This window comes from Ruditapes philippinarum, unplaced genomic scaffold, assembly GCF_026571515.1.
Source record: "Ruditapes philippinarum isolate M1 unplaced genomic scaffold, ASM2657151v2 ctg14579_1_1_1_1, whole genome shotgun sequence".
NCBI lineage: Eukaryota > Metazoa > Mollusca > Bivalvia > Venerida > Veneridae > Ruditapes > Ruditapes philippinarum.
In genome coordinates, this window is record NW_026864973.1 from 1 (window position 1) to 70,040 (window position 70,040).

A 70,040-nucleotide genomic window follows, 5' to 3' on the forward strand; every position below is an offset into this window, starting at 1 on the left:
CAGAACAAGGATATTCTTTAAGGAAGTTTTTGACTAACTTGAAGTGACCTAAAAACGGTATTATAAATACAGAAATCACAGAACAATGGCTGGTAGCCGGTATACAGATGGGCATAATTATTACCTTTTAAGAATTTTATGTGAGACAAATGTGCTTCGAGTGTCCTTTCTATTGTGTGTCGAACACATCTGTCTCATTTCCAATTTGTCGCAAATATGAATGTTTACGAACACATCGGTCACACTTCGTGAGACAAATGTGCTCCGAGACAAATGTGCTCCTACATTGCTTTATACATATTGATCAGCATACAATTACAAATCAGTGATGATCAACATTGCGCACTTGTTACATATAAATACAGTAGACTCAATATATCTTTGAAATGTACATTTTATGATTAACTGATCTTAAATTCTTATGTACTAGTATATTTGATATTGTATATTTTATGGCATTTATTATTACAGTTAGAAAATGACACTCTAGTCATTGGAAAAGATGATATAAGAAAAGTACTAGACGATGTGGCAACCATAATTCAAGACAAGATGAAGGCTGGATTAGATGATCAATATGACAGAATTAAACTAGATATGATAAAGGGAAAACAAGAAGATCTCTTATCTCTTGAATCAAAAACTGCCGAGGGAATGATACAGATTCAAGATAAAACTGATGCTTCTGTGAAAAGATTAAATGACGAAATGGACAAAGAAATTGATACAATTCATAAACAAGGAGATAAAGAACGAACAGACCTGGCTGAATTAGGAAAGACGTTACAAAAAGAACTGAACACAGCAAGTAAAGCCGAGAAAGAAGAACAGTATATTGATTTTAAACAAAGTAAGTGATATAACATTGTCAAACTATTTTATCACATGACTTCATGTTTACCATGTGATTATTACTATTACGAATTTTTTCTTCATTTCCGAGTTCAAAATGTCCATATCAAAACCATATTGCACACGAAGTGATTGTATCTGTAATATACATTCTTGCTATACTATGACACTTGATCTTAGGTGCCATCTTTAATTTAATGTCTATTAATGTAAAATTAAAGAGTTCGTGATTCATTGTTGAGCACCATACTTATTCTAGCCAATATATATTCAATGTTGCAAAATAATTGAATATCACTTTAACTTCACTATATATACTCTGTATTTCGCTTGAAAATATATATAAAGAAATAAAATAAACACAAAAAACTTTATAAACGTTTTCAAAATTTCAGCCTATTCGAAAAGCTTTTAAAGAACGTTGTTATCAGAAACTCTGAAACCACCAAAAATATAGTACAAATATAATTTTTTTCAATGGAAATAGATCTTGATTTTGAGTGATCTGTGTCGAACATATCGCACGGTATGGCGTTCAAATGTTTGTTATTGATCACTCAGGCCTACGAATACGGCCTTACATACCGTGCTATAATATGACACAGATCACATACATGTATTTCACAAATTAAACAGAAAACATCTTTACAAACATATTGATTATACACGTATGTTGATAATTCTTAATATTTTAATTACTTTAAACTAACATTATAAATGTTGACTACTATTAATTTTGTTTTATTTTTGGGAAATTCAGATGTGCTTAATTAGCAACAAAAAAGCAGTTTCAAGGAAAACTAGCGATCATTTAACATTAGAAGTGACACATAACATATTCGAGCATTAACCTCCCTTTTATAATTAACGGTAAATTTCTACATAATACGAGGGCTAATTGATAGATTCGCGGAATTATCATCTAAAAACCAAATAACATTATTGAATTACAAAATGTTTGCAATTACATGTCCATATTGCGGAATATATATCAACATTTTCCTACGAATACACCGTGTCCATAATAACCACTGTCCTGTGACTTGAAGCACGCTGTATTTTAAAGTATACATGATATAGTATAAATGTCACTGCGGGAAGAAAATTAAAGCAAAATTTGGCGCCTACGCGTGTAAGGTTAGTGCGACGTCTTGACGTCATTTCCTGTATATTTAAAGACGATGTGTTGAACGGTTGTTTCGCAGCAACGTTAACCTCTATCAATCGGAACATCCTCGGCTATTATCTATAATAATCTCGCAAAAAATACGGATTGAAAATAGTTCTACCACGTGGTTTTGTGGCAGGTTCTTATTTAGTGGTCTAAGCCCTATTTATTATTTGTTATTTAGTTATCGTCAACCTTGGTTTTATCTCTATTCTGATTGTTTGATAAAATCACTCATTCAAGTAGAGCGCGGTGTTTGATAATTTTGTGGAGGACATGTTAATTGTTTTTGTGGAAATGTTTTAACTATTTGTCGTTTACTTTGGTATTGTAACAATTATTACGAGTTACGGCCCTTTAATATTAGAACGCCATTTGCACGTTACAAACGTAAACACTACGTTCTGAGTATTATCATATTTTACAAGGTTAGTTTGCTATTATTCTGTTGTAAACAATGATGTGAGTATTTCTTTGATGTCATTACAATGTAAAGTATAAATAGTTTTTACTAGAATGTTTTAATTGGCATTACTTGTAATGCAGACTATATGATCTATTTAGCATTATTAGCAGGTGCTCGTTTCTGTATAATTGTATTGTAAGTTGATTAGCCAATCATAAATAGCCGTAAGAGGGCGTTGTTGTGCAAAGCATATATAAGCAGAGGAATTCAAGGTGAGTTTTAGTTTTTGTTGGTGGAAGTCAGAGTGTCAACATCTAATCTTGGAGCTTTGAAGTTATACCTGCTATATATATTATCTGTGATCCGTGTTCTCTAGGGGGCAACGCTACCGGAGAGGATTACAGGTTTTTATATGGTAGAAAGTAAACCGGGCTGCAGGATATTTGTTGGATAACTGTTTGGAGATAAATAAAACAAAGGTATAGGAAATACGAGTATAGTGTAATAGGCATAGGCACCGAGACGGGTTATATTAAGAGGCATAGAGACTAGGGATCGAAACTAGGATTTAGGATTGTTATCAAATATAACAATATTGTTTTGTTTATATAATATTTATTTAATTCAAGTTGATTAATTTATATCCCAATTATTTTGAAATCATTGGTCTTCAATCATTTAGGTAAGGAAACCTAGAGAAAAATCATTAATATAATATATTGATTATAAATACGTATTTAAGCTCGGTACACGTTACAGAATTGGTGGCAGCGACGGTGGGATAGATCTATTATTATTTATAGATAAAACACAATCACCAGTGTTTGCCCACATTTGAAGAGATACATTTTAAAAGGTACGTTTTATTTGTTATTAATAGAAAAAAATACTATAGAAAAATGGCCGAGGGAAATCAACGTTCATTGATAGATGATGAAGACATGGAGATTCGAAACAGAATTTTGAAGATGGAAAATGAGAGTCTCAGACTACAACTTGAAATGGAAAGACTCGAAAATCGACTTAGCTTCATGACATTGTCATCAGCTTCTTTTGACACGTCATTGACCACAAGACATAATGATAGTTTACAGATAAGAAATTCAAATCAGATGAATAGACAGGAACAACAAAGAAGTACACCTATAAAGAAAGATCAGTCAACAGAGACAAATGAATTTGATAATGAGAGGAACGTATCGTATAATTTGCCATCAGGTATTCATACCCCAAATAATGAGGAACATGATATATTAAATGTACATGAAAGAAGCGAGGCATGGGACAGATTTGTAACAAAAAGGCCAAGAATTCGAAATCATAATGAAAGTCATGATGGTTTGAAGTCTGAAAGAAATGCAGTTTATATGAAACCAGCTACATTTGATGGCTCGGGCTCTTGGACTGATTATAAAGCACATTTTAATGCATGTGCAGAAATTAATAAATGGACAGATGACCAGAAAGGTTTATATCTAGCTGTATCGTTGCGTGGACAAGCACAGGGCGTATTCGGTAACTTAAGCGGTGATAAGCATAATTTTAGGGAACTTGTTACTGCTTTGGAAGAACGTTTCGCACCGCCCAATCAGACTGAGTTATACAGAACACAGCTCCGAGAAAGACGTCAGAGAGCTGCAGAGTCATTGTCAGAAATGGGTCAAGATATAAGGCGATTAACTAATTTGGCTTATCCTTCAGCCCCAGCAGATGTTAGAGAAGTGCTTGCCAAAGAACAGTTTATTGACTCACTTATTAGTACAGACATGAGGCTAAGAATTAAACAGGCTCGCCCATCAAGTCTTAATGACGCGGTGAGACACGCCGTTGAGTTGGAAGCTTTTAACAAAGCTGAGCATAAAACTGCGGATAGACGAAACTTTATCCATTCTATCAACCGATATGATACATCGAAAGATAGAGAAAACAATGTATCAAATCAATGCCAACAATTAATGAAAGAGGTTCAGAACCTTATACAAAACCTTAATCGTAATAAGTCATATGGCACACAAGCTTATAGGCCAAAATATAATAGTCATTCAAGTAGTTCTCATGAAAATAACAATGCTTTTAATAGGTCTAGGTCATTTAAGCAGACGTTTAGATGCCATGAATGTGGGGAACAGGGTCATTATAGATATAAATGTCCGAAAATTAAAAATCAGGGTTTAAGGTCACAAGATAAAGACGATAGCCATAATGTTAAAAGAACAAGCAATCAAGGTTCTGGGTTATATTTAAGTGCAAAGGTTAATGACTGTATGGCATCATGCTTAGTAGATACAGGTGCAACATTAAGCTTAATATCTCACAAGTTTCTAGATATTGTGAGTCCATCTTCAAATCTTGAAAGATATGAAAATAATATCACAACAGCTTCGGGGACACCACTTGATGTAAAAGGACGAACTAAACTGACATTAGATATTGAAGGAAAAAGGGTTACTCTAGGTGTTGTGGTATCAGATATTGATGTAGACATTATACTAGGTTTAGATTTCATGAAATTAACGGATGCAAAATTAGATATATCACGTAGCATCATGACTGTAGATGGAACCAAATGCCAGTTGAATTGTACAGGGAAGATAGGTTGTTACAAAATAGTTGTTGCTGAGAAAACAGAAATTCCTGGAAACTCAGAAATGCTGGTACAAGGTAAAGTATTTGGTGAGTCGAAACCAAGTAATGAATCATATATTATTGAGCCTAATGGTAGACCTATTTTAAATGAAAATGGGCTTGTTGCAAGAACTTTAGTGCAAGCAAAAGATAAGATACCTGTAAGAATAATGAATGTTTCCGCAGAACCACAGACTTTGCACCCTGGTACATTTGTTGCACTAATGAGCCCGATAGCACATGTTAGTTATGGTAATGATAAAGGGGATATTTCAATATTGCCAGCCCATCTTAAAGAACTGTATGATCGTACTACAGAGGGTTTGAGTAATATTCAATGTAGTAAAATATCAGAATTGCTTACAAAATACTCCAATATATTTTCTAAGTCTGATACAGATTTAGGTCGAACAGGTATTATCAGACATCAAATACCAACTGGGGATTCTCGTCCCATAAAACAACCATTAAGAAGACTACCAGAATGTATGAATGAGGAAGTGAGAAAACAGGTTAAAGACATGTTAGATAAAGGAGTCATCGAACCGTCATCAAGCCCTTGGTCAAGTGGAGTTGTTCTTGTCCAAAAGAAGGATGGATCTCGTCGTTTCTGTGTAGATTACAGACGATTAAATACTGTAACCACTAAAGATGCATATCCTATTCCTAGAATAGATGAGTCTTTGGAGCAGCTTGCAGGGTCAAAATGGTTTTCTTGCCTTGATTTATGTTCCGGTTATTGGCAAGTAGAGGTTGAACCAAAAGATAGAGATAAAACAGCATTTATGACAAGACAAGGGTTATTTAATTTTCAAGTTATGCCCTTCGGACTTTGTAATGCCCCGGCAACTTTCCAACGGTTAATGGAAACAGTCTTAGCTGGATTACATTGGAGTATATGCTTAATATACCTGGATGATATTATTGTTACCGGTAAGACATTTATGGATATGTATAATAATTTAGAAAAGGTGTTTGATAGACTTAAAGATGCAGGATTAAAATTAAAAGCAAAGAAATGTTGCTTGTTTGCTAAGGAGGTTGAATTTTTGGGTCATATAGTCTCTGTGGAGGGTATCAAAACTGATCCGAAAAAGACAGAGTGTATTAGAAATTGGCCGATACCTGTAAATGTTCATGAACTCCGATCTTTTCTTGGAATATGTAGCTATTACAGAAGGTTCATCTGTAATTTTTCTGAGATTGCTAAACCGCTACATAAACTTACTGAAAAATCTCAAAAATTTAACTGGAATAAAGACTGCTTAGAAGCCTTTGTGTGTCTCAAACAGAAAATGATAGAAGCACCAATACTTGCTCATCCAGATTTTACACAACCATTCATATTGGATACGGATGCAAGTAATTTTGCTATTGGATCGATTTTATCACAAAATATAGACGGGCATGAAAGAGTCATTGCATATGCAAGTCGAACACTTACGAAATCTGAACGAAAATATTGTGTCACTAGAAAGGAACTTTTGGCACTGGTACACTTTGTGAGATATTTCAGACATTTCTTATATGGTAAACAGTTTAAGGTAAGAACAGATCATGGATCTTTGCGTTGGCTGATGCAATTCAAAAATCCAGAAGGACAGGTAGCCAGATGGCTTGAAATACTTTCAACTTATGAAATGAAAATTGAACACAGACCAGGAAAATTACATAGAAATGCTGACGCTTTAAGCAGAATACCGTGTCGGCAATGTGGTAGCAATGAACACCCTGAACGTGAAATTGATAGCCATAAAGTTAGTTCATTACAAACATACGTTAATGTCTATGATATTGATAAAGACATGTCCATGAAAGAGGCTCAGTCAAAAGACGCAGACATTCAGTCTGTGGTCAAATGGATGAAAAAGGGACAGAGACCTGACTATAAGGAGATAGGTAGTGGCAGTTTTTATTTAAAGTCACTGTGGTCACAGTGGCATAGGTTAGAAATAAGAGATGATATATTAAGCAGAAAATGGGAGGACTTTGATACTAAAGTTATTAGTTGGCAAGCGGTAGTTCCGTTATCATGCAGGCTTAAAGTGCTTAGATATTCTCATGATATAAAAGCCTCAGGTCATCTAGGAATAAGAAAAACATTGAGTAAGGTTAGACAAAGGTACTATTGGCCTGGATTGCAAAATGATGTTAGAACATATGTTTCTGGGTGTGAATTATGTCTAAAAAGAAAGAGCCCTATTCCAAATAAGAAAGCTCCCATGCAAACAGTAAGATCTGGATATCCGATGGAAAGGATAGCTGTAGATATCTTAGGTGAATTGCCACAAACAGAAAGAGGAAACAAATACATTTTAGTAATAGCTGATTATTTTACAAAATGGACGGAGGCATTTCCTATGCAAAATATGGAAGCACAAACGGTTGCCAGAATAATGGTTGAAAAAGTTTTCTCGAGATTCGGAATCCCAAATATTATTCACTCAGACCAAGGAAAACAATTTGAAAGTATGCTTTTTCAAAATATGTGTAACCTACTGCAAATTGAAAAGACACGGACGACGGCTTATCACCCGCAGTCTGACGGAATGGTAGAAGTATTCAATAAAACATTAGCTACTATGTTAAGCATGTTTGTGAAGGAAAATCACCGTGACTGGGATGAGCATTTACAATATGTAATGATGGCTTATAGAGCAACTGATAATGAAACAACTGGTATGTCGCCTAATTTCTTAATGTTAGGTAGGGAAACGTCGACACCATTAGATTTAGCATTTGAAATGCCATCGAATATGAAATCTATTCCTACATCTCAATGGGCATGGGAACTACAAGAAAGGCTTGAGACTGCTCATAACACGGTAAGACAATATACTGGTAAATCAATTAAGAGACAGAAAATATATCATGATAGGAAAACTTCATACGATAGTTTTACACCAGGTGATAAAGTTCTTGTTTTCTTTCCTGTTAAAAAGGTAGGTTGTTCTTCAAAGTTCACATCCTTTTGGAAAGGACCATTTGAAGTAACTGAAAAGGTATCTGATGTTTTATATAAAGTTAATTGTGGTAGGATGGCATCAAATCAGATAGTACATAATAACAGAATGAGAAAGGTAAAAAGCCAGATGAAAGATAGTCTAAATGAAGATCATGGATCACCTGAAGGTATGGAGACTGAGGTAACAGTTGATCAAGATAATCAGATAAATTATAGCGAAGATTTTTCAGATGCAGACAATGAAGAAGACGTTATTCAGACAAGGAGTAGATTTGGAAGGGAAATACGAAAACCGTCATATTTAAATGACTATTGCCTTTCTATTTTCAGTATGGCTGAACCTCCACAGAAAAAGAAGAAAGAGACAAAAACTGTTTGTCCCTACTGTAAAGATGTGATAGAACCATCTCAATTCATGGATCACATTATGAATTGTAAAGAGACTAGAATTCCCTGTGAAACGTGTGGTATAAGCTTCAAAAAGGTTGCTTATCTGAGAAAACATCAAAAGAGACAACATAATGATAGTGAGAAATCAGAAACAAGCTGTTCAAAAGAGAGCGTCGTTCAAAGTGAGGAAGACACAGACGCAGAGTCTAACCATAGTTGGGATGAAGATCCAGAGATAGTGATTGAGGAAACAGTCATAAGTGATACAAAAGTGGATGATATTCATGATGATGATAGGGAAATAGAAAAACCTGACAAAAGACAGATCAATGACATTAGGCTTGGAAGAATATTTCGTAAAAGAACATTGCCGAAGCCAGTTCAAGCACCTATTAAGATATTAAAAACTGTGCAAGATGAAAGTAAAGGTACTTTTGTTGATGATAATAAAGAAGAAGACATTAATAACAATGTTGAGAAAAACTTACATAAGTCTACTGAGATAGAAACAGTTTGTGAGAATTCACTTGAAATTGACACAGATGATACAAATGCTCAATTTGATATCGTTTGTACTAGTTCGGATGGGAAAGTTAATGTGGACCAGAATGTACAGTTAGTAAAGATGAAACTCGAAATTGAGAAAAGGAAAATTGATCTTGAGTTCGCAAGACTAGAAGCAGAGGAGAGAAAAAGAAAAGAAGATAGGGACGCAGATGAGCGACAGAGACAGAATGACAGGGAGCATCAAATGAAAGTTATTAAGATGATTATGGACTTAGTGAGTTGAAAAGAAATAATAGACGTTATGACAGAAAGATCCTGTTTAAAACATTTATGAGACAGATAGTTTCGTCATTTTTTTTAAAATTTTGTTTATGTTGCAATAATCACAGTAAGTTATGTGATTAACATATCAATAAATGCATAAAAGATAGAGTTGTTGATAATTTAACATGCGAGACGCATGACTTCGGAGGCGTGGGTAATGTAACAATTATTACGAGTTACGGCCCTTTAATATTAGAACGCCATTTGCACGTTACAAACGTAAACACTACGTTCAGAGTATATAATTATATTTTACAAGGTTAGTTTGTTATTATTCTGTTGTAAATAATGATGTGAGTATTTCTTTGATGTCATTACAATGTAAAGTATAAATAGTTTTTACTAGAATGTTTTAATTGGCATTACTTGTAATGCAGACTATATGATCTATTTAGCATTATTAGCAGGTGCTCGTTTCTGTATAATTGTATTGTAAGTTGATTAGCCAATCATAAATAGCCGCAAGAGGGCGTTGTTGTGCAAAGCATATTTAAGCAGAGGTATTCAAGGTGAGTTTGGGTTTGTGCTGGTGGAAGTCAGATTGTCAACATCTTATCTTGGAGCTTTGAAGTTATACCTGCTATATATTGTCTGTAATCCTGTTCTCTAGGGGGCAACGCTACCAGAGAGGATTGCAGGTTTTTATATAGTAGAAAGTAAACCGGGTTGCAGGATATTTGTTGGATAATTGTTTGGAGATAAATAAAACAGAAACATGAGTTTTTGTTGGTGGAAGTCAGAGTGTCAACATCTAATCTTGGAGCTTTGAAGTTATACCTGCTATATATATTATCTGTGATCCGTGTTCTCTAGGGGGCAACGCTACCGGAGAGGGTTACAGGTTTTTATATGGTAGAAAGTAAACCGGGCTGCAGGATATTTGTTGGATAACTGTTTGGAGATAAATAAAACAAAAATATAGGAAATACGAGTATAGTGTAATAGGCATAGGCACCGAGATGGGTTATATTAAGAGGCATAGAGACTAGGGATAGAAACTAGGATTTAGGATTGTTATCAAATATAACAATATTGTGTTTTGTTTATATAATATTTATTTAATTCAAGTTGATTAATTTATATCCCAATTATTTTGAAATCAATGGTCTTCAATCATTTAGGTAAGGAAACCTAGAGAAAAATCATTAATATAATATATTGATTATAAATACGTATTTAAGCTCGGTACACGTTACAGTATGTTTTTTATTTGTTTAATGTATTCATATTTGCAGTATACTTTATTCTTCATGTGTAGTTGTTAGCATTTAAGTAAATGCTTTCTGTAAGCGTCTGTGACTTATTTTATTTATTGACATAAAGCGATTGTACATGTACTTCGAAATGGCAGTATTTACTCTAACAATTATTATTATTATTAATAATATAACATCTTAACAATGTCACACCGCTGAAACCTGTGCACATGATTCTTATTTTGATTGAAGTTTAACACACAGTTCACGGGAGAGATTGTTGTTTGTGTGAGCAGGTCCATAACTTGGTAAGTTTATAAACATTGTATTTATGATGTAAATACCTATTTTGTATAAATTGTGTATTTTATGTTCAGCATAGAATATATGATAAAGAAAGAGATATTTGGATAATGTTGATTATATTAAGTGATGAATGATTAATGGACCACTTGGCACACCAGAGTATTTTTGATATACATTGTATGTATATTACTACTTCTTGATTATGTATTTGTAACATTGTTGTTGTAATTTTATGTACATGATAGTTTTCAGGCTTTAGACAGTATTGTATTATTTGTTATATGATTTTATTATGTATTTGCAGGTCACTGACTCATTCTACTGTAATGCTGTAAACTGAGCACTGTGTCCTTTTATGATAGACTGTATTTGAACTTTAAGTGAACAGTGACACATTTACAATTTGAAATAAAAAGAAGAACCCAGAAATACTTTGGTTGTATTTATTTATTAAAACAACCATAGTTATAAATGGCGCCCAACGGAGTTTAAATTTTGTGTCACTAAATATAAGTGAAGGATTTTAATATTTTCTTCGACCATCATTTGGATTTATATACTTGAAGTGATGTGAACTGATAAGAAGATTTCAACTTCCATTGTTCAACTTGATTTGTTATTAAATCAAGTCATTTTTGTTACATTAATTGTGGATTTTGCATACACTTCTAAGGGCGACATATCACAAGTTTACATTATTCCGAGGCGGAATTCCACAGGTGGGAAGAAGAGAGAAGCGTTTGGTGAGAAATCCAGTTATTTATGTCAATTCATCATGATAAAATGATGTCGAAATTTTTCAATACATTTAAAAAACGAAAAATTTGTACAACGGTTCTTTTCAAGGACATTTTCACATATGTGTATATTTAAGATATAATATATCCCAAACTGTGATTTTATTGCTCAATAACATCTCTGTTTTGAGTTCGGATGCGGGGAATTATATCACGAGGGCTTTTGTGGATATTCAATAGTAGTCAACATTTATAATGTAAGTTTAAAGTAATTAAAATATTAAGAATTATCAACATACGTGTAAAATCAATATGTTAGTGTTAGTATAAAAGTTACACTTTAATTTTTATAAGAATATTTTAGACATAATTTTGTTGACCTCACTTAGAAAGAGAAACTCAAAATTTATTATATTTGAATTAATTTTTTTAAATTGAAATTTGAACATTTTCGCAAATACAACTATTTACTGGTAATTAGATAATAATTGAGATATTTTTTTTATTTTTGTATTTTGACAGGAACAAGATACTATAATTTAGTTAATTAAATTTTTCATCTTTGAATACATTGAATTATTAAGGATAAGTTGTTTATAAATTTTGAATTGATCTTAATAATTGTTGACTCAAGGTATTGAAAACAATTGATTAGTTTTGACTTAAGTTAAGTGGATAAAAAGAACTTAAGTTAAGTGAATTATTTTTTTTATTATTTAAGTCAAAGTGATTCATTACTTGAGTTGATTGAAGTGATTAATGAAATTGTGAAGTGAACTGAATAGAACTGATTACTGAAGTTGTGAAGTGAACTGAATAAAACTGATTACTGAAGTTGTGAAGTGAACTGAATAGAACTGATTACTGAAGTTGTGAAGTGAACTGAATAGAACTGATTACTGAAGTTGTGAAGTGAACTGAATAGAACTGATTACTGATGTTATGATGTGAACTGAATTGAATTGATTATTGAAGTTGTGAATTGTGACATGAACTGAATTGATCACTGAAATGAATTGAATTAAAGTGATCCCTTAAAATAGAGAAAAGGATTGAGATGAATACTTAAGTGAGTGAAACGGATATTTATACCTAAGTGAATTGACATTAGGTGAACTGAATACTTAAGTTACTGAAGTGAATAATTCAATACTTAAGTTGAGTGAAATGTGTATTTATACTTAAGTGGATTGACATTACATGAAGTGAATACTTAAGTTAAGTGAAATGAAAAGTTAAATGAAGTGAAATGGATATTTGTATAATACGTTTCGAAGTGAAATGGACACTTAAATGAGTTTTTGGATAGTACTTAACTGAGGGAATTGAAAGTTAACTTTAATACTTAAGTGAATTACTAAAGAAAAGGAAAGTGGAAGAGAAATGAAAGAAGATTTTAATACTGAAGTGAATTACTTATGTTTAGGAAGAGAATGACATGAATAGATTAAGCTGAGTTAAGTGACACTTAAGTGAATTATTAAGTTAACAGAAGAGACATAATTGAAACAACCTGCGTTGAGTGACACTTAAGTGAACAATTTAAAAAGAAACTTACTTTATTGATCCAAACAGAGTTGAGCGACACTTAAGCAAATTACTTAAGTTGGGGGAGATACCTAAGTAAAGTGGACTTAGTGAACTTTAATAGTGATTTTAGTGAATTTTATTTTTTTTTGAGTTGACTTAATGAAGAGAAATGAGTAAACAATTATAAATTTACAAATATGGAAAAGATTTAATGAAAGATATAGAACAACAAGATGATGTAAAGAAAATTATGGAAAAGATCACAATAGATGACAACAAGAAACTAACAGAACAACAAACTGAACAAATTCAAGAATCACAACAGAAACATAAACACACCTTCTCCAAAGATGGCTCGGATATAGGCAACTGTCCAAAAGTTAAACATCGAGTAGACCTGATGACGTACCCTTTAAACAACCTCATAGACGAATTCCTCCAAACATGGTAGAAGAAGTAAAGAATCATTTACACAACTTCTCAACACAGGAATCATACGGCAATCTAAGTCATCCTGGGCATGGGCATCTAATAATGTTTAAGTACGAAAGAAGAATGGTTCATTAAGGATGTGTGTTGATTTTCGACAAATAAACATTAAATCCGTCAAAGATTCTTATGCATTACCACGTATTGAAGAGGTTTCAGATGTATTACACGGATCAAATGGTTTTTCTACATTGGATATGAAATCAGGTTATCACCAGGTAGAAAATGAAGAAATTCATAAAGAAGAAAGAACAACATTCACAGTAGGACCTTTAGGATTTTTTGAATATGAAAAGATGCCATTTGGACTTTCAAATTCACCAGCAACGTATCAACGTCTAATGGAAGAGGTACTTGGCGATTACAACATGACCATATGCGTAATATATTTAGATGATTTGATTATTTTCTCAGAAACTTATGAACAACATTTGAAAAGGATTGATATGATACTTACCCGTCTACACGAGAACAACTTAAAGCTATCTCCAGAGAAATGTCATTTTTTCCAAGACCTTGTACAATTTTTAGGACCCGTAGTGAGTCCTGATGGAATTGAAACAGACCCAGCCAAAATTGAAAAGATTAGAAATTGGAAAGCACCTACCAACGCTGATGAACTTAGATCATTCATTTCATTTTGTGGATATTATAAAAGACTTTTCAGATATCCAAACCATAAACAGATCTATTGCCAGGCACTTCATCAAAGAAAAAGAAGAAATCAGTGAAAGAATGGAAATAGACAGATACAGAAGAACACATTGTTGATGATCTTAGAGAAAAGCTGACTCAACCACCAGTATTAGCCTATTCAGATTTTAAAAGACCGTTTGAGTTACATACGGATGCGAGTGGGTTGGCCTTGGAGCAATTCGTTATCAAGATGATAGAGTTATATCATATGTCAGCAGGTCATTGACCAAATCAGAGAAGAATTATTCAGCCTTCAAGTTAGAGTTTTTGGCGTTAAAGTGGGCCGTAACCGGGAAATTTAAAAACCATCTTGCAATACAACACTTTACAGTTCTTAACGACAACAACCCCTTGATCTACACGCAATTGGACATAATGTAGATGGGCATCAGCATTGGGTGAATTTAACTTTTATATAAAGTATAGAGCTGGTTATAAAAACATTGATGCAGGCGTTATGAGCAGACTTCCTGGGATAGACAAAACAGATGGAGATACTTTTATAATGGACAACTCAGCAGTCACTGACTTATTCTACTGTAATGCTGTATACTAAGCACTGTGTCCTTTTATGATAGACTGTATTTGAACTTGAAGTAAACAGTGATACATTTGCAATTTGAAATAATAAGAAGAACCCAGAAATACTTTGGTTGCATTTATTTATTTAAATAACCATAGTTACAGTTTCAGATGTAAACAGAAACAGAGATAATTTAAAACGAATGTATAAATTTGACATCCAAGAGAAAAGTAATGTCTGTTTCGGTACTCTTATAATTGAAAATATGTCTGACAAAAATTTGTAATTTAAATATGCCCACTGATGTATAATTTTAAACACATCCGACTAAATGTCAACAGGTTGGCTTTTTGTACTTTCGGTTTCTACAACCATAATAATAAATATATAAATAATGTATTGTTTGCTTTTGTGCGTATGAATTCACTTATTTTAGGTGGACTTTTACTACATTTATTGGAAAGAAACTTGTCATTAATTACATATTCAGTTTCTTAGCGTATGTTAGACAGAAATTCCGCATCCTTCCGTGTATTCATACTATTGTGTTCGAGGTCCTTATCCGAACACTGACGGAAAGGGTCGAAAAAGTTTTAACCTCTTTGTCTACCAAACGGCGAATTACGTCAGCAGACGACATTGAATTACGCACCAGTTGTAGTTGTCGTCAAGTTTTGTGTGGGACTGAAACTTTCACCGAGCGAAACTCTTAAAAAGATAAAAAATTCGGAAACATTGCCTACTGGTGGAAAGACATGTGTGTATAAATGGCATGAGCGGTTTAGAGAAGGAAGAAAATCCGTGTATGATGACGAAAGAACTGGTTGGTCGACGTTTACAGTTACTGTTGGAAACACAGCCTTAGTGAAAGAACTAGTTGGCCGACGTTTACAGTTACTGTTGTAAACACAACCTTAGTGAAAGAACTGGTTGGCCGACGTTTACAGTTACTGCTGGAAACACAGCCTTAGTGAAAGAACTGGTTGACCGACGTTTACAGTTACTGCTTGAAACACAGTCTAGGTGAAAGAACTGGTTGGCCGACGTTTACATTAACTGTTGTAAACACAGCCTTAGTGAAAGAACTGGTTGGCCGACGTTTACAGTTACTGTTGGAAACACAGCCTTAGTGAAAGAACTGGTTGGCCGACGTTTACAGTTACTGTTGGAAACACAGCCTTAGTGAAAGAACTGGTTGGCCGACGTTTACAGTTACTGTTGGAAGCACAGCCTTAGTAAAAGAACTGGTTGGTCGACGTTTACAGTTACTGTTGGAAACACAGCCTTAGTGAAAGAACTGGTTGGCCGACGTTTACAGTTACTGTTGGAAACACAGCCTTAGTGAAAGAACTGGTTGGCCGACGAGTACAGTTACTATTGGAAACACAAGCCTTAGTGAAAGAACTGGTTGGCCGACGTTTACAGTTACTGTTGGAAACAAAGCCTTAGTGAAAGAACTGGTTGACCGACGTCTACAGTTACTGTTGGAAACACAGCCTTAGTGAAAGAACTGGTTTGCCGACGTCTACAGTTACTGTTGGAAACACAGCCTTAGTGAAAGAACTGGTTGGCCGACGTCTACAGGTACTGTTGGAAACACAGCCTTAGTGATAGAACTGGTTGGCCGACGTTTACAGTAACTGTTGGAAACACAGCCTTAGTGAAAGAACTAGTTGGCCGACGTTTACAGTTACTGTTGGAAACACAGCCTTAGTGAAAGAACTGGTTGGCCGACGTTTACAGTTACTGTTGAAAACACAGCCTTAGTGAATGCACTGGTTGGTCGACAATTACAGTTACTGTTGGAAACACAGCCTTAGTGAAAGAACTGGTTGGCTGACGTTTATAGTTACTGTTGGAAACACAGCCTTAGTGAAATAATTGCTGGACGTTGACAGGCGCGTTACGGTGCGGCATAGCTGAACAACCAAGTCTCTCTTATTATGCCCGGCAATGCATTCTTACAGAAAAGCTCAACCAATCGAAAGTTGCCGCTCGCTGGGTACCCTGCATTCTGACAGAAGTCGACAGACAGAAGCGCGTGCAGTGTTCTAGAGAATTTCTCAAGCGTAACGAGGCACATGACGAAGATTTTTAAGAAAGGATCGTGTTCACGGACGAGACATCGTTGTACTATTACATCACGAATCCAAACACCAGTCTTCAATTTGGAAGTTACCTGACACACCTCCACCGAAAAAGGCTAGGGTTAAGCGAAGTGCCAAGAAGGAAATGTATATATGCATGGGTTCCTGCTACAACACAAGATGCGAGAGGGATCAACCGTAAATTCAAAAGTAAAACTAAAATATAAAAAAACTGTTACTATTTTGAAATTAAAAATGTTTCTATAAATACATGTAGAGCTAGCCGGTTCTAGTATTTAATAAATACTGTTTATCTTATTTAAGAAAAATTCATTTTAAAATATTGACGTAATGCAGTCGTTGTGCGTTGTCAACTTCCACTTTTTACGTCGGGACTTGGTACAAGCCTTGCGCCGGGAGCGACATCAGCTAGACCTGGACGATGTTATTCTACACCATAATACACCGGGCTCACGACACAGAACTGGAGATTAGCCTGCTCGGGTTCAGTCTACTGCCACACCCACCATACAGCCCGAACTAGGTACCATTAGACTGTCTGTTCCCCGATTAGAAGAAGGAACTGAAAGGCCAACGATTTGAAACATCATTTCAGCTACGCACCAGGGCGTGCGAGATAGTTTCGTCGTTCAGTTCAGGCTGGTTTAAAGTGACTTGTGACCAATTGATACACGGGCATAAGAAATGTGTCTCCACCGGGGGTAATTACGTTGAAAAAGTGAACCGGACATTATTATTTGACGTTTAGGTGACATCAGCGTGTGACAACGTCGCATCGGCGTGCTTCAAGTGTAGGATAGTGAAGTGATTTTGTTTTGCTTGTAAACTTTATTGTTCAATATATCTCAATGATTATTTGGCTTTTTGTCAGTCGAGAGTAAAGGTCTCTCGAGGTGTAAAATATTTGTTAGTTTAAGAAATAATACAATTCCGCGAATTTATCAATCAGCCCTCATATATAAGGTACGTTAGTAGCAGCCTTTCTGGACTAAATTCGCTACTTCAGGTATTTGAAAAAACTGAATTAATACAAATTAGAGTAAATCATCAAAACATACACTCATATAGATCTATAATTATCATTGAGTTACACTTAAAAATAAAACAATTAAAAAAAACAGAAAAAAACAAAAACAGACAATCACACACCTTTGTATTTGGTTGAGGGTTATTTCAAAACATAATATATCCAATGTCATATAATTAAAGCTGCACGCCTCCAAATAAGCAAAACATTTCAAGAAAATCAATATTGAGAAAAATGGACTAAACTTTTAAGAAAGGTAAAACATTCAAGATCCAAATTATACGGTGTTCTGTTTTGATAATCGTGATTTTTTATTTAGTCTGTACCCGCGATGCACGATGGAATGATGGTGAAAACGCGATGGCACAATGTTACGATGGTGAAAACACAATAGTTCGATGATGACAACGCGATGGTACGATGGTGAAATCGCGATAGCACGATGGTGAAAACGCGATGTAACATCGCGTTTTCACTATCGTACCATCGCGTTTTCACCATCGTGTCATCACGTTTTCACTATCGTACCATCGCGTTTTCACCATCGTTCCATCGCGTTTCACCATCCTACCATCGCGTTTTCACCATCTTACCATCGCGTTTTCACCATTTTACCATCGCGTTTTATCCATCCTACCATCGCGTTTTCACCATCGTGCCATCGTCTTCCGATGGTCTTGCGCAATGTTATATTTTTATCAACAATGTTTGCCTTCTCATTATTTAAACCCGCACCCTTTCTATTTGCGTATCTCTGAGATTCATGAAAATTAACAAAAGGCAATCGCTCAATAATTTAAAACATTAAAGTTGTCATCCTTGTGCACTGTACATAAGATTGTTTCAAGTGTATATCTTATATACAGCAAAAGAAAAATACAAACATATATTAAGCATACATGTATATAAGCAAATATCAAATAGTGTTTGATCTATATACAGTATAATGAATATAATAGGAATAACAATAATTATTTATAACTCAAATTAATTAGTTAGTATTCTTAACTTGTTTTTACTATCTGCGGGTTTAGAACCTGACATCTTTCTGTATGTGTGCTGGTCATACTGACTATTTTATTACCATTTTATTACCATATTTCAACTGCGTTACTAACGCAGTAAGGGCTGTTTTTGCATATGTTGACCACTTTTAGTTATTTTCGTGGATTGTAAGAACCGATTGCAATATGTAAATTACTTTATTTGCCCCCACCGTAATTCTAAGGGTCAAGACTCATCCTAGAAATAAAATAAAAAGCGCTAACAAGGCCATATCGCTTTGACATAGTGACCTTTGAAGAAAATACGAAAATATCAATGTTTTATCAGAAACAAAATGACCAAAGATGTGATCGACACATAAAATCTTATTTTCCCTGCATATTAAATTTGTAAATCAGTTTTTTAGTGTTTTTTTTTCGCAAGCATTTAATTAACTAGTAAGTATGTCAAATATATGTTAGGTTTGACTTTTAGATTATCAACATTCCGACAAAGTAGATCACAGTGCTGAAACATTAACTTAAAAGTCCCAAAACCGTAACTTCCCCAATCTTCCTGCCCCCGCCCTTCCCAGGAATTTGAAAAAAAAGGCCATTCCCAAACTACGGTGCCGCAGATATACAGCTGTTATCTGCATAATACGGATACTTTATGTCATTTCATATGTTTTGTGTTTAGCTATAATTATGTATTGTTAAGTTAAACATAGCATCTGAATATAGTGTTGCATATCTACTTCTTATTCGCCGTATGCATTTTGTTGTTCCTAACCATGCAAAATTGCAGTTAGTAAACACCTCAACATTTCATATATTATATAGAAAGGTTGTCACTGATAAACAATTTTTCTACCCTCTTTTCAGAACTTCAAGGCGACCTGATTAAATTTTACAGAAAAAGGTGTAGTTCAATACCTCTCTCACCGCTTCTTGAAGAAATAGAGACACCTCTAGCTGGGTTCTATGTGATGCCAGATATAGTCGCGGTGAAACAGAAGTCCCTAACTTGCCATGAAGAGGAGAGAACACCGATCAAGTCTTTGAAAAACATGTTTTCAACAAGAAGTAGAGATCAGCAAGAGATTTATCTATCAGCTGATGCAGGTTTTGGAAAAACTGCTTTCTCAAAATATCTTGCAATTACGTGGTGTCAAGCTCATTGTCACGATGAAAACTACGCCTGTTTTAAAGATGACGATTTAAAAACGTTATTTGACTTTAAGTTCTTATTTTTGGTTTTATTAAGAGACTGTTCCTCTGTTTGTAACATTGACGATATGATTGAACAGCAAATAATTAAGAAACTTCCTGCTTCTGCAGCAATACATGAGGTTTTACGTCGGGAAAAATGCTTGATTATATTAGACGGTCTTGATGAATGGACTCACCCTAATAACAGCTGCAGCGAAGTAACAGAAAATATCCCACATCGGTACGTACGTGATAATTGTGTTATCCTTACGACAACTCGACCGTGGAAGCTTGGAGTTTCAAATCTCAAAACAAGTCAAATAAACAAAAAAATAGAATTGGCTCAATTAAGTGAAGAATCTACGCGGCAACTAGAAGAAAATGCTATAAGGAAAATGACAGGTGTCCTTAACGATACAGTACTGAAGCGTAAAACACAGGACTTCAATAAAGTGATAACTGACCGTCGCCTAGAACACATGCAAGTGATTCCACTCCTCCTCATGTATATAGTTTGCCTATGGTGTAACAACATTCCAATAGGAAATTCAATACATGAAATTTACACCAATATCATTGAATTTCTATTATCGAGAACGTCAAAGAAACACCCGGAAGTTCTATCATCTCGTGAATCGTCTGCCAGTGAAATTCCTGAATACTTCCAAAGTCGTAAATTTTGTAAAAAGTTTTACAAATTAATAAAATCACTAACAGAACTAGCGAACCAAACATTATTTAACGAAAACAGAGAAAACACGCTGGTATTTGATAGAACGGTTGCTGAAAAATATCTCCAAGCAGACGACATGATATTAAGTCTTCTCTCAGGAATACTGTCAGAAAGTAGAAGTAAAACATTAGTCAAAGAAATTATCAAAATATCGTTTTCCCACAAAACAGTGCATGAATACTTTGCCGCCATATTTATAAGTTCTCAAAGTGACGCTCAGAAATCTGTTGTAGAAAAATGTAGAAATGTTCAAGACATTCTGGACATGTCAAAAATTTGTGAATTTATAAGTAAATTGAATTCTGACCTGGTGTGTGCAATATCAAATGATTTAATGTCTGTGATAAATGAAGACGATAAAACACGCGACTATAGAACCCAGGCAGATTACAGTGACTCATTGTATAACATACAGAAAATGTTCATGTCGTGTTTACAAGAAATGCCTGAAAGTGAAAATATTCAATTATGTTTACAAGATTTCTTCATTGACAAGAACACCATGCACAGTGAGCAGTTACAACGATTGTTAAAACAAAATAAAACCAACATAAAATCACTTAATATAAGGACCAGTCGTACTTCCAGCAGTTTACGTAAAATTATAGATTTATTCTCTCTCACAGATCTCAGTCATTTACAGAAACTTTACTATGGGGGTGACATGGAGGAGGAGGCTGATATAAATCGGATACTGTTTCCCAGTTTACAGTCCGTAGCTTTGTGGTGTGGTACATGGACAAATGATGAAGAAAATCAGAGTGAAAACCTGGCGCGATGTCAAAACTTACAATATTTATATATTGGCGGCTTCACGTTTTCTCACAAAATATTGGAAACAATTTTCAATTTTATCTCCGTTCAAAAATCAATGAAAGAATTAACATTGTGGAGGTTAGCCTGTAAAGAACATGGCGGCCATGATTGTAAGAGGTGGGACTTAGACTTGTCTCAACATTCAACTCTATCAAAGTTAGGATTGTGTAAGTTACCTGGGAGTCTACAATTGAATATGTCAACACCGTCATTAGATAATGTTACGCTATCGGACATAAATCTAGATGAAAGTTCATTGTTACTGTCAAGTGACATGTTGAATATTGAACGTGTTGAGTTGAGGGAGATAGAAATGCCTGCAGGAAGTTTACAGAACTTTATTACCATGCTAGAAAATCTGTCGCAGTCAGTTACAGTAGAGATGATCGCCATAGAACCGGAAACTGAATATGAACGTGTTAGAGAAAATATTCGGAGATTACATACTTTTCATGTGATACGAGACGACTGGTGGTTTGAGTTCAAAACAATAAAACCAAGCAAAGAATAGACAAGAAAAAACATTGTGAAATAAACTGAAGAAATAACCTCAATAATTTAAAATAATTTAAACAATTTAAATATGGACACATAAAACAAAATTGCGACACTGCAATCTTAAATTAGGACATGCATGTACTTCGTTTTCAATTATGATTAATTAATTGACAATTGCTTATAAATAAAAACATTGAATTAATAGAAATAATTCAAGGAATGTTTTACGGAATTTAATGGATAAAAAAGTTGGATTAGGATACAGTATGGAAATATTTCACAGGTAAATAATTTTCTATTGAATGTTTTATCTTTATTATTTTATTATACAGGCATACGGTAAGAGTGAAAAAGATTATTAACAGTGAACAATACTCTTATATTAACTTTAACTTGAAAAATATATTTGATATAAATAAATCAACTTTTAATATTTTCAATGATTTTTATTCCCGAAATAGATGTTTTAAAATCGAAATAAAGTATTTTTTAAACAAAGGCTATATATACATAGGTGAACACAGGTTATTAATTATAACTCTCTATTATCTCCTTTACATTTTATTAATCTAAACGTTAAGATTGTTTTTCTTTTCTTATTTTCGGAAATATTGTTCTCGTAAGATTTTATCTTTTTGTAACATTAATTGCCAGACTCTTTAAATTATCTATTAAGTGCCTTCTTTAATAATATTATATGCTAACCTGTCAACCAAATTCTTTTAAATCATAAATTAAAGGTTTATTATTTGATATTTGACATGAAATATTTTGCAGTGAACCTCTACCAAGTTTATACCAGTATAGACTTGGGGTCTTAATTGACCAGGTATTGGGTGTGGGGGGGGGGGAAGATGACAATAGGTCTTAGCTTTTTCATATATGTATATAATAAAAAAAATCTGATTCTCTAAAATCGTAAAGATTAAAACTAAGATATTTAACATGAAATATTGTCTAGAACACTTCTAGTAATTGTTTGTTAAACTTATAGCCTAAGGATCTTTTCTAAATCAATCAAGACTAAAGTTTAGGTGTTTGCATGAATCATTGTCTAGTTTACCTCTACCAAGTATGTTTAAATTAAAGTCCTGGGGTCTATGTTTGCCCAACAGAGGGGGGGGGGAGTCTTAGATTTTCCGTAATGTATATGGTTGACATTTTAGATACTCTTCCCTAATACAATAACGGTTTAATCTTAGATATTAGTCAAGACACATACTCTAGTGGAAATCTACCAAGATTGTTCAATTATAGCTGCTGTATTAAAAACGGGGTCATGGATTTTTCATTCATTTATGCATGTTTGTATGCAATAAGTACTATGTACATACATATAACTTTAAAAATCACTTCAATATACAAAGGCCTAAAGCTTGTGTATTTTGCATGAAAGATTTTCTAGTGTACCTCAATCAAATTTATACAAATTAAAGCTTGGGGCAAAATTTCCTTCGGTTTGGGGGGGGGGGTGTAGATTTTCTTTATATGTATAAACATAAAAAACCAAAATAGATATCTAAGTCTCTTAAATCAGGCTTAAGCTTAGATATTTTATGAACATGAAATATTCTTTTGTGGACCACTATTAAGTTTACAGTCCTGGACTTAGTGGTCTCAATTGAACCAGCTCCCAGGGGTCTTTTCAAATACATACCCGTATGTATTTTTTAAACTAAAATAATCAACTTCTGTAAAACCATCGAGACTAAAGCTTATAAACTATTGCATGAACTATTGCCTTGTGAATTCTAGAATAAAATTATAGAATCAGGGTCTATATTGGCCCCACAAAAAGAGTCATGGATTTTCCTTAAATGTCTATTAACCTTTCCAAGCGACCATTGATATTTTAATAGTTAGCAACCCTTAACTTCTATAGCAACCGATGACATGGATAACAACCATTTACTTTCCATAGCAACCACTGACTTTCATAACTGCTTTTGACATTCCATAGCAACCATTGTTTTTATCAGAGCAACCATTGATGTCTAGAACAAATTTTGACTTTACTTAGCAACCAGTGATTTCCATAGCAATCTTGAATTACCAAAGCAACCATTGATCTCCATAGCATCCATTGACTTTGTATTGCAACCATTGGACCGATTTACTTTACATAGTCATTGTTATATTTCATAGCAATTATTTCGTTCTATAGCAACCATTGAATATCTTAAGGAAACAAGGACTTCCAAATGAACCATGACTATCCCAGGCAACCATTGCATTTGATTTACTTAGCAACTTGTGATTTTACAAACCTTGACTATCCCTAGGAACAAGTTGAATCAATAGCAACAAGTGATTCCCCTTAGAAGCCATTGACTACCATAGCAACCACTGACTTTCATTGAAACACTGACTTCCATAGCAACCATTTATTTTCCTCAGCAACCTCTAAATTTCATAGCAATCATAGACATTTAATAGCAGCTATTGACTCTCCATAGAAACCAGCGACTTCCATAGGAAGGATTGACGCTTAACCTAGTAACTATTGACTTCGATAAAAATGTTTGACTGTGCATTGCAACCAGTGTATCTACCATTGACTTTCATAGCAACTACCGACTTCCATATCATCTATTGAATTTATATAGCGAACAGTTACTTCTAAACCAACAGTTGATTTTCTTTAGCAAGATTTAATTCCCATAGCAATTTATTACTTTCCATAGCAACCGGTGACTTCCATAGTAACCCTTAACCTTACCTCATAAGAATTGTATTACATAGCATATTTTCATAACAATCATTGACTTAACATAGCAACCAGTGACTTCTATAGCAAGCATTGCCTTTTTACCTAGCAACTAGTGACTTTCATAGCAACCATTTACGTTCCATAGCAAGCAATGAATCTACTATTGACTAATGACTTTCATAGTAACCAATGACTTCCATAGCAACTGTTGAGTTTGGTCAGCAACCAATGACGTAACTGTCATTTATCAATGGAATTGATTTTACTTGGGCAAAAGAATACTTGTAACAAAACTGACATGAAAAGTAATTCAAATATGACTTTGACTTTCCAGGTCAAATATTTAATTTAGCTTAAAAGTCGATTGTTATAACTTTGTTTTTCATTTACAGATTTGATTTATACTTAAACAAAAGAACCCTTATGACAAAACTGATATGTTTTATAATTCCAATATGACCTTGACCTTTAAACGACCTTCAATGTCAAATTATTGAAATTTACTCTACGTGACAATTTCATTATTCAAGGATTTGGTTCTTGGACAAAAGAACACTTATTACAAATATTGCAATGATTTATTCAAATATGACCTGGACCGACGAGGTCAAATATAAAATTTGAATGATATTTTGTTCAATACAGTTACGTTTTTAGAAGTATTCTTTGCTGCAATATTCTTTCTTCAATATGTTACATTAAGACCAAGAAAGAAACAAACTGAGCGCTACAGGTCACGCCTACCGGTGACTTTTATCTATAGATTAGAATAAGACATTGTTCTGCAAAATTTCTCCATTAATAAGATCTGCGTTAATCTTATGTCTTACTTCTCGTTTCAGTGGCCTTGGATCAAAAGCATTGTGATGCAGAATCTCTTGTGACATTATAATTATTAGGATTTTTGTAGTTTATAGATTATTTTGAGCAACAAAAATACCATGTTCCTTTATTGACAAGGTAGCTCTTACATTATCTTTATGATTGACAGATCAATTAAATCCGATAAAGATTGTAAAATATAATATCGAAGACAGCTTTCATGCAAACAACAATTGCTTTATTCAACCAATTCATAAACAGACGACGATTTTGAGGGAAATTGTTGAAAAAATATTGAATTTTACGCCAAGTTTTGTAAGCCGAGTTTCAATGCCATCTGAGTTATACCTCTTTAGCAAAGTTTGGTACTATTTATCTTACAAAAGGTTCTACTCAGATATCAGCTTAGGCCAAATTGTTAAATTCACTTAGCTGACAACAGGAAGTGATTTTACCCAGATGTTAGCTATTATGCTCAGATGGCTGACAGAAGGCCCGAGGTTCTACTCAGATGTCAGCTATTATGCCCATATGGCTTACAGCAGGCCCGAGGTCTATACTGTGATGTCATCGCATGTGGTTCTACTTCGATGTCAGCTTGTGCATTAATGATTAAATTCAGTTGGCTTTCAGAGGTTTGTGGTTCTACTCGGATACCAGCTTATGCTTAAATAATTCAATTCAGCTGGCTATGGGAAGGTGTATTTTTCAATTCAGTTCCTTCACGGAAGACCCGAGGTTCCCCTCTGAACTTGTCAGGTCATGACAGCCTATACCATTCTATTAAGTTTGCTGACTCTACTCTGATATCAGCTCGTGCCTAAATAATTCAATTTGCTTACAGATGGTCCGTAGTTCTTCTTGTATGTTTAAATAATTCATTTCAGCTGGCCGTCGGAAGATGTATGTATTATACAATTCAATTTTCTTACGGAAGGTTTATGGTTCTACTCATATGTCAGGTCGTGGACATATATTGATCCATATAAAGGGCAATTTCAATATATTCTAACCATATTTCTATCACTTAATGGCAACAGTTGTTACAAATGAAGGGGGCTTATATGCCATTGGGCTAGATGTATAACTATTTAATATGTTATATAATTTGATTTATAAATAACTGTTTACACATGCCACTATAATAAATAAATTACTTAGTTACTTACTATAATTAAAACAACCTGTCGTATGGAAGCTTATGATTTGGATTTACTTAGGTTCACCTTAAATGTGCATTAATCGTAAAACACATAAAATATATTATTATACTTTATACATCAAATAATCTACACTGTTACACACTGTTATATTTCGATTTTCTCATTTAGTTTATACTTCTTCTTAACAGCTTGAGTAAATCTACAGTGACAGTGATGATTATGCTTCTACTAGAGTCCAATATGAAGACTTAACATCTGTTCCTAGCTTTACAGAAACATATCCAAAAGAAAATTGTTTAAAAACAGTGCGTCTTCAATAGCTTCTAAAATCTTCTAGTTCCTGAATGAAACGAAAACAGACCAGCAATTTGTAACTTACTTTTGCATCGTAAATTGTACCTTAAATCTGTTTTCTTCAAGAGGAATTTACATCTAAAAATGAAATTCTTACCAAGACCGCTGTGAAATATTTTAGAGTTCCTTCAGAAAATTTTTTGTGAGTTACATAATTATATTTCATTAGAAAACAGAAAATGAAACTTGTAAAAAACGCTTAAAAATAAAGTGGATGGTTTAGAATGGGCACATTTTCCATATTAAAGTATTGATAAAAAAAAGAGATATTGCCTTTTGGTTACTCTTATGAGATATTAATGAAAACAAAAATGTTGATAGATTTCTAAAGAGATTTTAAGTATGAACACAATATATGATGAATTATAATATTTTGTTGCAGAAACCCTTTATTATATGCTATATGTTGATATGTCATTCGGTTTTGAACTATGGTGAATTAGGGTCATAGCGGACTTCTTGTTACTTTAAGAGATGCATGTTGTTGTTTTTTTTTGTGTGTATATAGTTTTCTTAGTATGATTTTGTATATTTAACAAAGATTAATATATTTGTATTATGTATACGTATTCAATATAACACCCGTTCTTTAAAACCACAATCATATCAGTAATTAAACTCTCATACAACAAAGTTGTTGTTAATATGGTAATTATTCAAGAATCATTTTAGTTTTCTCTCATGCCTATTCATATTTAGTTTTGTCCCCCGAGGTTAATTTTTTAAGTGTTGAAGTTAAGAACTTGAAAAGTCATAGATAGATAAATCTCATTAAGAAAACTGCAATGAACTATAAGATACCAAACCCTTTTATAAAACATTTTACATTTAAAGTCCTTTAAAGTTTGCAATGCTTTATTTTGGTTTCGAACCATTGAGGTAAATTACTGTTTGTTTTTTTTATAATTGCTGTGCACATTTTTAGTGTTATTGCCCATTCAGCATTGTAAATTTCCATATTTTAGTAATTGCCGGGACACAACTAGTACACATTTAAATGTATCTACATTGTAGAAATATCTTATTGAGGTATATGCCGTGTGTTAATTTTGTAGTTATTCAACGTTGTATCAGTTTAAACTAAATTTCTGTGTAGAGCATAGTTACCTTTAAAGGCACATTATGCCTCAGAAATCTGTTTTTATTAAATTCTTTAGAAATGTCAAACATGTGTTTAATTCTGTTTTTACAAGGGATTTAGAACAGGTTAGATGTTAAACATCAGAAAAGCTATTTTTCTTAGAAAATTTGAAAACAGTGTGAGTTTGTTAAAATAAACATGCACAAAATCAAGTCTAAAATTTTCCCCATTGCTGTATGGACAAATGGATATCTACTAGACGCCACTTGCAAGCGGCGTCTAATAACAGACTTAGTCATTTTAAATTGTCAAACAATTCACTTTCATCCGTAAACATGTATTCAATATAACAGATGATTAGCAGGAGCTACGATTGACACGTGCGCTGTGTCGTGTACGACGTTAACATACATCGGTCGTACCATTATAAAGCTGCGGTCTCACTTACTCCCGGCAGAGCCCAGGACCATCCTGGTAAGTTACCGGGATGATCCCGGACGATCCGGGTTGAAAGTATTGTTGCTGTCACATTTACCCCGGCAGCACTACGGTAGTTTCCAACTAACCACCCAGTATGCGCTCCGAATCATCCAGGCAGAGCCGAGGTGAAGCTACGGTTCATGCCGGTGCTTCCCCGGTCGTTCCCGGATAACCACGGAAGAGCCCCGGTTGACCCAGGCAGAGCCCCGGTCCATCCAGGCAGAGCCCCAACAGAGCCCAGGACGATCCAGGCAGAGCCCCGGTAGAACCCCGGTGGATTGAAAACGCCCGAAAATGATAACATTGATACATAATTTTTATTTAATATAATATATATTGTTCCAGAATAGTAATTCATGATGATTTTGTAACAAATCCTTATGCCATACTGGATAGAAGGGAAGTGGGAAGGGTTTTTAATACAAACAAGTGCAATCATTGCAAATTGTCGTTATTCTTTTGAAATGATCCGGGCTTTGCCGGGGCTCTACCGGGATCAACCGTAGCTCTACCGTTATCCTCCGGTACTCTGCCTATAGTTAACGGGGCTCTGCCGGCATATCCCGGTCGTTCCCGGCAGAGCTAAGGATGAAGCCGGCAAAGCTATACCTTCCCGGATCATCCCGGACCACCCCGGTGATATTAGATATTTTATTCCATCCGGGGTCGAATGCCGGATGTTCCCGGATCATCCCAAACGTTTCGGCAGAGTTACGGATGTACTCTGGTTGTTCCCGGTCGTACCCCGGTCGTTCCCGGATCACCACGGACGTCTACCGGGGCTCTGCCGGGGTGTAAGTGAGACTGTAGCTTAATATGATTAACTTGGCAGGTTATTTTATTATAAAACTTTACATATTCATTGCAATAAGATATACTAGTATTAAAAGTGGTTATGTGCAGGTAAACCTGAAGAAGCATTGTTGTAAGGCGGCGTTTTATCCGTCCGTTCGTCCGTCCGACCGTCCAGATGTCCGTCCATCTCATTTTCTTATCCGGGACATAACTCTGAAACAACAAGAAGTATCAAAATGAAACTTTGTATGTTTAGGTCAACTTTTATTTAAGAAAAACTGATACATTTTCTTAGATCGAATGTTGAGTTGAATGTCGCTATCTGAAATTTCATTTCAAGTATATATTATTCATATATATTATTGATTTAACACGTGATTTGGCATGATTGTCATTGGAAAATTACTGGATACTCTAAGCGATTCAAAATTTATCTATTTTATAGTTTTACCAGATCTTTACACCCGTTAACAGTTGATCAAAATGAAGTTGATACAAAAACTGATTATTCTTATAACTGTTTTTAAGTTTTGTTTGTACTTGCTGGAATACAAATCGGTTACAAGCGCGTTTCGTCTATACAATCTAACATTTGTCCGCACGTTAATGTTATCAAGAATGTCTCATTTGTCAGCAAAATGGAGTGTCTTAATATTTGTGCTGGAAAAAGTGCTTGTAGTGGAGTCTTTTTTCAGTCAGTCAACCAACATTGTATTCTTTGTTCGGCCAGTTACTTGACACAGGAAAACACGAACCAGTCTGAAAATTATACATTCTATGGTAAGATAATTTTTAATTCATTCAATTCTTTGCGATGTTTTACGCTATATTACTTAACGGTTATTTCAAATTGTAAAATATTGCTCTAAAATAAGGAGTCCCTTTCGAAATCTAACAGCAATAATAATGTGTTAACAACCGTTTGCTTTCATTCACAAATAATAACTGTAAACGGTACTTTAGTGAACTGACCAATTTATGTTATTAACATGTTAATCTGCCATAGCTTTACTCTAGAAAAAAAGACAGATGTGTTGATATCTTGTACAACTTTCTCCGTTAGAACCAACCACTGTTTATCAACATTTCAATATATTTGCAAAGAACCTTTTAATTACGAAATATACTTTGATAGACAGATTTTGCCAAATGTCTAGAGATACATATGTCACTATTGTATCAGAATAATCATCAGAAGCAAGCATACAGTATGTGATCAAACAAATTCATTCAACACAATTAAGTAGGATATAAAGGTTGGGGGAATTGTGTTTTACACAATTTGTGGCAATATTCTCAGAACCCAACCTTTGATAATTTTTCTGGATATGTGTGTATATAATTTTATATATATTTTTTTTCAGAAATGTTTGCTTGCTTTGTATACAATTATTTTGTTATATTATAACTTTCATATCAAAATTGTTTTATATTTTTTCGTCATATATTATTAAATGGCTATTTCACAATTTTATGTTATTCTGATTACTTTCATATCAACATTGTATTATATGTTTTTCCGTCGACGTCATTTATTATTAAATGGCCATTTCAATTTCAAAGTGTAGTTGTTATTCTTGAAAATTATCAAACAGAGAAAACTTCTTCAGGCAAAAGATACAACAAATTGAAATGTTGACATAAAACTTAATTTATTGCAAAATAAATGTTTTTATGGTCACTTACAAGCTTGATGGTGGGTTTCATTAGGTCTTTAGTCATAGGTCGAAATATATTGGGTTCGAAAAAGCCGTACTAGCAAGTACACTAAGGTTATCGTTATGAGTAAGTACAATGTGATAATTGATGCTGTTTAAGTCCGCCATTTTAGAAGAAGAAATAATTCATAACAATTTTCAATAACCCACCATCCCACCCACATTCAGTATTCAATTTTTGACAAGCTTATAAACATCAAAAGGTTTTGTGTTTGTTTATAATTTTATATACAAATGATTTTTCTTTTCACTTCAAGATATGTGTGTATATTAATTTCATACACAGTTTTAGGCAAGGCAATATTCTTAGAACCCAACCTTTGATAATTTTCGGGATATGTGTGTATATAATTTTATATACATTTTTCAGAAATGTTTGCTTGCTTTGTATACAATTTATGTTATATTATAAACTTTCATATCAGCATTGTTTTATATGTTTTATATGTCATTTATTATTAAATGGCCATTTCACAATTTTATGTTAGTTTGATAACTTTCATATCAACATTGTATTATATGTTTTTCCGTCATTTATTATTAAATGGCCATTTCAATTTCAAAGTGTAGTTGTTATTCTTGAAAATTATCAAACAGAGAAAACTTCTTCAGGCAAAGATACAACAAATTGAAATGTTGACATAAATAATGTAAATGTTATATAACGTGCGGGGAAATCACGTATATACGAGTATGTATCATTTATATTATATGGATATTGCTATTCATAAAAATATGATGCAATACCTGATCATTAATCTGAAATTCTTCTTTTTTAAAATCACTCAAGTTAAAATAGAATAAAGGACCTATGTGGTATATATTTATGTACATACTGATTGTTTGCTATAGACATTGTATTATGTTTCATGCAATAGAATTGGAAATTGGAAAACATATATACAGTGTTCTCTAAATACATTATGTTTTTGTTTATTTAATACGAATTTCTGTAAGCTTAATTATGTTTAATTTGTATTAAACTTATTAACTAATTATGTAACAGTGTATTGGCTTGTGAAACAGTTATTGACAAGGAGCAATGCGCAGGTATTTTGATTTTATTTATTTATATTTAATTTATTTTTGGGGACAGGGAGGGGGAAGATATTTAATTTTCCACTGGAAAGCTCCAAATGATATATTATTACATTTTACTGTTAATATTTAATTTAAGATAGATCTATTAGGTAGAAGAAAGTGATACATGGTGCGCAATGCGATATTATCTGATAAAAATCTATCATTGATAAGAAGAAAGATAGAAAAATAAAGATTTGATACTAAAGTTATCATCAGTATTGCATTTTATTTGAAAAGTAAATCACGCAGATACTTTTATGCTAAATACAGTAAAATTGTATTTTGATAATTCAACTGTGAAATTATCAGAATATAAGTGTACTGTTTGTCTATGTATGATAATGTGAGAGTGACGGTTCATTTTAGGGTTAAGCAGTACTTATGTTATCATCGTATCGATTTATTCAGGGAATATACATAAACACAAACAATATAGTCACATATTGCATATATAACACACACAAACACGCAAATTTGCAACAAAAATAATTGTAAAACTTATCAGTATGTTTTATGTTACCCTAGGATTGCTCATTAAGCTAAAAGCTTATTTCCAATGGGATCCATTTACTGTTATATTATCACACTAACTTATATAATAATAATAAAAGTCAGTTAACTGCGTCTAAATAAATCGATGTTAATGATAATACCTGTTTGGATCATAATATCTACCCCAAGGGAACCTGCCTATTTAGCGGAAACGGCTAATCGGAACACATCAGTTATTATGTACAATAACCTCGGACTTATTATGTAAAATAGACCTCGGATTTCATATAGACAGAATGTAGTACTACCACGCTGTTTAAGATGTAAAAAAGCAAATGGTGTGATGATTTAGATGGACTTTTGCTCGGTATAATAATTTTAGTCAGCCACGCCTTTCTAGATTATTATTTATTTACAAGTTTAGTTTATTAGGGTAGGTTAGAGCGGAATATTGTATCCGTAAGAGTGTATATTTACTATTGTGCTCGAGGGTCCTATCCAAAGTTTGACGGAAAGGGTCGAGAAGATAGGATTTTGGAAACAGCTTGACGAGTAACCGCCCGATGGTCGGATATTCCGATCCAGATCATTCAATCCCATCAAGTATTTTAATCTCTATATAGATGTTAGATCTTATATGTAACTTAATTTATATTTGTCCTCTGCAAACAGGATGTCAAAAGAGCAAATAATTCTATATGAATAAAACAATAAAATCAATAACAAGTTCACTTTACTTACAAGCACTACTCGTAAGTATCAAACAGTAGAATTTTAAATGGAAAATACGCACCACTTACAAAAAAACTTTTAAATATGCAGGAAAACTGCGAAAATTTCGGTGGGCAATTGGTATCAATCAAGACAGCCGCTGAAAATTATTATCTGAAGCAGTTTGTTTTTGCTGGTAAGTAGAATTAAGATTGATAATCAACATAATTGTTTCTGTAATGGACTGTTATGCCGTTAGTAACTTATTACAATTCATTATAATTTCTTTCTAGAAACTGGAATTAAAAGAAATGCATTTAGTCCATTTAGAAAAGGGTCCGTTCGTGCTCAAATAGTTAACAGTTTTAAGAATCATTATCCAAATTAAACTTCATAGAAGAAAATCTAGTTTGTTTATGGTATATGCACAATGAACTAAATACAAACATATCTTAAGGAATAAAACCAAAGGCATCTTTCCTGTCTATTTAGGTGACGAAAGAATATGGATAAGTGGTGTCGGGCTTGGTGGACAGAAAAGCACGTTTAAATGGGCAGATGGATCATTGATAGGAGATGGGTTCACAAACTGGCGAGTAGGACAACCGTACCCTACCAATAATGATAATGCTTGCATACACTTGATACCTAATTGGAACTTCCAATGGAACGATGCAGTTTGCACCGACGAGTGTTACAGCATTTGTAGTTTTTATTTCAACTGAAGTGAATATTCAATTTTACTTCGAGAAATATTGTAGTGTCAGCTATTTGATATTGAGCAAAACTTTTTCTTGATAATGATTTGATAGCGATTAAAATTTTATCTCTAAGATTCGAAGATCGGATGGGATATATGTTCGACTTTTTACTTACTTTGCATGGTTCGAACGACTCTAGAACCAGGCTACCGTCCACCCGTCCTCATTAAGGTGGCCCATCACTTGGTAAACTACGTCATTTTTGTTTTTCTATCGCGGGCAGACAAAATCGTACATTAAAAAAATATGATAAACAAGATCAACAAGGAAAGGCGGCGTTCAATGAACGCAACCCCCACATGACCCAGCAACAAGAACCAATGGCAAAGCCTCATTTACACAGTCCCGGTTTGGCGTCCCGGTTTAGTCCACCGGGATCAACCGTGGTAAGCCGGCGTAAGGCCGCTGCGATTCCGCGAAGTACCGGGGAAAACCGTGGTGAACCGGGACAAATCGGGAGATCGCCACGGTTGTATTAAAATGTTGAATACAACCGAGGCTCACCGGCACTAAAGGGGAAGGAAGCCCGAACCGTGTTCTATTGGCCGGGAACCATCTATACCGCATCCATACCGTGACAAACCGTAGTGAACCGGGTTGTGTGTAAATCAATACCAGACAAAGCCCCGTTGGTGACAAAATGTCGCCACGGTAAAAACAGGCAGAGCAACGGTCAGGATTTATTGTGGTTATTGTCGACAACACTCCGGTTGGACCCGATAATGTCCCGGATATTGCTGGCAAGTCCCGGTTATACAACGGTGACTAATGCCGATTACAGGAAATTTAAAGAACAGGTATATATACACTTGAAGTGCTACTTTGGATCATTTTGTTAAGTTTAGACGAAGAAGGGTCGTTCTCTGCTTTTTCTTCTGAGGCGAGCTTTCCTTACTGTTCGGCTGGTTCGAACCTTTCCTGCTATCTGGGGAGTCGTTTCCAAAGTTACCTCAACCTCTGTAGGCGTTGTAGGCACAGATTTTCCAACTGTTTCCCCTTTCCTTTGTTTGTCATCTCTAAATGACTGATGTCAACGTGGTCAAGCAGTTTTATTCTCATAAACTTGAACCGGGAAGCATCGGCGCATTACAGGGACAGTACCGGCACCATCCGTAGCGTTACCGTGGCGAAATCGGTGATGGTCAGGATGGACCGTGATTGAACCGTGTCTAGTCGGGTCTCCAACAGGATCAATCAGGAATACACCGGGTTAGCATCGGCACTTACCATATATATCCGGTGCTATATCGGGTACTGAACCGGGAATACAGAGCTTTGTTACTTCGAGTATAAAAAGGATTTGATATGTTTTTAGTATGAAAATGAAGCTAGACTGAGTACAATAGTGATTTTATATGAAATATTTGGACTGGTAAACGAAAATAAAGCTAAGTTGATATGATTAGATTCAATAATGATTTATATCGTTAAATGGTGCAAACGGTTGAAGTTCGTTGGTTACATTAGATAAGGTTTGATAAACAAGTACATTTAAGACTTGATCTGATCTCAAATTAACCTCAAATTTGCCGCTATATTCTTTTTTTTTGTCTGTACGTGATAGCAACACAAACAAGACGTGACAAACCATAAAAGAGGTAACCGTGATAATTCCACAATTTTATATAGGATATTAAATTTTGTTTGTTTGGCATGTAAGATCGAGAGTGAAAACTGGATGTAATATTTTCACGAGTGGCGTAGGGAAAATATAAGAGCTGGTGTTCACAAGTGAAATATAATTTGATCTCTTGCATACTAAACAAACAATTTTTTATTCATTTGTTCCATGCATTTAATAGGTTTTCAGTCATTTTTACATTTTTAACGCGGCAAAAAATTAATGCGCTCTCGTTTGTGGCGTTATTAATAATGTCATCACATTGTTTATGCCGAATTATGTGAAATTTCACGAATTTGGCTACATTTTTAACATGATAATTGCAAATTTTCACGTGTTTCTCGTGAATTTGCATTGAATTCGCGTCAGAGTGTATTTTTTACGATATTTTTACTTACTTAGAATATATTCTTTTCATCCGCATTTAAATATAGTCCGGCTATTAAAATTTCACTGTGAAATTGTCGAAATAAGTCGTTAAAACATGCGTTGTTAGGGCGTGGTTGAATAAGTATGGATCAGAATTAGTACATTTATTCCATCTTGCTTGATGATATTGGAACTTAAATTATGCTTGCTTCTATACTTCTTTATGACAATGGAAACCTACCTTTTGCTATATATAACATCATAAACGTAAGTGCAACTTCTTGTGTTCCTTTCTAAAGATGGGAATATTTTTTCAGTTTGAAAGCTCTTTAACAAGATAAAGATTTACTTTGATAATAAGTTATCTTGGCATCAATTCTAGCTTCAATGACAAGTTTTTGTCAAGCCAGAATAATACTTGTTGATTATGCAAGAAAAAATGTTGAAAATTAAAATTCTCGATTAACCATTAACAGTTGCCTTTGACAGCATGATTATCCCTATACTATTGTACGGTACGCAAGTCTGTTTGAGAAGATATTTCTATTATTTCTCATTTTGAACTTAAATAATTATATGATGATGATATTTAATTTTAAATCTAGTACGTTTTGTACCAGCACTGTACATGGTATTGTGTGAATTGGGAGTTATCTATTTGATTCCAGAAAGTTAAACTTTTGTAGTAATTTTAGGAACGTCTGAATAAAATCTTCATTTTAAAAATTAAATGTGTCTTTAATATGTACATGTACTCGAAAATGAATTTGCAGTGCCGTGGCTTGTAGATATTCTAAACTTTGTTGAAAAAATTCGGTTTTCTCCAAACATTCGATAGTTTGGTTTGTTTTAGATATCAATTATTAGAGAGCAAGGAGATAGGTCTCTTTCACAAGTCCAAATAATTCTGCAATAATTTGTTAAGATATATATATATGTTTAGATATGTAAGGTCTTCTTCATGGTAATTCCTACGAATCAAAACTTCAAACCGGTGCTAAATAGCGGATAAACACAGCTCAGACCTATATAATTTCATATTAAATTAATGTGGTCATTCATTTCATGAAAAAAGATAGGTCGTGCAAATAATAGTTAAAAGGTTCAAATTTTCATGTGTAAAATGTAAATTAGTATGTTAATCAATTGTTTTTCTGTCTAACCAGTTGGGATATTATGAAATTTATTTTGATTTGATTTTTATCTTCTTTTTTAGCGTATGATCGAAAATTTCGAACATTTTAAAACGTATCAATTCTAAGAGTGTTCTCTTAGTTCACATGCGGAGCTAATCTATAAATATCTCCCCTTTGCCCACTGGTCAGTCCATAATGGAGGCAATTAATTATTTACCTGACAGTAATATTACTGTCTAGATATCCATCAACTCACCTGATTCACATGTGATTATTTCCACCAGTGCAAGTTAATTATTGTTTAATATCCAATGATGATTCTTGAAAGTGTCCTAATTGCTATCACATTTAAACCGGTGTAGGAGGATTTTCTCTCTTGTACATGATCTCGTCATCACAATAAGTTTGCTAATGAAATAATGCTTCAACATAATAAAAGGAAGCTAGGACAAAATAGACTCAAGAATGCACGAAATAAAATATAGAATGCACAGCGTATAATAAGGAATGCATATGATGCAGTAAAGTATGAACATAATACATGTATAATAACGAATGGTCATAATAAAATAAAGTATGCACATAATAAAGAATATTCATACTGTTATAAAGAATGCTACGTACATCACAGATCACACTGTCATCTTCAGATTTCTATTTGCGGTAAAACTAATAGATATACACATTTATACAGTAACTTCAAATTTATAATTTTAATGAAAATAGTGAATAATATTTATGAACATGAATGTCCTTTTGTAGAATCTACTATCGTTTTATGTCATACGTTTTCTCACTTGATTGAACAACATTTAATTGCATTGTATTATAAATCTTTAAATCCGTTGTAACAGCGTTCAATTGACGTGTTTTGTAACACGAAATTTATTATGTTTTAAGATGAAGTTGAAGGTAACTTGTATTCCCGTTGCGTACACTGGCAGTTCATAATACTTCGGAAAGCAGTTCTAAATTTCTTACATCTCACACCATAAACAATCCAGTTCGTACATGAATTGAGTAGACCGAAACTTGCTAACAACTCCTTCACAAGCAGCAGCGTTGTGGACTCTAGGGGTACCGAGGAAAATATGCAAAATGGTCCCCACAGCACAATAAATAGTCCTGTGATAATTAACATATTACGCGTATGGCGTATTTCTTTCTTCAATCTTTTCTGATGTTGTTGCGAATTCCTTATACCCTTACGGTTTACTGCCTTAATTGTGATGCGGACAATAAAAAAAATATAGCGTTTATTATCAATGATGCTACTATTATTGTCTTAATGATATTGATATATCTCGGTATTAAGATACTATTTTTCTTACATATGAAATCGTCTCCAAGTTCTTTATTCATTCCAAACAATGGTAAAAATCCAGCAGAAAGTATAAATATCCAGGTCAACATAATCACAACATGGATTCTTCGTCTCGTGAAACGCACTTTATGTTTTATTGGGTTGGTAACTGCATGAAACCTTTCAAGCGACAAAAGAAATAAGTTTAGAACAGAGAGTCCTATAAATGTATACAAAAGACAAAAATACCACAAACAGAATGTTTTCGATGAGGACGCACTAGGTGATATAATAAACACTAGATCCATTGGCATGCATATCAATCCAACAAGAAAATCTGAAATTGCTAAGTTTCCGACAAGAGTGTATGCTCGAATATTTCGGAGACTTTTAAAACGTATCAATGCTAAAAGAATAAGTATATTTCCAAATACAGTTAGCGGCATAAAAATTATATTCATGATTAGAAAGTACCATCTCGTAACTTCAAATAATCCGGCCGTGTCACTTTCTGAACCGTTAATCAGGTCTGATCTAGTTTGTTCACTAACAAAATACTCAGATATATTCATTATTAAAAATTATTATCGACATATACGCTACGAAAATAATGTAGCATGTGATGTATCGAATTTATTCTCCTCGAAAAAAAAATCCCTATATGTAATAAATTTAATAACACAATGTAATATAACAATCTGCTATGTATTTCATGTACACTTGTTACATACTGAGGGCAGTTTAAAACGTACATATCATCAGTAAATCTGTATCTCGATTTCTAATACATATACTAGTAAAGCGATTACATATGATTCTAGAATCTAGTAGAGTGTGTATTATTTTTCCGTTCATTTCTACTTTAATTTCAAAATAGAGCAGGTGATCAAAAGATTTTTTTACAACCTTAATGCAAACACGTTTTTGTGTGTACAACATACAATATCAAAATGTTGGTCTACTACATGATGAAACTTAAAAAAAGTTTCAGTTGATATAAAATCACGTATTTGTAAATAAATATAATTCCAAAATTTAACGGTTGTCCTCTTTATTTTTTCCCGGTATCATTAAAGGAAGTATTAGCATTATAGTACAATCTATCCTTAATTTAATAAAACGCCAATGATAAATTAGTGTATTGCGTTATACTTAGATAAACTGATAAATGATTTCTGCGCTGATTTAAAAATATGTAAAATTTTCCTTGAATAAAAGAAAATCTAAAACGATTTCCCTTTTTAATCTCACATAAAATGCAATGTTTTGTGAAACACTTATGCCCCCCCCCCCCCCGGGAGTATATATTATGTAATTAATTGTTCAACTTTGCAGAGATAATGAACGGAAAGCAACGTATTAGAATTTGTTTAAGTCCAAGGGGAATAAATCTGTCAAAAATTGATCGTACCCAAATCATAACTTGACCTAGATATTTTTATGATAAATTAATCTGTATACCAAATTTCATATCAGAATGTGCATCTTCTGCAAAAATATGAACGGAATTGCAAATAATTGTAATTCCAAGGGGCATAACTCTGTCAAAAATTGCACGATCGTACCAAAAACAGAACTTGACCTTAGTATCCTTATCATAAATCTGTTGTCAGTATTTGATACCTCTGTGAAGAAAATGAACGGAAAGTGTTGGTTGACGGACAGACAGACCGATCGATAGACAGCTGCAAAGCAATATCCCTCCCTTTGAATTGGGGTATAAAATATGTAAGATAAACAAACATGACACAGAATTTTGTATCTGAACATTTTCAACATCCCTGATACATAAATTGCATCTGTTACTTTAATTATATACCATTTAGTAATTCAGATGGACATGAAGTCAATGTGAGTGGTGTGTTGCCCCGGGTCATAGGCAGACAATAGAATTGTTCTTGTTGGTAATTAATTAGAAAATGTTTTCATGTTGTGTTGAACATAGCCGGTAGATCGGCATGCTCTTGGGAGTCAATTATCGATATAATTGTAGTGTCCTTCTCTACTATATAAATGTCAAATAGAACAGAAATTATAACAAAGCGATCTTTTATAATCATTCCATGTTTATTTACTCAAACCCTATGTTTCGCTCATTTTAGATATTTTTGCTGATATCAGTATTTGTATATATTTGTATATAACCATTGCCACGGACTTTCATAGCTAATTAGAAATTGCAGGTATGAACATCTTCTGGTTAATGACCGCAAATGCCCGTTTTGTTATTCTGTAGAAGATGAATATCATGCGCTAATTGCAAATAAATTACACTAATAGAGGAGGACATGCGTGCTTATGCAAAAAACATTCTGAGTTAATGAAAACATTTATTAATATGTCAGATTAAGAAAATATATATTATATTTGCATTTACTGATTATTAGTTTTACTATGTACAAAATGGCGATGAGATATGTTATAATTATAAAGAACAGACCATAATTATGTTTTAATATATATGCATAATTTTAGTCTCTGTGTAATTCTGTATAGATTGGTCACATACGTTTTAAATTTTGTATTGAAATATGTGTTGTATTGTCCAACAACATTGACCTGGCACTTTTGCATTTGACCCTGGAGTCGGTATATTCCGGAAACGTTACTATCTTCTTGTAAATCGATATGATAGTAAATATCCAATTTTTAAAATGGTGTAAAATAAATCATAATGTGGTGTTGGTAAGGAATCGAACCAGAGACCTTCAGATCGGTAGTCCGACATCTATACCAATACACCACTGCTCACTGACGAGTGAAGTTAACAAATATATTGATATATTTGATAGATAATGGTCAGTGTTTATTCAAATAACCATTAGGAAAGTTAATGAAGTGCCTGGTCAATATTGTTGGACAATACATGGATAAAACTTTAATAAATATAAACAAATAAGTTGTCCCCACTGTATAATTACTTGTACATAATTGATGAATGCTATTTGGAAATTGTAAGTTCTACAAAAGCTTGAAATAAACAGCTATTTAAAATATTGAATTGATATTTTTAAATATTATGATCAAAACTAACCGTAAACCAATTAAGGTGACTCAACATTGTCAGCTATGTTTGGGAATTGTTAATCATTTTACATTGTTAGTTTTGTCTTGATATGAAAATTGTTCTACTTTCACTTTGGAAGCACTTAGTGAAGATCAAACATGGCTGATATTGTGGAATCACCAGCAGTACAATGCTGCTCCCTGGTACACGAAACGTCTCATCAAAGTCTTTTTTCCTCGATCGTTTGTATATTTTAAATTGGATTATATTTATTTGGAAGCTATCAACCTTTCATACGACGGATATGAAAGATATTGTTTACACGAATGAAAGAGAATGATCAAGATAATGAAAACTAGATTATAAGAAAATTTAGACTTTGCACAACGATGATATAATTGTTTATATTGTATTGTTTATTCCAACACAAACACAAGAAGACAAAGAAGATTTGATATTTTATTTAAGGTTTGGCGAAATTTTGTCAAATGGCTGGTGAGGAAAAGTATGACTTCGAAATATCGGTATGAATTTAAAGTAAATGTTTCAAGTATGCCCCGACATCGGCCACATACTGTTATGATAGAATATGCATTAAACCTATTATTATAAAACACCTTTTATTTTAAAAGAAATAAATCACGTGTTCATTAATGTTCAAACAATGATCACCGAGTTTCACAAACGTGTAAATTTACGTCAGCGCCATCAACGGAAGCTGACAGTGTTTATGTCTTTTGTTAGCATACTGTGCGTATAGTGAAGTTCTAAACGTCTTCCAAACAACATGAGCATCATTCAAGTGATTCCAGCCATGACAAAAACTCCCAGAATATCTTAATCAGAAACATAAATAAAACTTTCGGCAGCATATAACAACACAGTTCTGGGAGGGAGGGTGTGGTATAAATTTAAATAATCGAAATTGACGTGCTACCTTCTTCGACGTTGTTATCCGAGAAAGAGGCAGATACCACGTTGTTCGACTACTTAAATAGAGGAGCCAAAATAACTCATACATTTTAACCAATCGATACAACCGTACTAAAGTCCGTTTTTGGATGGAATAAAGAGTTCAATTATGAGCGATTGAACTGTATATTATTCCAATAAAAAACAAGAAGACAAATTAGATTTGATATTTTATTTAAGGTTTGGCGAAATTTTGTCAAATGGCTGGTGAGGAAAAGTATGACTTCGAAATATCGGTAGGAATTTAAAGTAAATGTTTCAAGTATGCCCCGACATCGGCCACATACTGTTATGATAGAATATGCCAAAGAGGTTCAGAGCGAAGTAAGGCGGAGAAATGAACCTTCCGCCAACCTGCGGTCTATCATAACACCAAACCATTGACAAAATTTCACCAGCTTAACCATAGTTTCTGACAGGTGGTAGCATTCTTAATCAAACATAAAATAATTCTAACAACTGTGAGGAATAATAACATCAGAACTTTTCAAAAATGCATATTCAACCCCAGAAAGCATATTTAGCATCAAATTGCATCCAGAACCGATAATTGTACTTTATCAACCTTGAATAATCTGAAATAATTTGTTAATATCTGGGTATTTTACGGTGCGTCCCCCGTGGTGAATGAAAATATGTGCTTAGGCAACTGTTTACTCTTTTTTTCGACCTTTCTGCAATAAAGCTCATTTCAAAATATCGCCAAGCTTTTCTCGGCAGAATATGGGACCAGACTGCAATAACTGCAGTTTATCAAAAATTGCCTTCGCCTCCCAGGTAATCTCAACCATAGGTTATCTAAACCCGATATCATTGCCGCCGCAATGTACAATTAGCATGTCTGGAGACGGGTAGAAAGTTTTCATATATGTTACCAATTCTAAAATTTTACAAAGTCTCATACCGCTTTGGTATTTCTAGTATACACCTATCCCAAATTCTGCCAAACCAAGGTCTTGGCCATCTGGACGGTGTAAAGATCTGTTATAAGCGTCTCTCACAATGTATGAACCAATAATCCAAACTTTCGTCCCTGAAACTAGTCTTATGTTAGTGAAGGATATGAATATAAAAATTAAAATTGAATGACAACAACAAGCAAAGTGGTGAGACGGTATGAATATTGCAACAAGTGCATAAATTTAAATTTATCAAAATGCGGGCATAGACTATCCAGTATATAGACAAATTTAGAACCTTATCGACTCCTACCATCGCACAGACCCGGCAACGGACTCATTGCGGAAAGTAAATGTAATATGTAAGCCAAAATCGGATCGCCGAGCCTTAATTTGGCAATGGCAAATCCTGAACATCATTTTTGATCATTAATGTTATTACAAAGTAAATTTATTTATACACATAAATAACTGAACAGTATTATTTCATATATACAACAAATCAATAATCTATTTGCATAATATCATATGCTTATCATAAGTATGTACATGTAGCATTTATACCGAATGCCTTCATTGGAACAAATTATGAAGCATAAGCATTTCCAATGGGATCCATTTACTGTTATAATATCACACTAACTTATATAATAATAATAATAATAACAAAAATCAGTAAAACTGCGTCTAAATAAATCGATGAGAATGACAATACTTGACATCAGTTGCTGTTTGGTCATAATATCTACCCCAAGGGGAACCTGCCTATTTAGCGAAAACTGCTAATCGGAACACATCGGTTATTATGTACAATAACCTCGGATTTATTATGTACAATAACCTCGGATTTATAATGTTAAAATAACCTCGGATTTCACAGAATGTAGTACTACCACGCTGTTTAGATGTTAAAAAAGCAAATGATGTGATGATTTAGGTGTGACTTTTGCTCGGTATAATAATTTTAGTCAGCCACGCCTTACTAAATTTTTATTTATTTACAAGTTTAGTTATTAGGGTAGGTTAAGAGCGGAATATTGTATCCGTTAGAGTGTATATTTACTATTGGTGCTCGAGGGTCCTATCCAAAGTTTGACGGAAAGGGTCGAGAAGATACTATTTTTGGAAACAGCTTGACGAGTAACGCCCGAGGGTCGATATTCCGATCCAGATCATTCAATCCCATCAAGTATTTTAATCTCTCTATAGTATAGATGTCAGATCTTATATGTAACTTTAATTTATATTTGTCCTCCGGAAACTGGGTGTCAAAAGAGCAAATCATTCTATAGAGGATATTTGTTTAGTCCAGTGTAAGATCGGAATATATTTCACCGAGTGAGCACCAAAAAGGTATAATTTCACGAGTGGCGCAGCCACGAGTGATATATGAACTTTTGGTGTTCACAAGGTGAAATATATATGTCGATATTACACTAAACCAAACAAATTTTCTTTTTATTATATGCAAAAAGAAACGTTTTGAAAAAAGACATTTAACCCTAATACTGAATGAAAAGCGCGCCAAATAATAATACAATGCGTGACTCATTACGACGTCACCGTCATTAAGTTGTTCCTAGTACTGTGCACGCTGGTATTTCACTGAAACAACGTAAGGGTTAAAATCAAAACAGTGAAATTACCAGTTTTATATCACTGATATATTTCTATAAACCAACCGAAAAGCATGTAATAAATATGAATTAAAACAATAGAATCAATAACAACAAATTTACTTACTTACAAGCACTACTCGTAAAGTATCAAACAGTAGAATTTTAAATGGGAAAATACGAACCACATACAAAAAAACTTTTGTTTAAAAATGTAGGAAAAACTGCCGAAAAATTTCCGGTGGCAATTGGTATCCAATCAAAACAGCCCGCTGAAAATAATTATCTGATGCAGTTTGTTCTTGCTGGTAAGTAAGAATTAAGATTAAAATTGATGATCAACATAATTGTTTCTGTAATGGACAGTAATGCCGTTAGTAATTTATAACAATTCATTATAATTTCTTTATGAAACTGGAATTTAAAAAAAATGCGCATTTAGTCCATTTAGAAAAGGGGTCCGTTCGTGCCTCAAACAGTAACAGTTTTAGAATTCACTAGCCAAGTTAAAATTCATAGAAGAAAATATAGTTTGTTTTTGTTTATGGTACATGCACAATGAACTAAATACAAACATATCTTAAAGAATAAAACCAAAGGCATCTTTCCTGTCTATTAGGTGACGAAAGAATATGGATAAGTGGTGTCGGGCTTGGTGGACAGAAAAAGCACGTTTAAATGGGCAGATGGATCATTGATAGGAGATGGGTTCACAAACTGGCGAGTAGGACAACCGTACCCTACCAATAATGATAATGCTTGCATAAAACTTGATACCTAATTGGAACTTCCAATGGAACGATGCAGTTTGCACCGACGAGTGTTACAGCATTTGTAGTTTTTATTCCAACTGAAGTAAATATTCAATTTTACTTTGAGAAATATTGTAGTGTCAGCTATTTGATATTGAGCAACATTTTCTTGATTATAAGATTTGATACCGATTAAAAATTTTATCTCTTAGATTCGAAGATCGGATGGGATACATGTTCGACTTTTTACTTACTTTTGCATGGTTCGAACGTCTCTAGAACCGGGCTACCGTCCACCCGTCCTCATTAAGGTGGCCCATCACTTGTACACTACGTCATTTTGTTTCTATCGCGCGGGCAGACAAAATCGTACATTAAGCCTCATTTACACACAGTCCCGTTTTGCGTCCCGGTTTAGTCCACCGATCAAACCGTGGGTAAAGCCGGCGTAAGGCCGCTGCGATTCCGTGAAGTTACCGGGAAAACCGTGGTGAACGCGTACAAATCGAGAGATCGCCACGGTTGTATTAAAATGCTTGAATACAACCGAGGCTCACCGGCACCTAAAGGGAAGGAGCCCGAACCGTGTTCTATATGAGCCGGGAACCACCGTTATCTATACCGCATCCATTACCGATGACAAACCGTAGTGAAAGCCGGGTTGTGTGTTAAATCAATACCAGGCAAAGCCCCGTGATGACAAGAATGTCGCCACGGTTTTAAAAAACAGGCAGACTACGGTAGAGTCAGGATATATTGTGGTTCATGTCGACCAAAACACTCCGGTTGGACCCGATAATGTCCCGGATTTTGGCTTGGCAAGTCCAGGTATACAACGGTGACTAATGCCGATTACAGGAAATTTAAAGAACAGGTATATATACACTTGAGTGCTTCTTTTGGCATTATTTTGTTAAGTTAAGACGGAAAGAGTTCGTTCTCTGCTTTTTCTTCTGAGGCGAGGCTTTCCTTACTGTTCGGCTGGTTCGAACCTTTCCTGCGTGTCTGGGCGAGTCGTTTCCAAAGTTACCTCAACCGCTGTAGGCGTTGTAGGCACAGGTTTTTACCAACTGTTTCCCCTTTCCTTGTTGGTCATCTCTTCTGTAGTTTAACGAAATGACTTGATGTCAACGTTGGTCAAGCAGTTTATTCTCATAAACTTGAACCGGGGAAGCATCGGTGCATTACCGGACAGTACCGCACCAATCCGTTAGCCTTATCGTGGTCGAAATTCCGGTGAATGGTCAGGATGGACCGTGATTGAAACCCGTGTCTAGTCGGGTTTCCAACAGGATCAATCAGGAATACACCGGGTTAGCATCGGCACTTACCATATATATCCGGTGCCTATACGGGTCACTGAACCGGAATACAGAGCTTTGTTACTTCGAGTATAAAAAGATTTGATATATTTTTAGTATGAAAATGAAAGCTAGACTGAGTAAATAGTGATTTTATATGAATTTGTTATGGACTGAGTTAACCGAAATAAAAGCTAAGTTTTATATGATTAGATTCAATAATGATTTATATCGTTTTAAATGTGTGCAAACGGTTGACGTTCGTTGGTTACATTAGATAAGGTTGATAAACAAGTACATTTAAGACTTGCGATCTGATCTCAAATTAACCTCCAATTTGGCCGCTATATTCGTTTTTTTGTCTGTACGTGATAGCATGATAGCAGAAACAAACAAGGAGTGACAAAACCATAAAAAGAGGTAACCGTGATAATTTCCACAATTTTCAATAGAGGATATTTGTTTGTTTGGCATGTAAGATCGAGAGTGAAACACTGGATGTAATATTTTCACGAGTGCGTAGGGAAAAATATAAGAGCTGGTGTTCACAAGTGGAAATATAATTTTGATCTCTTGCATACTAAACAAACAATTTTTTATTCATTTTTCCATGCATTTAATTGGTTTTAAACAGTCATTTTTACCAATTTTTTAACGCGGCAAAAAATTAATGCGCTCTCGTTTGTGGCCGTTATCTAATAATGTATCACATTGTTCATATGCTGAATTATGTGAAAATTCACGAATTTGGCTACATTTTTAACATGATAATTGCAAATTTTCACGTTGTTTCTCGTGAATTTTCGCATTGAATTCGCGTCAGAGTTGTATTTTTTACGATATTTTTACTTACTTAGAATATATTCTTTTCATCCGCATTCAAATATACTGTAAATCCGGTATTTTTCGCGATGCTTTAATTTTCGCTATTATTCGCGAATCGACCGCGTCGCGAATTCATGATGCCGCCGTAAATTTTATAACATTACATACATCTTAAAAAATATAACTGATGATAATTTTTTTTTCGAATTATGATAAAGTTGAATACATTTTAATGGATACAATAAACAGAATGCAAAATACATTAAATATGTGCATTGTTTAATATAACATCATAATAAAGATATGAAGGTGTAAAGATTTTCCCATTCCCTTTTTCCTCATGAATACAATTCATGTGTAAAACACAAAAAAAAGAGGACAATAGTCCGCAAATTTGCACTTTACAGACAAATGTGAACACATATGTTTAATTGACAATGATTTACAGTGAAACAGTAATCAACGGACAATTTTCATACGGTAGATTAAGTATTATAAACAAGTATATAAACACCATTCTTACAAACATTTTAGTTTTAATTCAAAACCCGTTATTTGCCAAACAAAAAACAAATTTGACCAAATGATTAGACAACCCCGTTCATAATAAGTCAATTACAATTTGTATATAACATAAATAAATAAAAACCGCCTCTTATTAACACCGATTAACATTTACTTGCAAAGAGCGACACAGTATAGATAACTTCAAACCTTCCTTTATATTGAGGAAAATAAAAATTAAAATAATTTTAAGCGAATATAAAATTTCTGACCCTGTCATCGCGAATTTAATTGAATACGCGAAATAATCGGGGGTAGGTTTTCGCGAAATAAAAGATTCACGCGAATATAAAGTTGATACAGTAGTCCGCTATTAAAATTTCACTGTGAAAATTGTATCTGAATAAGTCGTTAAAAACATTCGTTGTTAAGGCTTGGTTAAATAAGTATGGATCAGAATTATACATTTATTTCCATCTTGCTTGATGACTATTGGAACTTAAGCCTTTATGCGCTCTATTACTCTTTATGACAATGGAAACCTTACCTTTTGCTATATAACATCATAAACGTAGATGCATACTTCTTGTGCTTCCTTTCTAAAGATGGAATAGTTTTTTCAGTTTGAAAAGCTCTTTAACAAGATAAAGATTTACTTTGATAATAAGTTATTTGGCATCAATTCTTTAGCTTCAAGTTGACAAGTTTTTGGTCAACCAGAATGACAATACTTGTTGATTATGCAAGAAAAAAAATGTTGAAAATTAAAAATTCTTCGATTAACCATTAACAGTTGCCTTTACAGCATGATTATCCCTATACTATTGTACGGTACTCGCAAGTCTGTTTGCAGAAGATATTTCTATTATTTCTCATTTTGAACTTAAATAATATATAGATGATGATATTTAATTTTAAATCTTAGTACGTTTTGTACCAGCACTGTACATGGTATTGTGTGAATTGGAGTTATCTATTTGATTCCAGAAAGTTAAACTTTTGTAGTAATTTTAGGAACGTCTGAATAAAATCTTCATTTTAAAATATAAATGTGTCTTTAATATGTACATGTACTCGAAAATGAATTTGCAGTGCCGTGGCTTGTAGATATTCTAAACTTTGTTGAAAAAATTTGGTTTTCTCCAAACATTCGATAGTTTGGTTTGTTTTAGATATCAATTATTAGAGAGCAAGGAGATAGGTCTCTTTCACAAGTCCAAATAATTCTGCAATAATTTGTTAAGATATATATATATGTTTAGATATGTAAGGTCTTCTTCATGGTAATTCCTACGAATCAAAACTTCAAACCGGTGCTAAATAGCGGATAAACACATCTCAGACCTATATAATTTCATATTAAATTAATGTGGTCATTCATTTCATGAAAAAAGATAGGTCGTGCAAATAATAGTTAAAAGGTTCAAATTTTCATGTGTAAAATGTAAATTAGTATGTTAATCAATTGTTTTTCTGTCTAACCAGTTGGGATATTATGGAATTTATTTTGATTTGATTTTTATCTTCTTTTTTAGCGTATGATCGAAAATTTCGAACATTTTAAAACGTATCAATTCTAAGAGTGTTCTCTTAGTTCACATGCGGAGCTAATCTATAAATATCTCCCCCTTTGCCCACTGGTCAGTCCATAATGGAGGCAATTAATTATTTACCTGACAGTAATATTACTGTCTAGATATCCATCAACTCACCTGATTCACATGTGATTATTCCACCAGTGCAAGTTAATTATTGTTTAATATCCAATGATGATTCTTGAAAGTGTCCTAATTGCTATCACATTTAAACCGGTGTAGGAGGATTTTCTCTCTTGTACATGATCTCGTCATCACAATAAGTTTGCTAATGAAATAATGTTTCAACATAATAAAAGGAAGCTAGGACAAAATAGACTCAAGAATGCACGAAATAAAATATAGAATGCACAGCGTATAATAAGGAATGCATATGATATAGTAAAGTATGAACATAATACATGTATAATAACGAATGGTCATAATAAAATAAAGTATGCACATAATAAAGAATATACATACTGTTATAAAGAACGTTACGTACATCACAGATCACACAGTCATCTTCAGATTTCTATTTGCGGGAAAACCTTTAGATATACACATTTATACAGTAACTTCAAATTTATAATTTTAATGAAAAATAGTGAATAATATTTATGGACCTGAATGTCCTTTTGTAGAATCTACTATCGTTTTATGTCATACGTTTTCTCACTTGATTGAACAACATTTAATTGCATTGTATTATAAATCTTTAAATCCGTCGTAAAAACGTTCAATTGACTTGTTTCGTAACAAATACTTTATTGTGTTTTAAGATGAATGTGTAGGTAACTTGTATTCCCGTTGCGTACACTGGCAGTTAATGATACTTCGGAAGGCAGTTCTAAATTTCTTACATCTCACACCATAAACAATCCAGTTCGTACATGAATTGAGTAGACCGAAACTTGCTAACAACTCCTTCACAAGCAGCAGCGTTGTGGACTCTAGGGGTACCGAGGAAAAATATGCAAAATGGTCCCCACAGCCACAATAAATAGTCCTGTGATAATTAACATATTACGCGTATGGCGTACTTCTTTCTTCAATCTTTTCTCATGTTGTTGCGAATTTCTTATACCCTTACGGTTTACTGCCTTAATTGTAATGCGGACAATAATGAAAAAGAATATAGCGTTTATTATCAATGATGCTACTATTATTGTCTTAATGATATTGATATATCTCGGTATTAAGATACTATTTTTCTTACAAATGAAATCGTCTCCAAGTTCTTTATTCATTCCAAACAATGGTAAAAATCCAACAGAAAGTATAAATATCCAGGTCAACATGATCACAACATGGATTCTTCGTCTCGTGAAACGCACTTTATGTTTTATTGGGTTGGTAATTGCATGAAACCTTTCAAGCGACAAAAGAAATAAGTTTAGAACAGAGAGTCCTATAAATGTATACAAAAGACAAAAATACCACAAACAGAATGTTTTCGATGAGGACGCACTAGGTGATATAATAAACACTAAATCCATTGGCATGCATATCAATCCAACAAGAAAATCTGAAACTGCTAAGTTTCCGACAAGAGTGTATGCTCGAATATTTCGGAGACTTTTAAAACGTATCAATGCTAAAAGAATAAGTATATTTCCAAAGACAGTTAGCGGCATAAAAATTATATTCATGATTAGAAAGTACCATCTCGTAACTTCAAATAATCCGGCCGTGTCACTTTCTGAACCGTTAATCAGGTCTGATCTATTTTGTTCACTAACAAAATACTCAGATATATTCATTATTAAAAATTAATATCGACATATATCCTACGAAAATAATGTAGCATGTGATGTATCGAATTTATTCTCCTCGAAAAAAAATCCCGATAGGTAATAAAATTAATAATACCAATGTAATATAACAATCTGCTATGTATTTCATGTACACTTGTTACATACTGAGGGCAGTTAAAAACGTACATATCATCAGTAAATCTGTATCTCGATTTCTAATACATATACTAGTAAAGCGATTACATATGATTCTAGAATCTAGTAGAGTGTGTATTATTTTTCCATTCATTTCTACTTTAATTTCAAATATAGAGCAAGTGATCAAAAAGATTTTTTTTACAACTTTAATGCAAACACGTTTTTGTGTGTACAACATCAAAATGTTGGTCTACTACTACATGATGAAACTTGAATAACAGTTTCAGTTGATCTAAAATCACGCATTTGTAAATAAATATAATTCCAAAATTTGACGTAACATAACTTGACCTAGATATTTTTTATGATAAATAAACCTGTTTGTCAGAAAATGTTCGTCCTCTGCAAAGAAAAATGAACGGAATTGCAAATAATTGTAATTCCAAAGGGAATAACTCTGTCAAAAATTTTACGACCGTACCAAAAACAGAACTTGACCTAAATATCCTGATCATAAATCTGTAAAAGAATTTGCAACCTCTGTGAAGAAAATGAACGGAAAGTGTTGGTGGACCGATCGACAGACAGCAGCAAAGCAATATATCCTTCCCTTCGAATTGGGGTATAAGATATGTAAGAAAGACATACATGACACAGAATGTTGTATCTGAACATTTTCAACATCCCCTGATACATAAATCGCATCTGTTACTTAAATTATATACCATTTAGTGATGCAGATGGACATGAAGTCAATGTGAGTGGTGTGTTGCCCCGGGTCATAGGCAGACAATAGAATTGTTCTTGTTGGTAATTATTTAGAAAATGTTTTCATGTTGTGTTGAACATAGTCAGTAGATCGGCATGCTCTTGGGAGTCAATTATCGATATAATTGTAGAGTCCTTTTCTACTATATAAATGTCAAATTGAGCAGAAATTATAACAAAGCGATCTTTTATAATCATTCCATGTTTATTTACTCAAACCCTATGTTTCGCTAATTTTAAATATTTTTTGCTGATATCAGTATTTGTACATATTTGTATATAACCATTGCCACGGACTTTCATAGCTAATTAGAATTTGCAGGCATGAACATCTTCTGGTTAATGACCGCAAATCCCTGTTTTGTGATTCTGTAGAAGTAGGCCACTAAAGTTATGAGTATATGTAGCTTGACATCAAACAAATTGCAACACAAGCTTTCTTTAGTATTTTGCAATCAATATATATGCATGGACCTTGTAGTAAAACCCTAAAAAAAGTATACCTTCGGAAACTCTACTTTTGGCAAGTAGTTTACGAGTACCTGTCCAGGCATAAAAATCGTAATAAATCATAACGTAATATGTTTAATATGTGGCGACTGTCTTGTCTTTCTCTGTTAAAGATTGGTAGTTTTTTTAGCCAGCATGTATTGGTGTTCATGAAAATAGTATTTGCAATGAATAATAACAGGTTTGGCCTCTTTTTTATTATTTAATCACTTGTGACACACAAGATTATTACCCCACCCACTCATAATAATAATAATGCAAAACGTTCAAATTTCATTATCTTAAAAATACCTAATGTTTACAATTGAAAAGAGGTTCAAGTAATATTTATATCACATACGCTTATATAAATACATGTAATAGAGAAACATAATCACTTAAGCAAAATGTAACATACGTTACATCAATTACATTGACATTATTCTAGCAATTTTTTACTATTTTTGAATAATTTATAAAAATAAAGAAAACAAACTTTTGAGTTACAACAAACAATGCATCTGGTAATATACTCAATTTCTGAAAGTAACTCGTTATTTAGTCTTTTGCTGTGTCATTTAACATATTTGTACGTTACCAAAGTCTCATCCATCCAAATATTACCCATAAATGTAAATTATTATGCAAACTATCACTTTTAACATGATTTAGTAGAAATAACTTCATCTATCATTGACAGGATGGTCCAACTATCTATATTGCACAACACTTAAGTTAGTGAAGAATAAATGCTGAACATGAGCTGTAGTTATGTCTTTAGTAATGGTTCAAAATTAGAATTTTTATATGTTCAAAATGCCAATTTTTATGCCATGTATCATTTAGGTTGCTTTAAAAAATATTTCACCTTTGAAATTGAATGCCATCACGTCTTGTTTAACCTATTTATGTTTTCTTCCTTATTATATAAAGAGATATTTAAGTGATCTCCACATCTCTATATCTCTCATAATGCTCATTTGTTCGACTACACCTAGTCACATTTAAAAAAAGTTATCCTTTCAATAACTTTCAAAGTATTGCATAGTGGTTAAAAAGCTTTCTCCTGCTGTTTTCGATGGTCTTTTCACTAGATTTACAAGTCGTGTGTTTGCACTTTTCATAAAAAGAACGTCTTGAAATGACTGTTACTGTTACAACAATGGCGGTAACGTATTTTAGCTGTCAGGAGGCCATTTACGCCTTTGATTCTTCCTAGGACCTTACTTCACGCTTATAGTGTCTTGTTTTACTTAAACATGAAAGTCGAAGGTTTCAACTTTACTGACAACATTGCCACGAAATTTATGTTCTTTCTGCAACTTACACAGTTATTGTCTTAAATAAATATACGTTCAACATTTTTTCTTGTTTCTGAACTTCTTATCTTATTATGGTTTCTTGCAGTTTTCTCTTCTCGTCGTAATGATAACAATACTCTTTTCTATCATTTCGGCTTTACATCCAGTCATCTAAAAAGGAATTAAAAAGAGATTACAAAAACATTGTCTGGTCTTAAAAAAATAATACTATTCATCAAATAAATTTTACCCAAAAAGTGGAGCCCTCTTCAGAGAAATGCATAAATTTGGGTGCACTATAGAGCAAAACGTATGTTCAACGTCAAATACAGCTTTCATGATCACAGACTCAATCAGACCATGCCTGTAATTTTTAGTAAATTTGCTGTTTTTAAGGCTTCCGAGGGATCACTTATTTTACCAGATATTTATAGATGTGAAGTGCTGTGTGGCAGCCGTAAAAAGTTGCCCCGTACTTCACTTCAGTATTGTTATATTTTTCTGGTCTTTTCTGGAGAATTTAGTACCGCTCAATCCGGTGCTAGGGGGCATGAGGGATGCTGCACATTTTCATTATCCGTCATATACAGACTCAATTAAACCGGCTCTGCAATTTTCATGTAAATTTGCTTTTTAATGCATCTGAGGGATCACTTTTTACCAGATATTTAAATTACATCTGTAACTGTTATTGACGAGAGAAACAGAATTAAATAAAAGGAGGCATTTCCCCTGTGGTCACATGGTTGTAGGTATGACAGGGCTTTCATTTTTGGCTTATCAAAAAAAAACACCCGGACTATTTATCAATCACTGTCTTCATAATATATTAAATGAGTTATCTGTTCGTTTAGGCCAATACTTTCAATATGATTCACAGACCATATGCAGTAGTTTTTTTATAAATATAGGACGAAAAGCATAAGGAAAGGAAAACAAACAGATAGACAAACCCTATTAAAGATAGGCAGATGTTAACAGTATCTCAGAATCAAGTTCTACAAATATCAATTTTTATTTTTTGGTAAAGACAAAAAACAGAGAGCCAGACGGACAGAAATGCAGATAGACATGTTTTTAAACAGAACGACAGAGGGTGTAGATGGACATACAGATATCTATATTAGCACAAACATCTCTGATTCATTACGTTTGTATTGACACTATCTTATATCATGTGTTTGTAAAATTGTTCAACGAATTTAACACTCAAAATGGGGATCTATTACCACTGGCAAAGCAACAGTTAACTCCGAATATAGCTCCTCATCAATATTTGTAGCACAATTTAGTTAAACCAGAGACACAGATAACATGTTATAGATTTATGTCTCTGGTTAAACCATGGAGCTCAACAACAATTTGAACTGCTTACTGTGACTGTAAAATAAGTTTTCTCCCTTTTTTGGAATCACAATTTTGAAATTACATAATCATTGTAAATTATGTATCTGTTTTTGACTCCCCTGACATCTCATATATCACTAGTATGTAAAAAAGACAAGTAAAAAATTGCTTGGAAATGCAGCAATGTGATTGTCACGGCGAAAAAAAAGAAAAAATACAAAAAAAAAAAAACAGTTAAGTATAATGTTAAGGTATCTCCAAATAGCATTGAGTTTAATTGACAGGTTAACTTGTTAAGAAGGTTTTTAAGTATTGTAATGTAACTTGTTACAAGAGCCATGCATATGTAGTAGAGCAAAATAATTTATCATTCTTGTGTACTGCATACCTCTTGAGTGAGATCTATCCACATATGAAGTTTCATGTTGATATCTCAAAGGCATTTGTAGTTATGCTCTGGACGAAATTAAGTATGAAAAGTAACAAAGGGCAATACCTGAAAAATAATGCACGGTAGGTGTGTGCCACACTCCTCCTCAATGAAATTTATCCACCTATGAAGTTTCACGTTAATACCTCTAACACTGTTTGAGATAAGCTCCGGACAAAAAGTTTGAAAAATAACAAAGGGCAATAACTAAAAAATTATAAAGGGTATCATTCTTGCGCACAACATTCCTCCACAATAAGATCAATCCCTCAATGAAATTTCATGTTGACATCTCAAAGACCTTTGAGTTATGCTCCACTCAGGTGAAAAATTAAGTATGAACAAGAATGTCGAACGACACATATACCCCCCTTTCTAGCCATTGACTCACATAATTGGTAATTTTATTACAGAAACTTGCCAAAAATGGGTACATGGAAGTGTTAAATTATGGAAAAATCAACAAAAGCCATTTTGACATTAAAGGCCCCTGTGACCTTGACCTTTGACCTAGTGACCCCAAAATCAATAGGGGTCATCTACTAGTTATGACCAATCACTATGTGAAATATGAAGACTTTATGATACACACTTTTCAAGATAATCAGCGGAAACCATTTTGACATTTAAGGCCCCTGTGACCTTGACCTTTCACCTATTGACCCCAAAATCAATAAGGGTCATCTACTAGCGATGACCAATTACTATATGAAATATGAAGACTTTGTGAAACATACTTTTCAAGATAATCAGAGGAAACCATTTTGACATTTAAGGCCCATGTGACCTTGACCTTTGACCTAGTGACACCCAAAATCAAAAGGGGTCATCTACTAGTGATGACCAATCTTTGTGTGAAATATGAAGACTTTGTGATACATACTTTTCAAGATTATCAGCGGAAATCATTTTGACATTTAAGGCCCCTGTGACCTTGACCTTTGACCTAGTGATCCCAAAATCAATAGGGGTCATCTACTTGTGATGACCAATCACTATGTGAAATATGAAGACTTTGTGATACATACTTTTCAAGATAATCAGCGGAAACCATTTTGACATTTAAGGTCCCTGTGACCTTGACCTTTGACCTAGTGACCCCAAAATCTATAGGGGTCATCTACTAGTAAAGACCAATCACTATGTGAAATATGAAGACTTTGTGATACATACTTTTCAAGATAATCAGCGGAAACTATTTTGACATTTAAGGTCCCTGTGACCTTGACCTTTGACCTAGTGACCCCAAAATCAATAGGGGTCATCTACTATTGAAGACCAATCACTATGTGAAATATGAAGACTTTGTGATACATACTTTTCAAGATAATCAGCGGAAACCATTTTAACATTAAGGCCACTGTGACCTTGACCTTTGACCTAGTGACCCTAAAATCAATAGGGGTCATCTACTAGTTAAGACCAATCACTATGTGAAATATGAAGACTTTGTGATAAATACTTTTCAAGATAATCAGCGGAAACCATGTGGTCTACCGACGGACAGACCGACAAACCGACAGACAGACAGACAGACAGACCGACCGAAAGACAGACCGACATTAGCAAAACATTAATATACCCCCTCTTCTTCGAAGGGGGGCATAAAAAGTACAAAGGGCAATTACTCAAAAACTATGAAGGATAGAGTCATCACTCTTTTGCACTGCACACCTCCTGAGCGAGTTCTATCTAGCTATGAAGTTTCATGTTGATATTTCAATGGCTTTTGTAGTCATGAAGTTGTAACCTATAACAATTTTTGAAATAAGCTCCGGACAAAAAGTATGAAAAATAACAGAGGGCTATAACTCAAAAATTATAATGGGTAAAGTTATCATTGTTGTGCACAACATTCCTCCTTAATAAGATCCATCCACCTATGAAGTTTCATGTTGACATTTCACAAGCTTTTTTAGAAATATACTCCACTCAGGTGAAAAATTTAGTATGAAAAATAACAAAGGGCAATAACTCAAAAATATGAAGGGTAGAGTTATCACATCCTGAGTAAGATCTATCCACCTTTGATGGTTCATGTTATATCTCAAAGGCCTTTGTAGTTATACTCTGGAACAAAAATTAAGTATGAAAAATAACAAAGGGCAATAACTGAAAAACAATGCACGGTAGGTTATCATTCTTGCGTGCTGCAATCCTCCTCAATGAGATCTATCCACCTATGAAGTTTCAAGTTATTCCCTCTAACACTTTTGAGATAAGCTCCGGACAAAAAGTTTGAAAAATAAAAAATGTCAATAACTCAAAAAATTATAAAGGGTAGAGTTAACATTCTTGTGCACAACATTCCTCCTTAATAAGATATATCCACCTATAAAGTTTCATATTGATTTCAAAAGCTTTTTTAGAGATATGCTCCACTCAGGTGAAAAATTTAGTATGAAAAATAAAAAAGGGCAATAACTCAAAAATTATGAAGGGTAGAGTTATCACCCTTATGCACTGAACACCTCCTGAGTGAGATCTTTCTATATATGAAGTTTCATGTTGATATCTCAAAGGCTTTTGTAGTTATACTCTGCAAAAATTTAGTATGAAAAATAACAAAGGGCAATAACTGAAAAATAATGCACGCTCCGTTATCACTCTTGTGTGCAGCACTCCTCCTCAATGAGGTCTATCCACCTATGAAGTTTCAAGGTGTTACCTCTTACACTTTTTGAGATATGCTGGACCACTCAGGGGAAAAATTTAGTATGAAAAATAACAAAGGGCAATAACTGAAAGGTTAAAGGTTAAAATATGAAGGGTAGAGTTATCACCTCCTGAGTAAGATCTACCTCTAACACTTTTTGAGATATGCTCCGGACAAAAAGTATGAAAAATAACAAATGTCAATAACTAAAAAATTATAATCGGTACAGTTATCATTCTTTCGCACAAGCGGCACAACATTTCTCCTCAATTAAAGATCAATCCACCAATGAAGTTCATGTTGACATCTCAAAGATTTTTTTTAGTTATGCTCCAGTCTCAGGTGAAAAATAAAGTATGCAAAATTACAAAGGGCAATTACTCAAAAACTATGAAGGGGTAGAGTTATCACTTTTTTGCACTGCACACCTCCTAAGTTAGATCTATCCATCTTAAAGGCTTTTTGAGTTATGCTCTGGACAAAAATTAAGTTTGAAAAATAACAAATGGCAATAACTTAAAAATTATGTAGGGTAGAATCATCATTGTTGTGCACTGCACTTCTCCTAAATATGATTTATCCACCTATGAAGTTTCAAGTTGATACCTCAAATACTTTTTAAGATATGGTCCGGACTAAAATGAGGACGGAAGGACAGACTGAAGGAAGGACAGGCGGACGTACGGAGACTAATTTTATATCCCCAACCGCCTTTTCGGCGGGGGATAATTAAACATTTTCCATCTTATAGCTAAAGGAAACTCAGAATTTTGCTCACAATAATGAGACATGAATTCTGAATGAAGTTCAGAAGACTTTGTGTAAAAGACTGATTTACGGACCCAATTAAGTTATTGTACAACCTGGTATGGTAAATGCTTACTGTGAAACGCATATGGAAAACCAAGTCTCATTTTAGGGAAAAAATGTTTTATTGCGCAAGAAAATGAAATTATTCAAAAAAGACAAGAAGAAAAGCATTGATGCAAATCATCAAAAGGGCGACGCCAAAAGAATTTGACCTAAATACTTAACAAAAGATGTGTACTTTATAGCTGTACCATTTCATGTGACTTGGAGGCTAGGCCCAGTTTAAGTTGAAACTTAAACCAAAAAGAATAGACACTGTCTTGCCAAGATGCAAAGACAATTTATAGTCAATTAACCAATCTTAAGATTTATTTTACCAGATACAAGGATACCTGAGTCATCATCATATAATCACATGCACGAGTATCGAACCTGGGAAGAAAATCTAGTCATATTTTTTCTTCCCAGGTCTGATACTTGTACCTGTGCATATAATAAAGCTTATTGCTTAGGGTTGCAGACATGTCATTGACATATATTAGACATAAAAGAGGACCTAAAATGAACATCAGGGGGACACCATAGGTACTCAGAGCAGAAGTAGAAGAAGTACCAGCCACATCAACCAGCTGCTATCAGAGATAAAACTTGAACCATGTAAGAATGTCATTACATATGGAAGATGCTTGAAGTTTCATGAAGAAGAAGAAAAAGAACTTCTTCATGTGCAGTTTAGTGTGATCAACTGTATCAAATGCTTTTACAGTATCATGCAATACTGCCTTTGTCCATTTCAAATTAAATGCACTTTATTAAATGAATAAAACGTATGCCAGTCGCAAAACCACTTCTAAACCCTGACTGAAACTGCCTGACCATGACTCGAACACATGACTTTCAGAAGACCATTACTGAGCTATCCGCCACACATTTTCTCTTAAATAATGAAACAGTTCTAAACCACAACATATTTCTCCACTATATTGATTAATGTCCTTGAATTTCTGATATAAATTTACAGAGCATAGTGAATTAAACTCATGGTTATATGCAGTCACAGGATGAGAAAAACTTTCAGCTTCACCATAACTCAAACCTGTGACCCACAGAATAATGTACCGCGGCTGTAGCGATTGAGCTATCTGGCCACTTACACATTTTCTCCCCTAAATAGTGAACAGTTCTAAACCATGACAGATATTTAGATTTTTAAATTATCAGATAAATAATTCTTAATTAATAAATAAGAAAAAAAAAAACCTTACATACTCATATAGTCTTAATTAAGATAACAATTTATATACCATTGTATAATTATTTTTACTAAAAAGGGCTTAGACAGTTATTGGTTGTGCCATTATTTATAACAGGTCAATTTGAAAGTGAACATAACTGTGCTAATTCATGTACAATATCTATTTTTTGTACAGATAAAAAACTAACCTTTTTTCTATGATAAGAAACTTTATGAAGACTGATGTGTATTTTGCATCAAGGGCACCGGGCGAAAACATGAAAATTATGCAACCAACGAACCACTTCGTGGTATATTGTATTTTCATGTTTTCATCTGGCGCCTGGTTACTTAAATTTGTACTTTGTTGGTTTTCATGTGGCACATTTAATCACCCACTATAAAATTTAGTGTACAAATTTTACAAGGGCAAGTAACAATCTACTCTATGAAAAGTATGTTGTCGGGTTGACTCAGGAGACCTGGAGATTGAGACCGGTGTCCCTCCATTACAAATAGATAAGGCAGAAGCTGTCCATTTCAAACTATACACATGTTAGAAAAAAATAGACTGTAACTATTCAGAATATGATTTGTTTTGAGACTTTATCAATTATATTGCTGGATCTATGATTCAGGACATTTTCAATCAATACATGTATTATCATTTATAACTTTAAATGAAAGTCTCATCCCTTTAATAATAATGACATAACTTTAACTCTTTAAATTCAGAAATATTATAAATCTCATCATATCAATATACTAAGATATACATGTATGCACATAACATTACCAATTCCCATTTTCTATTAAATGAATATGAAATCCTAACATTAACATTGGTACACTAATGGATGGAATTCAAAATCTAGTAGAAAGAAAACTATAATATATAAACTCTGTTAATATAGATACTATTATTAGCCAGCTAATACTGGGTATAAACATCTTTAACCTGTAGACTGATCATGTATTATCATTTATAAATTTAAATGCAAGTCTCATCCATCATAAAGTAAGTCTTTAAATACAGAAATTCACATTACAATGTATATCCATATACTAAGATATACATGTATGAACATTACATAAATAATTCTCAGGTTCCATTAAAAATAAATATAACATCCTATTAACATTGGTGTTTGGGTGGAATTCATAATCTTGTAGAAAGAAAACTACATGTATAATGTACATGATATTGTAAAGTATAAAAGTAAAAAAAAATCTCAATAAAAATCATATAATAAAGATTAAGTTGTGTGAGTTTCTAAATATTAAATGCATATCTCTTACAGTAACAAACACTGTCCCTCATTAGACTTAACTATAAAACTAACTGTATATATATCAAGTGTTTAAAATGAGCACCCATATGTATAGCTTAAATATTCTACCTTTTCATTTTTACCAAAGGTTATTTTATGAGCAATTTACATACAAACACATAGAAAATAATAATTTCACATATTGATTAGAATATTCCTCTAGCAGAATACCTATAGTATATGTGCTAACTGAACAAACTAGAAAAATCTGGTCTAAGGTATATAAAGCCAGTAAAAAAATATATATCAATATTCACTCATCATGGCCTCTATGCTTTTGATTACCTTACAACTGGTAAATTCTATTAAACAAAAATAGTAAGTAATAACTTCAACCTAAGATAGATAGAAAAGAACAAATAATTTAGTAAACATGAGTTACTTCCCCTTAAAATAGAGAAAACCTGAAACCAAAAAGAACACCCCAAACATCAAAATTAAGAAATGTTGCAGGCTCAGTTTTATTAAGCCATACAAATTCATGGTAAAGTATTCATAAAAAAATAGATGGCCATGTGACAGCAGTTTTTGCAGAAAATCGGATAGCTTTCAACATCCGGATACTGGTACACCTTGTAAAAACAACCATTCTGTGCAACAGATAAACGTAATATATAAAATTAATAGGATAATCGTTTATAACAGTCCATTACCTATCCTTATACTAATTGGCAGGTGAACTTTCTTCATGTAGGAAAATTTTGAAAATATATGAATGAATGAACGAATGGATAACGGCATCAATGTAGACCACAACGATATTTGAAATCCGGGTTTTAGTATGCGAATTTCTCAAGTGTGTCGAAAGGATGTGCGGAATTGTGTAAATATATCGCGTGTTGATAAAAATACTGTTTAGATTCTACAAATGTATATGATTTGAAAGGAAATGTTTCTATGTAACTTTTCACGGAAATGGGCTGTACAATGATTGCGTGAAAAGCCAATAAAATGTCGGCTGTAGAAATCGAAAGGAATTTTGTCACGTGACTTTTGCCCATGCTACCGAAAACTACCCATCACAATATCACGGCGTTGAGACGCCGTGAAATAATATACTCGTATCACACTCAGTATTACCTTTCAATTCTTATCATCCAAATGTTATTAAAATGAAAACATAGTAGCTATCTATGATACACAATGACATTTTTATACCAAAAACTAATGATCTGTTAATAAATATCATGCATTTATGATTCTAAAATTAATAACAATTTATTCTAGATTTCGTGCATTGTTTACCCAAACACGCTTCCGTAGTTACATTTTGTAGCTACACAGGATAAACTTAAATTTGTTTATTTTTATTTTTCCTACTTCATAAACATCTTATTATCAAAAGGAATGTTAATATATCGGCTAATGATTATTTATATCTCATGAAAATTGCAAAATCTTTACGTTTTAAACGACAATCGCTGATTTATATACACGCGAAAACCCATTACAATTCATTCATTGTATTTGATATTTGGGCATGTACGAGGCTAAAAGTTGTAAAACAAGTAAATATAATATAAAAATTTATACATACTTTGCGCAACAGCTTCTTAATCCAACTCCAAGTAGTAAATGTGTAAATTTTGATATAGGATGGTCCCCTATGGTACCACTATTCTTATTATTTCCAGCAAATTGTGCAAATAAAAAGATCTTATATTTACTATTTTATTTAATTGTGTTTAACTCTCGCATCTTGACTTAAAAATACACATGTCATTCATACAATAACTCAATGATTTTAATTAGAAACATCTATGGTCGGTCAGCCATGTTTAGAACGGGAGCTTATACGGAGAGCACTATGGTACCGTGGTATGTTAATTGATGGCCCTTTTTGGCTTCAGTATAATTGTTTGTAACAGAATATGCTGTCACTACAGTTTCAGCAGACAACCTTCATCTGTCGGAACATGAAATTATAAGTTTAACCGTTAATTATGGGGTAAAATAAAGAAGTCTTTTCAGTACACACAGGCAGCTTTCGATTTTCCTATCAATGACAGAATTTATTTGAAATGAAAAAAAATTCTAACAATTTCTATCCAAATTCACAAAAGCAGCACTTCCACTTTCACTTTAATGGTGGAAACAGTATTTGGTGACATTCAATCATCAATCAATGTGTAAAGAAACAAATTTTCTGATTACATCGGAATGGGTAAGGAGGCGGTATCCGCGGGGAGTAGTATATTTAAATCACGCGGCCTCATAACTTCTGTTTACCTCGACACCGGTTACAGTATAAAACTTTGTGTATGGTGTACATGCAGAGCCATATAAAAACTCGAAACAAATGCAAAATTTGAATTGCTTTTTTTACTGGTTTGCCATGGTTAGATTTTTTTAGGGTTTTTACCTGATTTATATGATGTGTATAACAAACTTAAAATGTAAAAAAAGCTTGTGTTGCAATTTGTTTGACGTTAAATTTTACTTTAATCGGACTAAAGATGAATATCATGCGCTAATTGCAAATAAATTACACTAAAAAAGGAGAACATGAGTGCTTATGCAAAAAACCATTCTGAATTAATGAAAACATTTATTAATATGTCAGATTAAGAAAATATATATCATATTTGCATTTACTGATTATTTAGTTTTACTATGTACAAAATTGCGATGAGTTATGTTATAATTATAAAGAACAGATCATACTTATATTTTAATATATATGCATAATTTTAGTCTCTATGTAATTCTGTATAGAATGGTTACATACGTTTTAAATTTTGTATTGAAATATGTGTTGTATTGTCCAACAACATTGACCTGGCACTTTTTCATTTGACCCTGGAGTCGGTATATTCCGGAAACGTTACTATCAACTTGTAAATCGATATAAAAGTAAATATCCAATTTTTAAAATGGTGTTAAATAAATCATAATGTGGTGTTGGTAAGGAATCGAACCAGAGACCTTCAGATCGGTAGTCCGACATCTATACCAATACACCACTGCTCACTGACGAGTGAAGTTAACAAATATATTGATATATTCGATAGATAATGGTCAGTGTTTATTCAAATAACCATTAGGAAAGTTAATGAAGTGCCTGGTCAATATTGTTGGACAATACATGGATGAAACTTTAATAAATATAAAAAAATAAGTTGTCCCCACTGTATAATTACTTGTACATAATTGATGAATGCTATTTGGAAATTGTATGTTCTACAAAAGCTTGAAATAAACAGCTATTTAAAGTATTGAATTGATATTTTTAAATATTATGATCAAAACTAACCGTAAACCAATTAAGGTGACTCAACATTATCAGCTATGTTTGGGAATTGTTAATCATTTGACATTGTGAGTTTTGTCTTTTGCCTTTGTTTCCAGAAATTTATATGAAAATTGTTGTACTTTCACTTTGGAAGCACTTAGTGAAGATCAAACATGGCTGATATAGTGGAATCACCAGCAGTACAATGCTGCTCCCTGGTGCACGAAACGTCTCATCAATGTCTTTTTCCTCGATCGTTAGTATATTTTAAATTGGATTATATTTATTTGGAAGCTATCAACCTTTCATACGACGGATATGAAAGATATTTGTTTACACGAATGAAAGAGAATGATCAAGATATTGAAAACTAGATTATAAGAAAATTTAGACTTTGCACAACGATGATATAATTGTTTATATTGTATTGTTTATTCCAACACAAACACATGGAGACAAAGAAGATTTTTTATTTAAGGTTTGGCGAAATTTTGTCAAATGGCTGGTGAGGAAAAGTATGACTTCGAAATATCGGTAGGAATTTAAAGTAAATGTTTCAAGTATGCCCCGACATCATCCACATACTGTTATGATAGAATATGCCAAAGAGGCTCAGAGCGAAGTAAGGCGGAGAAATGAACCTTCCGCCAACCTGCGGTCTATCATAACAACAAACCATTGACAATATTTCACCAGCTTAACCATAGTTTCTGACAGGTGGTAGCATTCTTAATCAAACATAAAATAATTCTAACAACTGTGAGGAATAATAACATCAGAACTTTTCAAAAATGCATATTCAACCCCAGAAAGTATATTTAGCATCAAATTGCATCCAAGAACCGATAATTGTACTCCATCAACCTTGAATAATCTGAAACAATTTGTTATATCTGAGTATTTCACTGTGCGTCCCCTGTGGTGAATGAAATATGTGCTTAGGCAACTATTTACTCTTTTTCTCGACCTTTCTGCAATAAAGTTCATTTCAAAATATCGCCAAGGTTTTCTCGGCATGATATGGGACCAGACTGCAATAACTGCAGTTTATCAAAAATTGCCTTCGCCTCCCAGGTAATCTCAACCATAGGTTATCTAAACCCGATATCATTGCCGCCGCAATGTACAATTAGCATGTCTGGAGACGGGTAGAAAGTTTTCATATATGTTACCAATTCTAAAATTTTACAAAGTCTCATACCGCTTTGGTATTTCTAGTATACACCTATACCAAATTCTGCCAAACCAAGGTCTTGGCCATCTGACGGTGTAAAGATCTGTTATAAGCGTCTCTCACAATGTATGAACCAATAATCCAAACTTTCGTCCCTGAAACTAGTCTTATGTTAGTGAAGGATATGAATATAAAAATTAAAATTGAATGACAACAACAAGCAAAGTGGTGAGACGGTATGAATATTGCAACAAGTGCATAAATTAAATTTATCAAAATGCGGGCATAGACTATCCAGTATATAGACAAATTTAGAACCTTATCGACTCCTACCATCGCACAAACCCGGCAACGGACTCATTGCGGAAAGTAAATGTAATATGTAAGCCAAAATCGGATCGCCGAGCCTTAATTTGGCAATGGCAAATCCTGAACATCATTTTTGATCATTAATGTTATTACAAAGTAAATTTATTTATACACATAAATAACTGAACAGTATTATTTCATATATACAACAAATCAATAATCTATTTGCATAATATCATATGCTTATCATATGTACATGTAGCATTATACCGAATGGCTTCATTGGTACAAATTATGAAGCATAATACCGTATGCCTTTATCATTCAAATAAACATGAAGCATAATACCATATGCAAATTTTAATATCATACAAAAATGAATGATATAATATCCTGTGCTTTCTTTGAACACAGTCATATGCAATAAACTTTAAGGAACCAAATGTGTAACATAATGTCGTATGCATTCGTTGTAAAATTATTTTGCATAATACCTTATGCAATTCAAAGAAAATATTATAGCATAATACTGCATTCCTTCATTTATATGCATTATAAACCGTTTATAATACTTCAGAAGCATAGTACTTCGGTATGTCTTCAGTAATTAAAGTACCGTAAATCTCATTATAAATTATAAAGTATTTTGCGACATGTCTGAACCCAAATATTTTTAATTACATGTGCGTCTACACGCTAATATAAGACTTGTACGCATTTTGACCGCCAACGGACTCTCTACTGTATAATGGCGCATCAATTGAATAGCCATGCTTGAACATACTCGTAGCACCCCCTATTCTGAACGAGTGGGATTTGAAGTACAAATCCTCCAAGCCAATAAATTTCAAAGCTTTTTGAAAACTGCGTTAAACTGTACGATGTAATGGCACTTCCATCCAAGTGGCAGAAAACTGGGCCAGTTAATTTTGGCCTATAGGGTAAGGTAGGTATTTAAACTATCGTAACAAACCTGTTCTGGTTTTCAATACTTATCGTCAAATGATACCTTGGCCGTCTTTGACTTGAAATAATGCGAATATTGTTTGTACCCATAAAAAATACTTTCGTAGGAAAGTACTGACTTACATGAATGTTTATTGGCTGATGTAAATTCACAAATTCTAAGCAATGCCCTGTAAGCTAATGAAAATGCTGCGAAAAAAAGGCAGAGTTTCATATTGAGACCTGCATATATTTGATAGCGCTTTGATCAGTTTTGAAAGTATTTCACGTGTAATCGGGCGTCTTGTATCATCCGCCCGACGTGATCTACGCAATTCTTCTAATAGCGATTTTATTACAAATGGTTTTGTGTTGTCTCACAAATTATTTATTTTACATTTGTAACTAATGGCAGCCACGTGACCACCTACTGTAGAATGCTGAAGCGACATATACGCAATGTATTCGGAAATAATTGAAGTGGATGGTGGCCAGACTTTGGCCAGACTTTATCCCGCTTGGTCTGAATGCAAATCGTTGAAAAGATGCAATTCCCTGACTGTAATTTATGAATGTATTCTCTGCGAATGAGAACTGTAGTAATCTTTCTACCTCAGATTGAACAGTTGTAGAAACTGACTTTGAACTGGACTGGGTATTTTTGATGCGTGCAATTGAAGTGCATTTTGTAGCCGTGCCCACTGAAAACGACTGATTGCGTCACAAATTGTATTTTGTTTTCCAGCAATGTGTACAGCTTTTATTCGGATGTTATATTTTAAAGTCTCCAAAATTAAAAACCGTAACAAACACATTACTCTTTTATTTTTTTGAGGATTTTTTATTCAGGATTTCTACTAGAGAATTATTGTCAGATCTCAAAATAATCTTTTAATTAGAAAGTTCTTGGCCCCAAATAGAAAATGCTAAGTTTATTGGTACTAGTTCTAAATAAGTTATGTCCTTAAAGACATTGGATTCCTAATGACTTTGCCAGAGGAAAAATGACCAATCACCTTGAAAAAACATCAACAACCCAAATTTCTGTTTCCGGATGAATCAGTGTAAAGCTCCAGCATTGAACTTTCAGTCCAGTCTAAATCATTAAAATAACATGTACCGTTAAAGTCCTGAAGACAAAGTAACCATACTTTTGCATCTTCAATAAGGCTTGCATTTACCCTGATAAAATGATGACGTTTTGACACATGTGACAAGACGTCATAAAATCTACGATAAAAGGCGCGCCCAGCTGGAATTGCTTTACATATAAAAGCTTTACAAAGCTTGCAAGAGCAAGACGCCAGAAAGTACAGATCCATTTCCCGGCAAAACTTGTTATACACAGAAAAATTGTCCGAGACATGTTTCCAGATTGGTTTAAAGTTTTGGGGACAGATCGTCTGAGAAATATCCAGCTAAATGCACAGTGTGATAAGTTACAACATAACCGTGTCTATTCAAATTCCACTGTAGCAGATGATGAACACCAACAGCAGCAAATCAACAGTGATACCGAAGTTTTTGAGTATATAAATGGACACGCCCACCAAAATGTAAAAAAATACAGGGTCAAAGGAGACAACCAAGAAAACGTGCAAAATAGAGAAAATACATGTACTAGTGCAAATGTGAAAAATAATAGCTTACCATCATGCTGTCAAATAGTGAATCCAGTAGTTTGAAGAATCCTCAAACCAGGAAAACAAAATAAATCTAGAAATAAACCAAATCAAAAGAAAATCACACGCGTCAGAAAAAACCCAAATATACATTGTTGATGTTAAATAGTGCTAAAAATAACGTGAATACCGGAAATAGAAATTGGGGGTAACGAGAAACGGTTGGTCATTAATGGACGAACCAATGAATCAACTCACAGCGAACATCGGAAAAAAACCAGCGGATAAAAATAGAATGTCAACACGAGATCAAATGATTCGTCAGCCAATGAAATGAGGGTCACGTCAGAAAGTAGG

The 70,040-nt window shown here is 33.5% G+C and overlaps 1 protein-coding gene across 3 annotated transcripts; it reads left to right on the top strand.

Annotated features, from left to right (window-relative positions):
* The first annotated feature begins 479 nt into the window (after positions 1-479).
* On the top strand, positions 480-28,301 carry LOC132727459 (uncharacterized). 3 transcript variants are annotated; one of them, XR_009625351.1, is made up of 4 exons: positions 480-850; positions 19,718-22,374; positions 25,644-25,761; positions 26,975-28,301. XR_009625351.1 is itself a non-coding variant. In XM_060712985.1 (2 exons), the coding sequence occupies exons 1-2, from the start codon at positions 553-555 to the stop codon at positions 22,102-22,104; spliced, it is 2,685 nt and encodes an 894-aa protein (XP_060568968.1). In that variant the 5' UTR covers positions 480-552; the 3' UTR covers positions 22,105-22,558. The 3 variants fall into 3 exon arrangements, 1 of the variants encoding a protein (XP_060568968.1); XR_009625352.1 differs by lacking the exon at positions 480-850 and adding an exon at positions 2,245-2,345; XM_060712985.1 differs by lacking the exons at positions 25,644-25,761; positions 26,975-28,301 and having other exon boundaries at positions 19,718-22,558.
* The last annotated feature ends 41,739 nt before the right edge of the window (positions 28,302-70,040 follow it).

What these genes read in the sequence shown, in the direction of transcription:
- LOC132727459 (XM_060712985.1), top strand. Translation starts at nt 553, where the DNA reads ATGAAGGCTGGATTAGATGATCAATATGACAGAATTAAACTAGATATG. An exon ending in GTATATTGATTTTAAACAAA is followed by an intron (nt 851 to 19,717) that starts GTAAGTGATATA and finishes CCCTCTTTTCAG; the next exon opens with AACTTCAAGGCGACCTGATT.